Below are 69,627 nucleotides of genomic sequence, written 5' to 3'. Positions count from 1 at the left end.
CCTGAAGATCTACACGTAACATATTAGAAAGCTTCTTTCCCTCGGGCAACAGATCACCGAGCAACTCATAACCCCACAAACACTTCCTCGTTATACCTCTTTTGCATCGTTCATTGTTTTTTGTAACTTATAACAGTTCTTTATGTCTTGCATTGAACCATGACGTAAAACAACACATTTCATGACTTACGTTAGTGATAGTAAACCTTATTCTGTTTCAGGAAGTAGCCTGAACATTTCTGTATACTTTCCCAGTAGTGACACAAGTTGTGTTTTTGAAGCACCCAAGCTGAGCACTTCCCTTCACTTTCTGTCCCAATCTTTTTCGGTCATCTGTGACCAGTTGTCATTACTTTGGTGACTGTAGTAGGGGACGGTAAGTTAATAGCAGGGAATAATTCTTAGAACAATATCTTGTAGAGCACAAACGATGTCATTCAAAGTGCTCAGCAAAAGGGTGAAGTCCTTTCTTCACTCAGAGGTTCGTGTGACAGTGGAACGAGCTGCCAGCACGATGTCAACATTTCAGAGAAGTTTGGATAGGTACATGGATGGGAAGGGTATGGAGGGCTGTGGTCCCAGTGCTGGTCGATGGGAGTAGGGTGTTTAAATGGTTTCAGCATGGACTGGATGGGCAGAAGGGCCTGTTTCTGTGCTTCACTTCTCCATAAATCTGTAAAGTGTGAAGGTGAAAATAATAAAAAGATATTAGTTAAAATCAAGGTTAAAAAAAATGGGGTTCGAGCTGACATTTAGAAGTGTCAATTGAGTCTTCATCCCTTACAGTTTTAGGTATTGAGCTCCAGAGTTTAGGGGAACAGTTCAAAAGAACTAGTCCTGTGACATAAATATTTCACAATTCTACAAGGAGGCTTACCGGAATCTTCTGATTACTGGTTCCAAATGTTTAGCTGTTTATGTTTTCCAAGGTTTTTGAAACAGAAACACAGAATAGCCGTGGGAGCAGGTCACTCCGCCAGTGCCGTTGTTATGATCGTGGCTGCTCCGCAGTCTCAATATTCTTTTCCATCGTCTCCCCACTATATTGAGAAATCTATCCTCCCCTTCAATATATTCAGCATCTTTTCCTCCATGGCTTTCTGACCTAAAGATCTCTATAGGTTCACCTGCTACTGAGTGAAGAAATCTCTGTCAATCTCAGTCTTAAACGTTATCGCCTAATATAATGTAATGAGACTATGATCACAGTTATAAATCTGCCAGCCAAAGAAACAGAATTCCTGTCAGAGTTTTGTGTACTTCAACATGATCTCTTATCCCCCCGAGATTTTGTGAATACTTATCCTGCCTCATAAAATGGTCCTGCAGAAAGCATTCTGTCTGCAAACATCATGGCTTGTTACGGCAACTGCTCGGCATGTGACTGCAAGGAACGGCAGAGAGATGTGGACCCAGCTCAGCACATCACAGCAACCAGTCTTCTCTGTGGATTCTGTCTGTATTTCTCACTGCCTCAGTAAAATAGCCAGTATAATCATAGACCAACTCACTCCAGACATTCTCTCTTCTCCCCTCTCTGACCCAGCAGAGGATACAAAAGTCTGAAAGCACATTCCTCTCGACTCAAGGTCAGCTTCTATCCCGCTGTTAGAAACACCTGAATGGACCTCTTGTATGATAGGATGGACTTTACGTTCTCACAATCTATACCTCGTTATGCTCTTGCACTTTATATTTAGCTGCACTGCACTTTTTCAGCAACATTTACATGTTATTCTGCATTGTTATGGTGTTACCTTATTCTACCTCAATGATTTGATCTGGATGAACGGTGTGCAAAAAGATAGCGGCCCACAATTGAGCACATCGACATGAAACGTTGTTGCAGGAAGGCAGCATCGACCATCAGGGACTCCACCACCCAGGTCATGCTCTCTTCTCACTGCTTCCTCCAGTAAGGAGGTACAGGAGCCACAGGACTCACATCACCAGGTTCAGGAACAGTTATTACCCCTCAAGAATTAGGCTCTTGAACTTAAGGGGATAACTTCCCTTAACTTCATTTACTCCATCATTGAACTGTTCTCACAACCTATGGACTCACTTTCAAGGACTCTTCATCTCATGGTCTCAATTTTTATTGGTTTTTTTTATTATTTCTTTCTTTTTGTACTTGCACAGTTTGTTGTCTGGTTGAACGTCCAAGTTAGTCTGGTCTTTTATTGATTCTATAATGGTTATTATTCTATTATGTATTTTTTGAGTATGGCTGCAAGAAAGTTGAGTATGTATATGGGACATATATGTACTTTGATAATAAATTTACCTTGAACTTTGCAAGGCAAGCTTTTCACTGTACCTTGGTACACGTGACCATTAGAAACCAATGCCAATACCCTTTTTCACCAAGGCTGCCATTTTGCCCTCCTCTTGGTGAAGCTCCTGTCCCATCCATGGAAGGATCTGTGTTTACCATATTGGCTTCATAAGGTCCCACAAAACCAGAGTGCAAGCAAATTATCCTCTGTTCCAAGCAACCACCTCAGAAAAAGATAGAGATACAGGAGAGGTGCTGCACAACATCTTTTCATGATCAGGGATGGACACAACCACAAGAATGGTCTATTTTAACCATGCCAGCCCCTTTAAAGATCTATCTAAATTGACACACACACTCGCTGCTCCCTCCTGGAACGCTTTTCAGCCTCCTTCATTTTCAAAAGTTGTTATTGAACTTGCTTTCGTCATCTTTTCAATTAGTGCTTTCCACATTATCACCGTTCATTGTGTAAATAAAACCTGCTCATTTACCCCCTGGGGTTTTGGTCAATTAAATCTGTATTCTCTGCCCAGCAACCCTGCAGTGAACTGAGACGATTCACTCTTTATTCTTCATCAAAGCCTCAATTTTGAGGTTTCCCCTGAACCATCTGATCATCAGAACACAATACCGTGTTATATACATAAACACGTAAATACGATGCTGGGAATCTTTAGCAAACACGCACAAAACGGTGGAGGAACTCATCAAGTCAGGCAGCATTGAAGGAGGGGAATAAGCAGTCAACATTTCTGGCCAAGACTGAAATCTGGGTCTCACTTACCCTGAGGAAAAGACTGACCGCCCACCTATGCCTTCCTAATTTTGTACATTGCCATAAATTTGTCTCTCGTTCTCCTTTATTCGGAGGAATAAAGAGCCAGCCTGTCCAAACTCTCCCTATAACTCATGAGTGCTGGCAACACCCGCTAAATCTTTTCTGCACTCTTTCCTACAACAGGGTGACGGAAAATGTGGCCTCACCAACAACTTACAGAACCAGAACCACAACCCCAACTGTTATATTAAGTGCCCTTGGGTTTTCCTTAACCTTACCAGCCGAATCCACCTCATACCCTCGCTTTGCTCTCCCGATTTTCCTCTTCATATTTTATCATCACCAAGGAATTTGTGTGATCCTGACCCCCTAAAACCTCCGTTGACTGCCTTTTCTGTAGGATATTAATTAGAAAATAGTTAGCAGTCCCACCAGATTTCAGGTCTTTTGTAAACACAGAACCACTCAGCATGGATAATATATGACCCCTAGTGAATCGCTGCAAATGAACTGTAATGTGTGGAAAAATACGAATACCAGCGGTGATCGGTTTACTGCTCCCTCTGTTGGCCTGTAGCATCCTGATTTTCTAAAACAGGGAACTCCTATAAAATAACATTACTAAACCAAGCAGATGGTATTTAAGGCAGGGGGAGCTTGTGTAGAAACAGTCATATGTCAGATATGAATCCTACAGGGTTAGAAATATCTCATTTCTTGCATTTCACTTTAATAAAAGGAAACTGAACATAACTAGCTTGGATGATGAAGGCAAAATTTTAAAGTTCAAAGCACATTTATTATCAACGTGTGTATACTGTGTACAACCTTGAGATTTATCTCCTTACAGGCAGGTGCAAAACACAGACGACCAAGAGAACCCATTAAGAAAGAAGACTGCCAGGGGGTACCCAATGTCCAGAAAAAAAAAGAACAAGTTGTGCAGACAAAAAGTAAACAAATTACACTCCAAACCTGAGTTCACTAAAATTTCACAGCACAAAACCAGTCCATCGCTGCAGTCGGTCCGTTAATTGCAGGCCGCAGCCTCTGTTCGGAGCAGAGACGAGTTGAACGCTGGCCAGTCCCTTGCCTTCAGCCCCGACATCCCCAGCCTTTTTGATCTGTCCCTGCGCTTAAATCGGCCCAACATCAGCTTGTTCCTCACTCTCGGGCCTAGGCCCTGCTTCTTCGATTTGACCCCAAGCCTGTTCCATTTATAATTGATGTTCCTCTTTGTTCTGTACAGTTTTCACAAAGTAAAGAAATCTGTTCTGTTTGAAATATTTCAAACAGAAAATTTCCAATTTAATAGATCAATAGCTACATTTAGTGCCAGAATAATGTATACAATATACATCCAGAAATTTGTTTCCTTAATGAGAAAGTAGTTAAAGTTAACAGTTTAAAAACGTCTCACATTTGAACCATGTCCATCGTGTAGGCATTCTGCATGTTTGGGAATACTTTAAGATTTCTTTGCTAATGGACATGCCTGGTGTGGGAAATGCATGTCCATCAAGGCTTTCCTATGTGGGAGATGAGAGGATGCCATACTGTTGCAGTAAGACATTTTGTTAAGAAGATAGGAGTATCAAGTGGAGTTAAGAAACAACAAGGGAATAGGTTGACTAAATCATTACATGGTCAAAGTAGCTCTGAGTTTGAAGAAAACTTTGGAGAGGTTCAAAGGGTGAGAGCACAGTGACTGAAAGACGGAAAGCGTAACCAACAGAAAGAAGAATCTAAATAATAATAATAATTGATTTATTATTGTCACATACAGAGAAAACCTTATGATTTCATGGCCACCAGTTATGATTTTATTCAACGCTCTATCACATTCAAGAATTCTCCTATTTTGCCGAGTGCTAAATAAAAATTAGAATATTTACATAACCATAGATATTGAGATATCATAAAGCAGCCATTCTAAAATTCATGTCTTAGTTATCATTAACTTTTCAGGCCAAAATAGGATTACTAAACGGTAATTACATTCTTATTGGGCCATTAGAAATATGCAACCCTCATGCAAAAAAATAAGTATTTTAGAGTATCTCAAATCAAATGAAGTTTAATTGTCATTCGAGTCGTACATAGATACAGCTGAATGAGACAGTGTCCCTCTGGGGCTAAGGTGCAAAACATTCAAAATAGCAAGCAAACATCCAAAATCGGCAGTCTAACCTCGGTCCTAGTTGGTAAATGCAATAAAAACACATCACTGCAAATGGCTTACCTTGACTGTGCAGCAGAAGTCCAGCAAAGCATGAGGAAGCGCCCTAAATCACTAGCAACAACTTCATTTGACACAAAAGCAGGGATCTAAAAGTTGCTGTTAATGTCAAAGAGTGATTGTGGTGAATTCTAGTGATTCCACCACCAACCAAGTAAGCTGAAATAAAGGGAAGTGTGGGTGACGGGTGGAGATATGTCCCTGCCAAAGGAGGTCCTTAGGCTACCTGCAGGTCCGCTTTGGGTAAGGTTGAGCACCTGCTTAGCCCCCTGATCCGGGTCATATGAAGCCATGGGAGCAGGTGGCGGGTGGTCATACAAGCAACTGGTGCATATCACAAGCCCTGGTTATGTCACCACTGACACCAGGCGGACAATCTCTGAATAATGGCTGGATAATCTCTGAATAATGGCTGGGGTACCCATCTTGTAAAGACACTGACCAGATAAAGGCAATGGGCTTTTGTAGAAAATCTTGCCAAGAACAATCATAGTCATGGAAAGACCATGATCACCTACGTCATATGACACAGCACATAATGAATGAACAAAAGGGAAGTGGAATAACCCCTTGAATCAATAAATAAAACCTGTGGAGTCAGGCATGAAATAGCTTCTGGGGTATGCAATGAATCACAAATTAACACATCTATCACACATTCCAGGACGAAGGAGATATCTTCCTTTTTTAAACAAAGAGGCTTCCCTTCTTCCACCATCAACTCCGCTCTCAAAACGCATCTCTCCCATTTCCCACACATCTGCCCTCACCCCATCCGCCCGCCACCCCATTTGGTATAGGGTTCCCCTTGTCCTCACCTACCACCCCACCATCCTCCGGGTCAAACATATAATTCTCCATAACTTCCACCACCTCCAACGAGATCCCACTAGAAAACACATCTTTCCCTCCCCTCCTCTTTCTGCTTTCCGCAGGGATCGCTCCCTACGCAACTCCCTTGTCCACTTGTTCTCCCCCAATCCCTTCCCACCAATCTCCCTCCTGGCACTTATCCTTGTAAATGGAACAAGTGCTACATCTGCCCTTACACTTCCTCCCTCACCACCATTCAGGGCTCCAGACAGTCCTTCCAGGTGAGGCATCACTTCACCTGTGAGTCGGCTGGTGTGGTATACTGCATCCAGTGCTCCCGGTGTGGCCTTTTATATATTGGTGAGACCCGACACAGACTGGGAGACCATTTTGCTGAACACTTACGCTCTGTCCGCCAGAGAAAGCAGGATCTCCCAGTGGCCACACATTTTAATTCCACGACCCATTCCCATTCTGATGTGTCTATCCATGGCCTCCTCTATTGTCAAAATGAATCCAAACTCAGGTTGGAGGAACAACACCTTCTATACCGGATGGGTAGCCTCCAAACTGAAGGCATGAACATTGACTTCGCTAACTTCCGTTAATGCCCCTCCTCCCCTTCTTACTCCATCACTGATATATTTAGTTTTTTCCCCCCTTTTTTGTTTCTTTTTTTTCCTCTCTCTGTCCCTCTCACAATCACTCCTTGCCTATTCTCCATCTCCCTCTGGTGCTCCCCTCCCCCTTTCTTTCTCCCTAGGCCTCCCGTCCCATGATCCTTTCCCTTCTCCAGCTCTGTATCCCTTTTGCCAATCACCTTTCCAGCTCTTAGCTTCACTCCACCCCCTCCTGCCTTCTCCTAACATTTCGCATTTCCCCCTCCCCTCCTACTTTCAAATTTCTTACTATCTTTCCTTTCAGGAATGTACTCCTTACAGGAGTACATTCAGCCAGAGACTCATTCCACCGAGATGCAACACTGAGTGTCATAGGAAGTCATTCCTGCCTGTGGCCATCAAACGTTACAACTCCTCTCTCGGAGTGTCAGACACCCTGAGCCAATAGGCTGGTCGTGGACTTATTTCCACTTGGTATGATTAACATTATTATTTAATTATTTATGGTTTTATATTGCTATATTTCTTCACTATTCTTGGTTGGTGCGGCTGTAACGAAACCCAATTTCGCTCAGGATCAATAACGTATGTCTGTCTGTCTGTCTGTTCAGTTATTCCTGACAAAGGGTCTCGGCCCGAAACGTCGACAGTGCTTCTCCCTATAGATGCTGCCTGGCCTGCTGTGTTCCACCAGCATTTTGTGTGTGTTGCTTGAATTTCCAGCATCTGCAGATTTCCTCATGTTTACTTCTATCACATACGTGACTTTCTTCAAAACGGTTGGAAATCACGTGTCCCAGTGCCGCAGCGGGTAGTGATGCTGCCAGGCAGCTTCCCGGATCGGTGTGCGGCACAGGTCCAATTTCATTGCAGTTTGTGCCTTTTCCTTGTGCCTGTGCTTTCCTCATTGTGCCCCCGATCTAGGTTCCTCTCACACCCCAAAGCCATTTGGTTAAGTTGCCCACTTGCATCGTTAAGTGGCACAGGAATCAAAAGGGTATCTGAGAAAAAAGGAGTTGCAAGGCTAATGAAGGAAATGAGGTAAAGGGAATGGGATTGAAGAGATTGCTCATACTGGGATCTATCATGGACACAAGGGGCTCAATAGTCTCGCATAATAAGCAAGCAAGCTATTACAAACCTCTCGACTAGTTATTTTCCGTGGTGCATCAGATGAAGCTTTCTGGAGGAATTCAGCAAGTCAGGCAGCATCTATGGAGAGGGAAAACCATCGATGCTGAGTTCCTCCAGCACGTTGTGTGCCACTCTGTCTGGATTTCCAGTATCTGACTGATACTGTTTGTGTTGTGTTTTGAGAGATGTTGTTAAGCCAAAGTTAATCACAGGAGGGCGCTCTTGTCAAGCATTCTTAAAATTCGGCTGGCAACACACACACACACACACACACACACACACACACACACACACACACACACACACACACACACACACACACACACACACACACACACACACACACACACACACACACACACACACACACACAAAATGCTGGAGGAACTCAAGAGGCCGGGCAGCATCTGCGGGGAAAAAAGTGCAGTCAATGTTTCAATCCGAGACCTTTCATCAGGACTGGAGAAAAAAAGGCTGAGGAGCAGACTTAAAAGGTGGGGGGGGGGGGGGGGTGGGAGGGGAGAGAGAACCATCAGGTGATTGGTGAAATCTGAAGGACGATGGATGAAGTAAAGAGCTGGGAATTTGATCGGTGAAAGAAGTACAGGGCTGGAGAAGGGCAGGTCTGACAGAAGGCCATGGAGGAAAGAAAAGGGAGGAGGAGCACCAGAGGGAGGTGATTGGCGTGCAAGGGGATACAGTGAGAGAGGGAAAAGGGGATGGGGAATGGCGGAGGTGAGCAGGGGCAGGAGCATTACTGGAAGATCGAGAAATCAGTGTTCATGCCATCAGGTTGGAGGCTGCCCAAGTGGAACATAAGGTGTTGTTCCTCCAACCGAAGTGTGGCCTCATCATGACGGTGGAGGAGGCCGTGGATTTACACATCGGAATGGGAATAGGAAGTGGAATTAAAATGGGGTGGCCATTGGGAGATTCCGCTTTTACTGGGGGATGGAGCATAGGTGCTCAGCAAGGCGGTCTCCCAATCTACGTCGAGTCTCACCGATATACAGAAGGCAGCACTGGGAGCACCAGACGCAGTACATGACCCCAACAGACTCACGGGTGAGGTTGCACATTGGCTGTTCGAAGGCCTTGTTTTGTTTCAATGGGTCCTGTTGAGTTTCTTTGTTTTGTTTTGTGGCTGCCTGTAAGGAGACAGATCTCAAGGTTTTATAAAATATACATACTTTGATCATCGTTGTTTGAATTTTGAATTTAAATGGGATCGAAATCACGTCAGGTAGTTTTGACATAAGCTCTGTTCACCTCATACCAGTGAATCTGAGCACAACTCCAGCGTGTATTTAAGTTTGCTGACAACATCACTGCTGTTGACGAATCAGAAGTGATGATGAATTGCCGTACGTGAGTGAGGTTGAAAATCTAATTGAGCGGTGCCACAACAGCCTTTCACTCAACATCAGCAGGACCAAAGAGCTGATTATTAACTACAGGAGGAAGAAACTGGAGGTCCAAGAGCCAGTCTTAATTGAGGTGGAGAGGGTCAGTAGATTAACCACGTTGGTGTTAATATATCATTGAGTATATATCACGGGTGTCATCAAAAAGATGGCACGCCAGCACCTCTGCTTCCTTTGAAGTTTGTGTAGATTCGGTGCGACACCAAAATCTTCTATAGGTTCACACTGGAGGCTACTCCAACTGGTGGCATCGCAGCCTGGCATGGAAGAGGCAATGATGGACACAGCCCAGTCCATCATAAGCAAAACCCTCCCCACTATTGAATACAAGACAGCAGCACCCATCATCAAATACCCCACATTCCAGGCCATGACACTTAGGCAAGGAGGGAGAGAAATTTTAGGTCCCATACCACCAGGTTCAGCAACAATTATTACCCTACAACCATGAAGCTCCTTAACCGGTGCGGATAACATCATCACCACCACTCGGAATTGATTCTACGACCTGCAGATTCACTTTCATAGACTCTTTACACTTCATGCTCTCAGGTTTATTTTGCAGTTAGTCTTCTTTTGCCATTGGTGTTTGTCAGTCTTGGACTGTCTATGTAGAGTCTTTGTTGTATTTTCCTGCAAATGCAGACAAGAAAATGAATGAAACATACATATACTTTGATAAATAAATTTTACTTTGAACATTGAGGTAGTAAAAGTGGGGAAAGAAAGAGAGAGAGAAAGAGTTAGAAAGAGAGGGGAGGGGGAGAGGGGGGAGTGAAAGGGGAAGAGAGAGAGCAGGGAGAGAGGGGGAGAGAGAGAAAGAAAAGAAATGGGGAGGGGAGGAGGGGGAGAGAGGAGAGAGGGAAGAACTAGAGAGACAGGGAGCGAAGAGAGGAGAGAGAAGGAGGAGAGAGAGGAGATTAGTTCTACTTTTCATAGGTATGAATGTAAGTACATACATCGAACTCTTGAATTTAATAACATTAAGGGATTTTGTTTGTATCTCCAGGTGTCCATAAGTCAGGCATTTGTAACCTGGGGACTGTGTCTGCCTGCCCACCTGAGAGCTGGCCCTGTGCACAGACTCCCACAAGCTCTCATCCTGGTTCACCGGTCTCTTTATGATTAGCCATCACATCAACTGAGTCACTTACCATCTCCAGCTGCTACCATCCCTCAGGATAACCCCTGTCTTCCATGTGTCCTGCCTCAAGCCCATTGTCCATGGACCACTCAACATTCCTGATCCTGCACCCCCCTCCCCCACCCCCGGGACCAAGAATAGTGGAAGGTGATCCAGTGTACACAGTTGGCCAGTTGATGGATTCAGGCCATTGTGGATGGGTGGGGGTGGGTTCAGTACCTGGTCAACTGGGAAGGGTATGGCCTGGAGGAAAACTTGAAGGTGCCATCTAGGATCCATCGCTCATTGAAGAGTTCCGTCAGCCCCACCTGGATTTTCCCAGACCATAGGAGGAGATTCCTGTCAGGCCTTGCGGAGGCAGGCACCTTCCAGTCTCCACCCAACTAACAGGAGTCACCCGCCACTCATTTCCAAGTCATCACCTGCAGCCTATTTAAACCCAGCTCTAATCCACAATCCTCGTTCACTCATACAAACCAGCTGCTCCTAGTTTTCAGTTCCCTTGTTGCTTGAGGTGTTCAGTATCTATTCTCTCTTGTTTTGTGGCCCCTCATGGCTTGTTATATTGCAGCTTGTTAGTAAAATAACATTTCTTACTAAATCGTCCTAACTGTGGCTCTTGCGCCAAGCCTCCTCTGCATTTCCTGACACAAGTATAAGGTGGACTCCTACACGCTCCATGTGGCTCTAGCACATTATTCTGCACTCTGTTTATGGTTTTCCTTTAAACTACTCCAATGTATTGATGTGATTAAACAATTTGCTTGGATGGCATGCAACACAAAGTTTTTCACTGTCCATTGGCACATGTGACAATAATAAACCAATTTCTAATTTCAGTGATCTGTTCTGGTCAGTGGGAGTGGTCCTGAGGGGTTCTTGTGTCATCATTCAGATGTCTGCTGGCGAGGGAAGGGCTGAAGGGTGGAATGATCAGTTGGTCTTGGATGGAAACAATAATTTAGCAGGCTCTTTATGGGTGGCGGGGTGGAGCTACATCCCTACCAAAGGAGGGGTAAAGACACTGCCCAGAAGAATACAATGGCAAACTACTTCCATAGAAATATTTGCCAAGAACGATCATGGTCCTGGAAAGACCACGATCACACATGTCATTTGACACAGCACATAACAATGATGCCATACAACATGACACGGCGCATAATTATGATGATGATTGGCCATAAGGAGAGCTTGGACAAACTCAGATTGTTCACTCTGGTGCAGGAGAAAACGAGGGAGAGAAGTTTATAAAATTCTAAGAGGCATAGATAAGTCAGAATCTCATTCCCATGGCAAAAATTTCAAATACTAGAGGATACGCATTTAAGAGGGAAGAAGGTTTAGGGAAGATATGCAGGGCAAGTTCTTTACGTAAAGATCTGTGGGTGCCTGGAACGGACTGAATCAGGTTTTTTTATCACTGGCTTATATGTCGTGAAATTTGTTGTTCTTTGACACCAGTGCAATGCAGACATAAAATCACTATAAATTACTCAATAAACACAGCAAAATTAAAAAAATAAATAAATAATGAAGTTCACGGAAAACTTAGAAACTGATGAGAAGGGAAGAAGCTGTTCTTAAATTGTTGATAGTGTGTCTTCAGTTTCCTGCAAGCCATCTATCGGCGAGTTCTTATTTCCAGTGCTGTTAGTTCTTTCCTCCTGAGCCCTGCTGTGGGCTGAGGCTAGGCATCCTCTGCTGGGCCTTTATGCCCCTCTTTCTCCTCTTGTTCTTTCTGTTCCTGCTGCTCTTCATCCAGGGGCTCCCTCAGGCTTCGGGTCCAGGTCCTGCTCATCACCCAGAGCAGGCCGCTGCCTGCTGTTGGCGGGCTGTGCGTTGGTGCAGCTCACAGTGAATGGCAGTTTCTGTTCCGTCTGGGGACACACCACAAGGTCCTTGTGCTCACTTCCTCGCACAGAACCCGAGTTTCAGAGGAACAAGGATGTTTACCACAGTGTTTCCGGTTCTCACGCACTTCACAGATCCTACGACAAGGCAGTGAATTAGCCGGGAGCCAGGGAGGAGGAGCGTTACTTGTGCCCCTGGAACCAACTCTCAGTGGATTGCTGGCTGCGGAAAGTGCCTGAGGGTTTGGCCTCACTGAGGAAGATAGCTCGCCAGAAGCACAGTCATCACTGTCAAGCTGATCTTCAACAGCCTGAATTTTAAGGGAGCAGAAGACTTCCTTGTTGAATAACTGACCCATAGGAAGCTATGTTGGCACAGTACTTCAGTTAATATGTGGATGCTGCTTATCTGAAGCTAGGTGTCTGTGGAGCTGCTGTAAGTTAGTTCTTCATGGCACTGTGCTTAAGACTATAAATGTTCAAACATCAAAGTGCATTTATTATCAAAGTATGTATAAATTATGCAACCCTGGCATTGGCCTGCTTACTGGCAGCAACAAAACAAGGAACCCAAAAGAGCCCAATTTTTTAAAAAAGACAAGAACCCACTGAGCTGAGAGAGAAACAACTCAAATCATAGAAACGATAAAAGCAAGCAACACCATTCTGAATGAAAGTGAGTCCGTAGACACGAAGCCCAGAGCCTCAGCCTCAGTTCATCACACAGCGGGGCAAATTGTCAGACTCAGAGGCGTGGAGAGTGGAGCTAATGCCGTGGAGCAGCAAGCGGAACTTGAGTTTATTTACATCTTACATTCATCCCACGATGTGAGGGAGGAAAAGTCTTTGCGTTTTGACTCCGTTGCAATGTACAGACATGTGACTCCCAGCGAATGCCAGTGACAGAAAAGGAGAGCCTCAGCCCAAAACCATTGGTCGCTCTTTCCCTCCACAGATGCTGCCTGACCTTCTGGGCCCTCCAGCAGTTTGTCTGTCTTACTCAGCATATCCAGCATCCACGGTCTCTCTTGTGTCAGAAGGGATGATTTCTGAGTGAATTGTGGGACCTGGGTGGCTTCTCTGAGACTATGGTGAACAACAGACCGTAGAACAGTGATCTGCTGTGGCTGTGGAGAGGAAGTGAAGATTCAAGATGACCTTTTACTTAGAGAGAACAGCGTAGTCTCGAGAATCTGGCTGCATCTCTCACCACTGAGGTTGCACATCTCTTTAACGGCACGCTTGGGATGGCTGGGTCAGCAGCCACATTGGAGAGATCCATTTAGGAAGGCGTTGCTAAAATAGGTTTGCACAGGGGGGCACGTCTTTGCCTCCTGTCCCGTTATTTCACACCGTCCTAGGGTATGGTGTTAATAGAATCACTGATGAGTCACCCACTGAAAAGTTTATCTCAACAGATAAGTGTCACAGAAAGCTCTCCCTCTTAGTTTGAGCATACTCTGTGTTAATTGGTTGGCATTTAAACAGTCTTAAGCTCTAGCCTGATGAAGGGTCTCAGCCTAAAATCTCCATTTCATTCCTTTCCATTGATGCTAACTGCCCGGCTGAGTTCATCCAGCATTTTGTAGGTGTTACTCAGTACCTAAACAATCTTCAGTCAGATCTGAAAGTGCCCAGTTTGGTCTGCCAAAGTCAGAAGTCTCCCTTTAACCAGACCCAAATGCAACAGAGGAATACAAGCTCTTGCTTGTACTTAAAGAGCTTGACAGAGGTCGCAGGTTGTACCCAACAGCCCCAAGGGGGAAGCAAGCAGTGGCACCAAGAAGGCTTCTAGCCACTGCTGGAGAAACCTAGGCCAGCTGAAGTGTGTATCACATCAAAGTAACTAGGTATTTTTTTTAGATTATGTGGACACTGAGTCCTCGTTTATTGTCATTTAGTAACACATGCATTAAGAAATGATGCAATGTTCCTCCAGTATGATATCACAAAAACACAAGACAGACCAAGACTCACTTACAAAAACCACATAATTATAACATATAGTTACAGCAGTGCAAAGCAACGCCGTAATTTGATAAGGGCAGACCATGGACACGGTAGAAGAAAGTCTCAAAGTCCCCGACAGCCCATCATCTCACGTATTCAGTAGAAGGAAGAAGAACTCTTCCTGCCATTGAACCTCCGGCGCTGCAAAGCTTCCCGATGCAGCCTCTGGAAGCATCCGACCAGAGCCAACTCTGAGTCCGTCCGAAAAACGTCGAGCCTCCGACCAGCCCTCCGACACCAAGCACCATCTCTGCCGAACGCTTCGACCCCGGCCCCGGCCGCCAAGCAACAGGCAAAGCCGAGGATTCGGGGCCTTCCTCTCCTCGCCATCAAATCAGGATTGTGCACGGCCCCTACTTACAGATAACAGATATTCATTCCCGGAGTGGCCGCGCGCGCGCTGCCATTTTCTCTGAATTTCATACCAAAGTAGAGTTTATTGTCACCTGTACAAGTTCAGGTGTACACAGGTGTAATGAAAATGCAGCATCCCAGGCACATTGCTTCGGAGAAGCAGCATTTCTCAAGGACAATATAAATACCTGTCTTGTATAGAAAGTTAGAGCAACTAGGGCTTTTCTTTTCTATAGCAAAGGATGATGAGAGCTGATGTGAGGTGTATAAGAGTGTAAGAGGCATAGGCTTTGAGGAAATAACAGGCAGAATAGACAAAGGAGAGTTCACTTGGATTTTCAGAAGGCCTTTGACACATGAGGCTGCCTAACAAGGTAAGAGCCCCTGACATTACAGGAAGGAAACTAACATGGATAGAAGATCGGCTGACTGGCAGGAAGCAAAGAGCGGGAATAAAGAGGGCCTTTTCAGGTTGGCTGCCTGTGACTAGTGGTGCTCCACAGGGGGTTGGTGTTAGGACAGGTTCTTTTCAAGTTACATACCAACAATTTGGATGACGGAATTGATGGCTTTCTGGCAAAATTTGCAGAGGATACAAAGATAGGTGGAGGGACAGGTAGTGTTGAGGAAGCAGGGAGTCTGCAGATGGACTGAGGCAGAATGAGAGAGTGGGCAGAGAAGTGGCAGATGGAATATGGTGTAGGGAAGGGTATGGGCATGCACTTTGGTAGGAAGAACAAAGGTGTGGACTATTTTCTAAATGGGGAGAAAATTCAAAAATTAGACATGCAAAGTGACTTGGGAGGGCTTTTGCAGGATTTCCTAAAGGTTATTTTGCAGGTTGAGTCTGTGGTAAGACAAATGCAATGTTAGCATTCTTTTCAAGAGGACTAGAATAGTCAAGAGGCAAGATTTACAAAGCATTGGTGAGGCCTCACTTGGAGTATTGTGAGTAGTTTCAGGCCATTTATCTTGGTAAGTATGTGCTGAAGCTGGAGAGGGTTCAAAAGAGGTTCAGGAAAATGATTCTGGGATCGAATAGCTTGTCATATGGAGAGCATTTGATGGCTCTGAGCCTGTATTCACTGGAATTTAGAAGAATGAGGGGTGACCTCACTGAAACCTATTGAATAGTGAAAGGCCTTGATAGAGTAAATGTAGAGAGGATGTTTCCTAAGGTGGGAGAGTCTAAGGCCAAAGGACACAGCCTCAGAATGGAGGGGTGTCCTTTGAATGGAGATGAGGAGGAATTTCTTTAGCCAGAGAGTGGTAAATCTGTGAAAATTGTTGCCACAGGCATCTGTGGAGGCCAAGTATTTCTGTATATTTAAGGCAGAGGCTGATAGATTCTTGATTTGTCAGGGTATGAAGGAATATGGGGAGAAGGCAGGAGATTGTTTGAATCTGCCGTAGCTGGAATGCTAAATTTTCCCAGATAAACTGGTGGGGGGGGGGGCATTTTCCATTCTTGTTCCCACCATCATTGCCAGCACTTTCTAGCCACGGTTGCACTTCAGCCAGTGGCTTGCATGCACCTGCGGCATTTCTCTCTGCGGTGTCAGTGAGGCCATTGCGTATCCCAGCAATTTCAGGCCTAGTAACGTCAAGTCCCATTTCACTTTCCTGCTGGCTGTTCAGATCCAAATGAGCAGCAGCAGCACCAGACTTGAAGACAGGCAGACTTCGAACTGTCCAGCCTGTCTCAGGGATGACTCCTCTAACAGGTAGTCAGGTCACTTGCTTCAAGGAATTGTACTTTCCAATCATTTCTACCAGTAGTAGGAGACAGGAACAGTTCAACTCATCACATGCAAAGTCATCCACATTGGACACACAAGGGAAAGGACAGAACATTTCTAAATGGCCAAAAGCTAGAGGTCACTAAAATTTATAGATTCGTGAACCTCGTTGATTAAAATTGCATGGACAAGCACAAAGTATAATATAAAGGATAATGAAATACTATTCTCCATTCTTTGACGTCTCAAAATTCTCGAGATCCCCTGGATTAGTCTTCTCTCCCCCGATGAGGGAAATGAGGTCACAAATCCATCCCAGAGTTATCTTCCTGCCCTGTTTGGTACTTCAACAAGGATGCCACCTGCTCCAGAAGGCCTGTTGTTTCACAGTGTTGGAACCTCAGTAGAGAGTGTGGATGCTCATGTCAAAGACAGAGATCTTCAAAGCGATCCTCCAAGTGGGCACTGACTAGTTCCCCATACAACGTCTCTTAGCAAAGTTGCTCATTTGGTGCCTGATCTTGTCAATGATCTTGACAGTACTGAAGGATCCATGCAAATGGTACCTGCTCTTTAGTCCTAGGATTTTCATTAGACTTTGGTCTTTAGATGCCTTCATATCTTTTTTTTTCATTCTGGAGTTGAGATGATGACACCAGTCCAAGGACACCATGCATTTATGATTTATCAGCTGTTGGATTTTCCGACCATTCTCAACATAACCATCCACATATTTTCTGACTGAAAAAATAATTAGAGTGGATTCAATGTAGATCAGAATCAGGTTTATTATCACTGGCATGTCATGGAATTTATGACTTTGTGGCAGGAGTACAGTGCAAGACATTAAAAAAATCCTATAGGTCACAGAAAAGAATAAGATAAATAAATACAGCAAAAGAGGAATAGTGTTTATGGGTTATGGACCATTCAGAAATCTAATGTCAAAGGGGAAGAAGCTATTCCTAAAATATTGACAATGTGTCTTCAGACTCCTGTACCACCTTCCTTATAGTAATAATGAGAAGAGGACATGTCCTGGATGTTGAGAGTCCTTAATAAGACAATTGGGCATGAGAACAGAATTCAGCCATTGAGTCTGTTAATTCAATCATGGCTAATCTAATTTCACTCTTAACCCCATTCTCCTGCCTTCTCCCCTAACCTTTGATGCCCTAATTATAAACCTATCAACCTCTGCTTTACATATACCCAATGACTTAGCCTCCCACAGTTGTCTGGGGCAATGAATTCCACAGATCCCCCACCCTTTGGCTCAATAAATTCCTCCTCAGCTTTACTCTATCTTGGATGCCGCCTTCTTGAAACGCCTCCTTTTGACGATGTCCTCAATGGTGGGGAGGCTTGTGGCCACGATGGTGCTGGGTGAGTTTGCAACTCTCTGCAGCTTCTTCCAAACCTGCCCAGCAGCCCCTCCACACCAGATGGTGATTCAACCTGTCAGAACGCTCTCCACGGTATATCTGCAGAAATTTGCTCAAGTCTTTGGTGATATACCAGTTCTCCTCAAATTCTTAAAGAAATATAGCTGCTGTCGTGCCTCCTTTGTAATTGCATCAATATGTTGGGCCCAGGATAGACCCTCAGGGATGGTGACCCCCAGCAACCTGCTCACGTTTTCCACTGCTGATGATTGTGATGATGTTACCTCCAAGGGCATGTGAGCTGATAACCATAGTTGGATCGAGCTGGAGGATCATAATTAGTTCCTCAATCCCACAGGGCGGTGTCACCAACATGCTAGTCTAGTTCATACTTAATTGCAAAACCACCTAAAATTGCAAAAAGACTCTGTTCTTTTTGTTTGCTTCCTTCCAGGAAAAGATACATCCACTACTTTAATCAGCTGCCCCTTGTCCATTGTCACTTATTCAGGACACTGATGTCAATGTTCAATCTTGTTCAAAGTAAATTTATTATCAAAATACATATATGTCACCAAATACTACCCTGAGATTCATTTTCTTGTGGGCATTCACAGTAAATCAGAAAAATATATTAGAATCAATTAAAAACAGCACACAAACAATCAATGTGCAAAAGAAGAGAAACTGTACGAATACCAAAATAATAATCACGAGCAGGAGAAAATCTTCAGATGCTGGAAATCCAAGCAACACACACAAAATGCTGGAGCAACTCAGCAGGCCTGCTGAAGGGTCTCAGCCCTAAATGTCGACTGTACTTTTTCCATAGATGCTGCCTGGCCTGCTGAGTTCCTCGAGAATTTTGTGTGTGTTACAAAAATAATAATAATAATAATAATAAATACAGTAAATAATACTGAGAATGAGAGCTGTATAATCATTGAAGATGGGTCCATTGTAATCACCATACACAAGATTCATTTTCCTGGGGGCATAATGGCACATCTTCAAGAGGACCACAACTTTGTTGTGGTTTGGAGGCTTGCGTGCCTCGATGACCCGGAGAGCTTGGCTGGAGTCAGAGCTTTATGCTTTGGCTCTTGGTAGGTTCACCCATGCCAAACAGGTCAAAGGGTGGAGGCCAGACTGAGAGTGGTCCACCAGTCCTCTGCTCAGAGGGTTCAGCTCAGGGCTAACAACCTTGATGAGTAAAACAAAATTGTTATGGAAACAGCAATGAAGAATCCTTCTACATCTGAGTGTGACGGTATTCCTGAGTCTCCACCCGGGACTTGCAGGACTGACAGCAGTGAAAACCGAGAGGAAGCTACTGACACGATGAAGGAAGCCCTGAACACCGCCAGGGATGGAGGACTCCCATGATGCCCTAAACACCAGTGGCATAGCGGTCAGTAACACACACCAACAGTTGCACACCTTAACATTAAAGGTGCCCCTCAAGAAGACAACAAAGTTGAACCTCAATGCAGTTCCCAGACTATTGACTCCAGCTCTGAAATGGAAATTTTGAAGCTGGCAACTTACTAACCATGCATATAAATATCACGGCAGAGATTGCAACTGAGACTAACTTCCTCATTCGGTTTCTGTGCGAGTTAATGTGATATCTGGAAAGGCAGCCCTTTCCCTCCAGTGTCGATGTTCAAACACAGTGAAGTGAAACAGTGAAAAAGGCTAATAAAAAAAACAAACCTCAAAATACAAAAAAAAATGTCCTGGACTTTCTCATTCAGCTGTTCTTGATAGCAAAGGTGTTCGATAAAAGAATAATCATTGTCACTCCTCTCTCCATGGCGCTGAGGCTACGAAGACTGCCCCGGCTGCTGTGCTCCGAGCCCACTAATATGATGAACTGGTGAGTGAGGCTTTGTGCCTACTCCTGGGTTCACATCTGACGATGCAGTTTCGGTCCGGAACGCTGTTGTTTGCTGCAGTCGTTTGCATGATTTGTATTTAGAGCCATAGAACACCACAGCACAGAAAACAGGCCATTCCTCCTTCTCCTAGTCTGTACCGAAACTTTATTCTGCTAGTCCCATTGACCTGCACCCAGTCCATAACCCTCCAGACCGCTCCCATCCATGTATCTATCCAATTTATTCTTAAAACTTAAGAGTGAGCCCGCATTTACCAGGTCAGATGGCAGCTCGTTCCACACTCCCACTACTCTCTGAGTGAAGAAGTTCCCCCTAATGTTCCCCCTGAACCTTTCCCCTTTCACTCTAAAGCCATGTCCTCTTGTATATATCTCTCCTAATCTAAGTGGAAAGAGCCTACTCGCATTCACTCTGTCTATACCCCTCGTAATTTTGTAAACCTCTATCAAATCCCCCCTCATTCTTCTATGCTCCAAAAAACAAAGTCCTAATCTGTTCAATCTTTCCCTGTAACTCAACTCCTGAAGACCTGGCAACATCCTAGAAAATCTATTTCTTGTGCATTGGGCGTTGGCCTTTTGTTTTTATTCTTTAATCGGGTTCTTTTGGGTTTCTTGCTTTGTGACTACCTGTGAGCAAGCAAATCTCAAGGGCGTATGATTTATTCATTCTTTGATAATAAGTTAATCTTGAATCTTGACAACCAAACATTTTTAGATGTCTGGAATAGAATACGGAATAGAACTTCACTGTCATTGCTCAGGAGAACGAGATTGTGGTGCTACTCCAGTCTGTGTAAAACAGATATTTACAATGTCTGTGGTACGGCTTAATTTTAAAAAAATCCCATATTTACATGCAACAAGAGACTTTGATAGTCTGTTATTCTCAAAAGCCATTGGCAAGCTGGGGTGCTGTATTATTCAGCTGCACAACAGCTCTTGGGAAAAAGCTGTTTTTCAGTTTCACTGTCTTGGCTAAGCTGTGTCTGTGTCTTGGACCCGTTGGCAGGAGACTGAACGGACAGCATCCAGGATGGGATGGGTCTTAATGCTGTTGCGAGTGTTTGGAGTTGTAGATAGTCTCCAGGTTCAGTAGTTGAGTCCCAATGATGTGCTGAGCCAACCTAATCAGCCGTTGGAGTATGCGGATTTGTTTTAGGGATATAGCTTTCTAATGTTAGAGACACACATTTAAAGTTATTCTTAATTATAGAAGAGGAAGAGAAACAAATAGAGCATATAAATAAAATCTTGAAGTCTCACCATGTGTGTTTCTCATAATATGTTTAGTTCCCTCTCGGAGTATCAATCCCATGCTAAGCTTTACTGACAACCAATTCTGACTGTTAGCTAAAAGCGTCTTTTATCACGTCTGTAGATTTAAACAGATCAGTATCTATTGAAAATGCATTTGGAACCTGAGTCTGCAGAATAATGCATCGACATAATTTGCATTTATTTAGCTCAGTGAAGTGCCTTGTAGTTTGCAGGGCAATCGGGAGATGAGTTATGACTGCATCTCAGTGTGGAAAATAATGGGCTACTTCTGAAGTGCTGATGCTGGATCTGAAAGTGCCGTCTACACCGTGCTGAGCCTTGGTGTTGGCTGTGAAGTTGGCAATGGCCCTTAAGTTCTACACTTCACCTCCAATGGAGGTAATTTACCGTTAGCGTGTACAAAACTATTCTCTGTAAGTGCTGAGCACTGCTTTGCACATATTTACATGGCTTCTGCTGTACTTCTATAACTTACACAGCAAGAGATTTCCATGGCAAATCTTAAAACATTTATAACATCTTCTGCAAGACATCAATGCCACGTCTCGGTCAGAGACACCATCTGTTGTCAGTTGATATCATTCTAATCTGGAAAATACAAAAGACAGATTCAGATCAGTTTATACTCGTATACTCCAGGGTGCCAAAAAATCCCTTGCTTGCGTGAATCTCACAGTCAACCGGCTCTACGTTTTCCAGTGCTACACGGCAGCCTTCGGCGGAGAGGAACAATGCTCTGACTGGTCCAGAGGCTAGAGGTCTCCCCGACAATCTCCCCAAAGGCTGTGCAAGCTGATGCCACAATTAAACTGAGAGGTTGCTAATAGGGTGTTGCAAACAGTTCAATGTTCTGGGCAGGCTCGGCGAGTCCAGCTTCAAATCCCATGCCCAGCACGTGAACCATCATCTTCAGACTTGGCCACACCCAGTAATTCCCCACCGGTACTCTTAGTCACTTAGGACACCGAATTAAACCATTCCCATACTCCGTGTCCAGAGCACTGCCTCAGATCTCCCTCTCGCACAGACTATCAACCATTCAACTACAAAAAGCATACCACCAAAGCAAATTGTACGATACCAGCAATAGCTTCTAACTGGGGGGGGGGGGAGGGTGAAGCAAATGTGTAACCTTAGCCCTTCTCCCTCTCTCTCTGCACTCATTCTGATTGGATCCCATGTAGGTAAATTGGTGATGTTCTTATACCTATATAAGAGCCTCCAACATACAGGCTTTCAAGAGTATGCAGAGCATTGTAGAGACAGGCATCTCTATCGTGGGCACAATCCTCCTTGGGACATCTTCAAAAGACGGTGTCTCAAAGTTCAAGGTAAATTTTATTATCCAAGTGCATATACGTCACCACATACAACCCCGAGATTCATTTCTCTGTGGACATACTCAGCAAATCTATAGAATAGTAACTATAACAGGATCGATGAAAGATCAACTGGAGTGCAGAATGCAACTGTGCAAATGCAAATATGAACAAATAGCAATAAATAATGAGAATATGAGCTAGCAAGATAAAGAGTCCTTAAAGTGGATTTGAGTAAAACTCCATGAGGGGAGATTGATAAGTTTGTGGCCTAAGGTAGAAGGAGTCAATTTTAGAAAACCTAACACATTTATTTTTCAACATAGTCCCCTCCCAGGTGTACACGCCTAGTCCAGTGGTTGTGGAGCATGCAGATCCCTTCTTTGTAGAAGTGGTCCCCAGCAGGAGTGATTGACAAGTTGACTGTCTATTTAATTTATTATAAATTACTATTATTGCACATTGCATATTTAGATTGAGATGTAATGTAAAGATTTTTACTCCTCGTGTATGTGAAAGACGTAAGAAATAAAGTCAGTTCAATTCAGTCGTTGGTTGGGGGAGCATCTCAGTGGATGGGCAAGGGAGAGCAGTTATCCACTTCCATTCAAGTGCCCGATGATTCCTGAGTTGCAACTGCTTCTGAGCCTGGAGGCAGAGTCCATCAAAGTGGATCCCCATCGTCCACGACATGCAATTCCCTCTCACTACCATCCGCAGGGAGGTTTCGGAGCATGAAGTCACACACTGAACGATTCAGAAACAACTCCTTCTCCTCTGCTTTCAGATTTCTGAATGGACGTGACCGCCACCTCATTATTTGTCGCTATTTTCTTTATGTTCATAACTTACAATAATTTCATGTCTCTGCGCTGCACTGCTTTTGCAAAACAATAAATTTCACATCGTATGTCAGCGATGACACTCAAACAATCCAGTGCTATTTCTACGGACCGAGCACGGGGAGTTATCCCGTATGACGCACCCTCTGATCCAATCCAGTAATAATGTCCAATGCCCTTGAATGGAAAGTCCTACGAAAAGTGATGGATGTGGCCTAATCCATCACGAGTAAAGCCCTGATCACCACAATGAATCATTGTCGTAGGAAAGCAGCATCTATTGTTCGGGACCCCATCCTAACACCCAGGACGTGCTCTCTCCTTGCTGCTGCCATCAGGAAGAAGGTACAGGAGCATCAGAACTCACATCACAGGTTCAGGAACAGCTATTACCCCTCAACCATCAGGCTTTTTAACCTCAAATAAGAGAAAATCTGCGGATGCTGGAAATCCAAGCAACACACGCAAATTGCTGGAGGAACTCAGCAGTCCAGGCAGCATCTATGGGAAAAAAAGTACAGTCAGTGTTTCGGTGCCGAGACCCTTCGGCAGGACTGGAGGGGAAAAAAAATGATTTAAAAGGTCGGAGAGGGGGTAAGAGAAACACAAGGTGATAGGTGAAACTGGGAGGGTGAGGGATGAAGTAACGAGCTGAGAATTTGATTGGTGAAAGAGATGCAGGACTGGAGAAGTAGGTGTCCAATAGGAGAAGACACAAGGCCATGGAAGAAAGAAAAGTGGGAGGGACACCAGAAGGAGGTGATGAGCAGGCAAGGAGATAAGCTGAGAGAAAGAAAAGGGGATGAGGACTGGTGAAGGGTGGGGGGGCATTACCGGAAGTTAGAGAAATCAATGTTCATGCCATCAGGCTGGATGCTACCCAGACGGAATACAAGATGTTGTTCCTCCAACCTGAGTGTGGCCTCACTGCAACAGTAGAGGAGGCCGTGGATTGACATATTGGAATGGGAATAGGAAGTGGAATTAAGGTGGGTGGCCACTGAGAGATTCCACTTCTTCTGGCTGACAGGGCATAGGTGCTTGGTGAGACAGTCTCCCAATCTACGTTGGGTATCACTGATATACAGGAGACCACACCAGGAGCCCTGGGCACAGTAGATGATCCCAACAGACTCACAGGTGAAGTGTCTCCTCACCTGGAAGGACTGTTTGGAGTCCTGAATGGTAGTGAGAGAGGAGGTGTAGGGGCAGGTGTAGGACTTGTTCCACTTACAAGGGTAAGTACCGGGGGGAGATCACTGGTTTTAATTCCACTTACAATTCCCATTCCGACATGTCAGTCCATGGCCTCCTCTACTGTCAAGCTGAGGCCACACTCACATTGGAAGAACAACACTTTATATGCTGTCTGGGTAGCCTCCAACCTGATGGCATGAACGTTGATTTCTCAATCTTTCAGTAATAGCTGCTCCTCTTTAACCTTCACTATTATTCCCCATCCCCTTTCCCTTCTCTCACCTAATCTCCTTGCCCACCCATCACCACCCCCCCCCCCCCCCCGGTGCTCCTCCCCCCTTTTCTTTCTTCCATGCTTTTCTGTCCTCTCCTATCAGACTCTCCCTTCTCAAGCCCTGTATCTCTTTCACCGATCAACTTCCCAATCTCTTTACTTCATCCCTACTCCTCCCAGTTCCACCTATCACTTTGTGTTTCTCCTTCCCCTTCCCATCTTTTAAATCAACTCCTCATCTTTTTTTCCCTCAGCCCAAACCATTGACTGTACTTTTTCTATAGATGATGCCTGGCCTGCTGAGCTCCTCCAGCATTTTGTGTGTGTTGCTAGTCTCCTGAGTCTAACTTCACTCAACTTCACTTGCCTCATTATTGAAATGTTTCCACTATCTACATACTTACTTTCAAGGACTCTTCATCTCATTCTCAATGTTTATTGATTATTATTATTTCTTTGTTTTTGTATTTGCAGTTGGTTGCCTTTTGCACACTGGTTGAACGCCCAAGTTGGGCAGTCTTTCATTGATTCTATTATAGTCATTATTCTATTATGGATTTATTGAGTATGCCCATATGATAATCAATCTCGGTGTTGTATATGGTGACATATATGTACATTAATACTAAGTTTACTTTGAACTTTGAAATAATGAAGGCTAAAAAAGCCAGCATACCCACCTCTACTGAAGAGTTCTGTTAGTTCAGCGAAGGGTATTTTTTCTCCCACCAAAGAGGTGTTGAGAGGCTTAGCCATGATTTTGTGGATGTGGTTTTAGCCTCTGTGGTGTGAGCAACTTGACCACGTGCAAACTGCGGATGAAATGCTAAACAAATTGCTTCAGTAGGAGAATGACATGACGAAGACTTGCCTGTGCTCAGGGAGCAGATCTAATTGTTCTAGACTTAGAAGACTGATGGAGTATAGTGTATAATATTGAACCATACTCTTTGTGGGCTTCAGGACAGGATGAACTTTGAGATGTTTGAACTAGCACAAGAATTTGAGAGGACTTTATCTGACCAGTGTTTCCGATGTAACCAAGAAATCGGTACTTTTTTACATTCTACTTGGTCTTGTTCTAAAATTCAACCTTTTTGGACAAATTTAAGAGTTTTATTGGAACAAATTATTGGAACACAACTTCCACGTAACCCAATATTATTTTTATTAGGCGATATTGAAGGGATAAAATCGAAACCCAAATTGAATAAATATCAGAAAGAATTCATAAAAATTGCACTGGCAGTAGCCAAAAAGGCTCTTGCAGTTACCTGGAAATTGGAACATACTTAAGTATAGATCGTTGGAAGAATGAAATTTCCAGCTGTATCCCACTTGAAAAAATTACTTATAATTTAAGAGATAAATATGAAACATTTTTGAAAATTTGGCACCCTTATTTACAAAAGACAGGATTAAATATATAGGTGCTCCGAAGATAAAATAATTGGTTATTTGGGGAAAGAAATGAATATATATACTAAAGTTATTACGAACTCCATGGAGCATGTGGGGATCTCCGGATATCCAGGCACTCTTTCTTTCTTTTTTTTTTCTTTTTCTTTTTCTTTTTTTTCTATAGGGATGTTAGGGGGAGGGGCTAAGGGGAGGGGGGAAGGGTATATATTTTTTTTCTTTCTGTAATCATTTGAAAACTCAATTAAAAAAAAGTTTTAAAAAAAAGAATTTGAGGGGACATAATTGAATGGAAGAGCCTATTAAAAAGTGGTGGACACAGCCCAGTCCATCACAGGGAAATCCCTCCCCACCAGTGAGCACGTCTACAAAGAGCGCTGCCACAAGCAAACAGCAAGGACCCGCACCGTCTGGGCCACGCTCTCTTTTTGCTGCTGTCGTCGAGAAGGAGGGGCAGGTACCTGAGATCCCACACCACCAGGTTCAGGAACAGTTATCACCCTTCGACCATCAGGCTCCTGAACCAGAGTGGATAACCTCACTCCCCTCAACTCTGAACTGACTCCACAACCTACGGACCCACTTTCACAGCTCCTGGACTACAGGCACTAACTTCCCTCAACTTCACTTGCCTCAACTCTGAACTGTTCCCACTTTCAAGCACATATCATCACATGCTCTCAATATTTATTGCTTATTTATTTATTTATCTATCTATTTATTATTATTTCTTCTTGTTTTTTTCTTTTTTGTATTTGAACAGTTTACTCCCTTTTCACACTGGTTGTCTGCCTATGGTGCAGTCTTTCATCGCTTCTATTACAGTTATTGGATTTTTGAGTATGCCTGCAAGAACAGGAACCTACAGAGTTGTACCTACATTGATAATAAATTTACTTTGAACTTTGAGTTTTGAACTCATGTTCTCAGTATTATTTATTGACTTATTTATATTTCATTTGCACATGTCGTCTTCTTTTGCCCATTGTATCCTTGTCTGTCTTTGTGTGTAGTTTTTCATTGATTTTATTGTACTTCTCAGTTCTAACATGAATGCCTGCAGGAAAATAAATTTCAAGGTACCATGTGGTGGCATGTACCTACTCTGATAATAAATTTATTTTGAGCTTTGAACTATGAGATTTTAATTTTTGTGATCTGCCACATGATAACTTGTTAAAAGGCCTTTTGCGAGTTTTGTTAGAGTTCTGGAAACTTTTGGTCTCCTCAGTACTGCATCAATTATAACTTTATTAACTATCTCCCCACCATTTTAATCCAGATGTTGGCGTTATATCTTTAAGTTGAAGAACCTTCTACCATCTTTTCCCAATTCAACTTCAGTGGATTTCTCAGATTTGATTTTTACCTTAAACCCTTGTCAGAAGGGATTAGTAGCTTTTATTTATAATATGATTATGAAGATACAACCAGAAATATCAGATAGAATTAAACAAGAATGGGAAAAAGAACTTCGATATAATATTTCAACTGATAAATGGGAAAAAATTTTACAAATGGTTAATTCCTCTTCTATATGTGCTAAACATGCTTTAATACAATTTAAAATTGTACATAGAGCTTATATGTCTAAAGATAAGCTTGCTCGATTTTACTCTTATATTAACCCTCAATGTGACAGGTGTCATCTAGAAGTGGCTTCATTGACCCACATGTTTTGGTCATGTCCCACTTTACATAACTATTGGAAGGATATATTTGTTACCATTTCTTCTATTTGGAATATCGATTTACAACCTCATTTCATTACTGCAATTTTTGGTATACCAAATGAGGATGGTATTCAGTTTTCCCCTTCAATCAGACGAATGATTGCTTTTGTAACATTAATGGCCAGAAGGTCTATATTACAAAACTGGAAAGAAGTAAATCCTCCTACCACGTCTCAGTGGCTTTCCCAAACTATTTCATATCTAAGTTTAGAAAAAATCAGAAGCACTATTTTTGACTCATCAGTCAAATTTGAAGAAACTTGGGGACTGTTTATTCGACATTTTCATATGAATTAATCTGACCTTTTCCAGACCTTCTTTCTGCTTATTCTTGTTCAGGTATGGAGTTCCGGAGTTTTTTTTGACACTATCACATACTTATAAACTGTTACTATTGCCCATGTTAGTTTAGTTTAGTGCTTTTTTTTATCAATATACATTTCCTTTTATTTATTTTTAATTCTTTTTTCTTTTTTGATGATTATTCTTGTTTTTATTTCATATGTAGTTATACAGACTTGATTGATTAATGTACTTTTTTCTGTTGATGTTTTAATAGGATATTATTATCTTATTATAAATGTAATTTCAAGTCTATTGTATTCATAACCTATTCATTATTATGTTATGTTTTTCTTTATATATATATATATATATATATATATATATATATGAAACTTAATAAAAAGATTGAAAAAGAAAAAGAAAGAAAGTTGAAGAACCTTCAGCTGAGGGAGCAAAAGCTGTTTTATGACAGTCATCACCATCATTAAACACCAGAGGACACTGCTCTAGTTTTCCAACATGATTCTATCACAGTTTCCTGATCAAACTCGTTTTCATAGTAGCAGAGTGCATGAGCTACACTAACTTTCTCATTCTCTTCTGCAGGCACAGGAGAAACACATCTCAACTGAGCTCTCTAAAAGACTAGAAAGAAAAAATCTGTAGAAATGATGCGCTGGCAGACTACGTATTTGTTGATTGTTTGCATGGTGGTTCAGTCTTCTGGTAAGTTTGGAAGTATATTACTTTCTTAATTTTTTAAAACATATTGGAGTATTTATAGGCAACGTTGTGAAATGTTAATTTTGTGCAAATTGTACAGACTAATTTTATGAGTTACAACAAGCCACTTGGTAATTGTTCTGCAGTGAGTTAAATATAATTTTTTTCAGAATTAATCTATTGTCCTCAGATTTTCTAAAATAAGGCTAAACAAAGTAAAATTGTACTGTTCTGGGTAGGGCTGTACTAGTCTAGGTAACAAATTCAAATCTTAGCCCTGTGTTGACAAAGGTTTTGCCTAACCTGCAGACTTCCTCCAGAGTTTTGTGTGTGTCGCAAAGGATAGAATTTTACTCTATAAATTAATTCAGAAAAAGTCTCACTTTTTCTGAATTAATTTATAGAGTAAAATTCTATCCTTTGCGACACACACAAAAGACTTTTTCTGAATTAATTTATAGAGTAAAATTCTATCCTTTGCGACACACACAAAACTCTGGAGGAAGTCTGCAGGTTAGGCAGTGTCTATGGAAAGGAATAAACAGTCAATGTTTCAGGCTGCGACCCTTGGTTGACTGTTTATTCCTTTCCATAGGTGCTGCTGACTTGTGGAGTTCATCCAGCATTTTGTGTTGTGTTGCTTTGAATCTGCAACATGTGCAGACCCTCTGATGTTTAAATTTTATCTCTTCATTTGATTCACTTTCTATGAGGCACTTGATGGATCAGATTCCTTTAGATGTGAATATTTATTCATTTAACTTGCCCTCCAGTTGATTTTAAAGTGTGGTGATTAACCTCCCAAATTGCTTTTCTCTCTTTACACATAACCTTTTGCATAAGGTATAGTCAATGTGATTTGCATTTTCCTTCCCCCGCAGCTATCGATGTTTCAGAAATCATTACGCTCTCCTCTGACTGTCCAAACCACCAATGTATTCAACACTTCGGTATCCTGTTAGATACAAACCCATATTTCAAATTTGTTGCTAAAATATTAGATCCACAGAAACTTTATAGAATGCGACTTAATGAGATTCAACATGGCACATTCATCCATTCCCACAAAAGTCACAATTCAGTTCATTAAGATCAACAAAGTTGGTAAAGTTGAGACTGGTCATCTAATCGTACTCCGGGATTAGTGAAAACATAAGTTGTGAGTTTCTGGGTACTAAAAGGCTTTGGGGGCCCTGAAGTGGCAGTAAGAAAGCACCTGTAAGACTCTGGTTACAAAAATGTGACACCCTCCACCCAGGGAAGAAACAAACTTGGTATTGTAGTGGTGTGCTACACGCAGCGCTAAAATAACGACACGGAGTCGGTAAACTGCAATTAAAGGTGATTTTATTCGAACTTCACAGTCTTGCTTTAAAGCCTCCCTCATCCTGCCCTCCCCGGGCGCAGATGCTGTAAGGGACACGTACTCACAAACCCCCGCAGGCTTTTTCCCTTTGTTGCGGACCTGATCTTTGTGCCGGCGTGCTGGCTATTTGTGAGCTGGTTCGAGTGTGCTAGGAAGTGGGTCGCCACATAACCCCCCCCCCCCCACACAGAACCGGCGATACACCCCACAATGTCCACAGTCTGGGCCGGACCCGGTTTGGGAGGTCGGCCTCTGCGCCGCGGTGCCGGAAACTCGACCAGTTGCGCCAGGTCCACATGGGCCGGTTTGAGTCGGTCCACCGTGAAAACCTCCTCTCTCCCCCCAACGTCCAGCACGAACACGGACCCGTTGTTCCAGAGCACCATAAACGGCCCCTCATAGGGCCGTTGCAGCGGTGGCCGATGCCCGCCCCATCGTACAAACACAAACTTACAGTTCTGCAGGTCTTTGGGTACGCAGGTCGGGTTCTGCCCATGCTGCAAAATGGGTATAGGGGCCAGGTCACCAAGCCTCTCGCGTAGTCTGCCCAGGACTGCTGCGGTTTCTTCCTCTTGCCCCCTTGGGGCTGGTATGAACTCCCCGGGGACGACCAGGGGTGTGCCGTACACCAACTCGGCTGACGAGGCGTGCAGATCGTCTTTGGGCGCCGTGCGGATGCCGAGTAGGACCCAGGGAAGCTCGTCCGCCCAGCTGGCTCCTCGCAGGTGGGCCACGAGAGCCGACTTTAGGTGACGGTGGAAACGCTCCACTAGCCCGTTCGACTGTGGGTGGTAGGCAGTTGTGTGGGCCGGTACACCAAAGCGGGACACCCAGGTGGCAATCAGTGCCTGGACGCAAGATTTGGAGGTGGTGACGGTGAGCGGGACCTCCTCTGGCCATCTTGTGAACCGGTCCACGATAGTCAGGAGGTGATCCGACATGTATTCAGAGATGTAGGACAGATGGCGCTGCTGGCGGGACGACCAGGGATCGGACACCTTCGTGAACGTAAAGGTAAGCAGTTTGTGGTCCGTGAACACGGTGAAGGGCCGACCTTCTAAGAAGTACCTGAAATGCCGGATTGCCAGGTAGAGCGCCAACAGTTCCCGGTTGAAAGCACTGTATTTGAGCTCGGGTGGCCGCAGGTGTTTGCTGAAAAACGCCAGGGGTTGCCAGCGACCCGCGATGAGCTGCTCCAGTACCCCACCGACTGCCGTGTTAGATGCGTCCACTGTGAGGGCGGTAGGGACGTCCATTCTGGGGTGCACTAGCATCGTGGCTTTCGCCAAAGCTTCCTTCGTTTGAACGAAAGCGGTGGCGGACTCCTCGTCCCAGGTAATGTCCTTGCTCGGACTCGACATCAGGGCGAACAGGGGGCGCATGATCCGGGCAGCTGAAGGGAGGAAGCGGTGATAGAAATTGACCATACCTATGAATTCCTGAAGGCCTTTGATCGTGGTGGGTCGGGGAAAGTGGCGGACTGCATCTACCTTAGCGGGCAGAGGGGTTGCCCTGTCTGTAGTTATCCTGTGGCCCAGGAAGTCAATGGTGTCGAGCCCGAACTGGCATTTGGCCAGGTTGATTGTAAGACCGTACTCACTCAGTCGGGCGTAGAGTTGATGGAGGTGGGACAGATGCTCCTGACGACTGCTGCTGGCTATGAGGATGTCGTCCAAATAGACGAATGCGAAGTCCAGGTCGTGTCCCACCGCGTCCATTAACCGCTGGAATGTCTGTGCGGCACTCTTCAGGCCGAACGGCATGCGGAGGAACTCGAAAAGGCCAAACGGGGTGATGAGAGCCGTTTTGGGGACGTCGTCCGGATGCATCGGGATTTGATGGTACCCTCGGACGAGGAGAAGATCCGTGCGCTGTGCAGGTTTGCTGCAAAGTCCTGAATGTGCGGCACAGGGTAGCGGTCCGGTGTGGTAGCCTCGTTCAGCCTGCGGTAGTCGCCGCACGGTCTCCAGCCCCCTGTCGCTTTGGGCACCATGTGCAGGGGGGAGGCCCATGGGCTGTCAGACCGCCAGATGATCCCCAATTCCTCCATCCTCTGGAACTCCTCCTTCGCCAGTCAGAGCTTGTCCAGGGGAAGCCGCCGAGCGCGGGCGTGCAGGGGTGGTCCCTGGGTCAGGATGTGGTGCTGTACGCCGTGTCGGGGCATGGCTGCCGTGAACTGCGGTGCCAGAGCCGATGGGAAATCCGCCAGGACTCTGGTGAAGTCGTTGTTGGACAGCGTGATGGAGCCGAGGTGAGGGGCTGGCAACTGGGCTGCACCCAGGGAGAACGTCTGAAAGGTCTCGGCGTGAACCAGTCTCTTCCTGGGCTGGTCGACCAGTCGGCTGTGAGCTCGCAAAAAATCCGCACCCAGAAGCGGTTGGGCTATGGCGGCCAGTGTGAAGTCCCACGTGAACTGGCTGGAGCCGAACTGTAGCTGCTCCATACGGGTGCCATAGGTCCTTACCGTGCTGCCGTTCACGGCCCTCGGGGGGGACCTGGTGCCTTGTTGCAGGTGTCGTAACTCGTCGGAGGTAAGACGCTGATCTTGGCACTGGTGTCAACCAAAAAACGGCGTCCCAACCACTGGTCCCAGACATACAGGAGGCTATCCCGATGGCCAGCCACCGTAGCCATCAGCAGCGGCTGGCCCTGCCGTTTCCCAGGAACTTGCAGGGCGTGTGACAACGGCGGGCTTCTGCGCCCCACCGTTGGTGGTAGAAACACCATTGTTCATTGGGCTCCTCACCCCGCCCCTGGGGTTAGCGGGCCCTGTGGCTGGGCCTGGTCTGGTTTGCTGCTGGGAGCGTGGCCTGGTGATCTGTGCGATGGACGCCCCACTCACCTTCTTGGCGTTCCACTGCAAGCCCGCCCGGGCTGCCACCTTCTGGGGGTCGCTGAAATCTGTGTCAGACAGCAGCAGGCGTATGTCCTCGGGCAGCTGCTCCAGGAATGCCTGCTCAAACCATGAGGGTGTGTGTCTGTCGGCCAGAGACAACATCTCATTCCTTAAAGCCGAAGGAGGTCTGTCTCCCAAGCCATCCAGGTGCAGTAAACGGGCAGCTCGCTCGCGCTGTGAGAGTCTGAAAGTCCTTATGAGCAGGGCTTTGAATTCCACGTACTTGCCATCCGCTGGGGGAGACTGTATGAACTCCGCAATCTGGGCCGCTGTGTCCTGGTCGAGGGAGCTCACCACGTAGTAGTAACATGTGTCTTCTGAGGTTATCTGCCGAACGTGGAATTGGGCTTCTGCTTGCTGGAACCATAAGTGAGGTCGCAGCGCCCAGAAGCTTGGCAGTTTCAACGAAACCGCATGAACAGATGCGGCGTCGGTCATCTTCAGCCCGAATATCGTTTGGACCGTCGAGGTCACCAATTGTAGTGGTGTGCTACACGCAGCGCTAAAATACCGACACAGAGTCGGTAAGCAGCAATTAAAGATGATTTTATTCGAACTTCACAGCCTTGCTTTAAAGCCTCCCTCATCCCGCCCTCCCCGGGCGCGGATGCTCCAAGAGACATGTACTCACAAACCCCCGTAGGCTATTTGTGAGCTGGTTCGAGTGCGCTAGGAAGTGGGTTGCCACAGTCTGATAGTTTTTTTCCCCATGACTTAAGCAGATGTTAATTGCTCCTTTACATAGGCTAATCTTAGACAAATTATGATGTAGAAGAGGAGCACTTCAAAGTTCAAAGTAAATTTATTATCAAAGTACATGTTCAACCTGATGTTTGTTTTCTTGTGGGCATACACGGTAAATCCAAGAAGCATAAAAGTCAATGAAAGAGGTGGACAAACAGCCAATGTGCAAAGGACAATAAAATATGCAAATACCAAAGAAAACAGAAGTAATACTAAAAAATAAATAAGAAAGAAAACTATTAAGAACATGAGGTGAAGAATCCTAGAGTGCGAGTTCACAGGTTGTGGGAACATCTCCTCACGGGGCAGGTGAGGAGATGATAGACAGGAGCTATAGGGAGGTAGTCACCCCAAGGATGTAAGAGACTGATAAATGGGTGACTGCCAGGATAGAGAAGAGTAAACGTCAGATAGCAGCAAGCACGCCTATGGCCATCTCCCTCAACAATAAGTACTCCATTTTGAGTACTGTTGGGGGGAACAGCCTATCTATTTTTTTCTTTTTTTTTAAATGACAATATCAAAAAGTTACTAAGAGTTTCTTCAGTTCTACAAACTGTAAAAGAGAGGTGAGAGTTGACATTGGACCACTGGAAAATAATGCTGGAGAATTAGTAATAGGGGACAATGAAATGGCAGAAGAACTTAATAAGTATATTGCATTAGTCTTTTCTGTGGAAGACACTAGCAGTGTGCCAGAGGTCTGTGAGTGTCAGGGAGCAGGAGTGAGCGCCATGCATTTACAAAGGAAAAAGTGCAAGGCAAACTGAAAGGTCTTAAGGTTTTAAGTCACCTGGAACAAATGGACTACATCCCAGAGTTCTGAAAGAAGTTGCTGAAGAGATAGCAGTGGCAAGAAGAGAGCATGTCCTGGGTGGTGGGGGTCCCTGACGATGGATCTTGCTTTGCTGCGACTGCACTCCATGCAGATGTGCTCAATGGTAGGGAAGGCTTTACCCGTGACCAGCTGTGACATATCCACTTCTTTTTGTAGGATTTTCTGTTCAAGAGCATTGCTGTTTCCATACCAGGCTGTGACGCGACCAGTCACTACACTCCCAGCCACATATCAATGGAAGTTTGACATAGTTTTAGATGTCATGCTGAATCTTTGGAAGCTTCTAAGGAAGTAGAGGTGCTGCCGTGCCTTCTTTGTCATTTCACTTACGTGCTGGTCCAAGGACGGATGATCTGAAGTAATCACACCGAGGAATTTAAAGTTGGTGGCCTTCTCCAGCTCCAATCCCCTAATGACTGGCTTATAGTCTTACGCTTTCCTCCTCTTGAACTCAATAATAACTTCCTTGGTCTTGTTATTGAGTATGAGGTTGTTGTTGTAGCACTATTCAGCCAAATTTTCAATCTCCCTTGGTGAGACCGCACCTAGAGAATTGTTTGCAGTTTTGGTCCCCTAATCTGAGGAAAGACATTCTTGCCATAGAGGGAGTACCAGATTGAGTCCTGGGATGGCAGGACTTTCATATGAAGAAAGACTGGATTGACTAGGCTTATAATCACTGGAATCTAAAAGACTGAGGGGGGATCTTATTGAAACGTATAAAATTCTAAAGGGATTGGACAGGCTAGATGCAGGAAGATTGTTTTTGATGTTGGGTAAGTCCAGAATGAGGGGTCACAGTTTAAGGATAAAGAGGAAGCCTTTTAGGACCGAGATGAGGAAAATCTTCTTCACACAGAGAGTGGTGAATCTGCGGAATTCTCCGCCACAGGAAACAGCTGAGGCCGGTTCATTGGCTATATTTAAGAGGAAGTTAGATATGGCCCTTGTGGCTAAAGGGATCAGGGGGTATGGAGAGAAAGCAGGTACAGGGTTCTGAGTTGGATGATCAGCCATGATCATACTGAATGGCGGTGCAGGCTCAAAGGGCCGAATGGCCTACTCCTGCACCTATTTTCTATGTTTCTATGTGTTGATTCATCACCACCTTTGATTTGCCTACAATAATGATGGTTGTCAGCAAACCTAAATATGGCATTGGAGCTGTGCTTAGCTTCGCAGTTATAAGTGCAAAGTATAGAGTAGGGGGCTAATCACCCCGCCTGGTGGTGCACCTGTGATAATGGAGATCGTGGAGGAGATACTATTGCCAACCTGAACTGACTGGGGTCTGCAAGTGAGGAAATCGAGGATCCAGTTGCACAAGGAGATATGAAGGTTAGGGTCTTGGATCTTATTGATTAGCTTTGAAGAGATGATGTTATTGAATGCCGAGCTGTAGTCAATGGAGAGATTCCCTGACCTATGCATCTTTGCTGTCCAGATATTCCAGGGTTGAGTGAAGAGCCAATAAAAGAGTACTTGCTGGGGTCCTGTAGGCAAACTAGAGTGGATCCAAATTGCTTCTCAAGCAGAAGCTGCTCTGTTTCATCACCAACCTCTCAAAACACTTCATCACCATGCACGTAAGTGCTACAGGACGATATTCATTGAGGTAGATTACCACGTTCTTCATAGGCACTGGTATAATTGAAGCGTGCCAGAAGCAGACGGGTACCTCAGACTGTTGACATGAGAGGTTACAGATCTTAGTTAATACTCCAGCCAGACGATCTGCACAGGTCTATAGTACTCGGCTGGGTATCCCTTCTGGGCCAGATGCTTTCCGTGGGTTCACCCTTCTGAAAGACGCTCTCACGTCGAAATCAGAGCATCATCGGTGGGCCGTGCGAATTTGTGAAGTTTCCTCCTTGTTTTGATGTCAAAACGAGCACATAAGATGTCCAGCTCATCTGGGAGCCAAGCCTTGTCATCATCCATGTCGCCTGGTTTCACTTTGTAAGAGGTAATAGTATTGAAGCCCTTACACACCTCCTGAGCATCCTGCATTGATTCAAGTTTGGCCTGGGATTGCCACTTCGCATGTGAGGTGGCTTTTCAGAGATTGTACCTGGACCTCTTGTACCTTACTTGGTCTCTCAGAATGCCATTGATCCGGCTCTCAGCAGTTTATGGATCTCATGGCTCATCTAGGGCTTCTGGTAGGGGAAGTGTATGATTCTGTGAGGACATATTCATCTATGACCATTTTTATAATGTTCATAACACCGTGGAGTATTCATTCATATCCTCCAGTGAGTCCTTGAACATGGCCCAATCCACTGACTCAAAGCAATTTGTAGCTGCTCCTCTACCTCCTGGCACCACCTCATTGTTGTCCTTATCACTGGAGCCTTACTCTTTAGCCTTTGACTGTATGCAGGTAGGAGGGCAGCCAAGTGATCAGATTTCCAAAATGTGATCTAGGCACGGGACTGTAGGCATTCCTTATCGTTGCACAGCAGTGGCTGAGTGTGTTGGAACCCCTGGTGCTGTAGGTTATATGCTGATGATAACTGGTCAGGGATTGCTTCTAACAAGCCTGCTTGAAATCCCCGATATGACTGGAAATGTGTTGGAATGGCAGCATTTTCTCAAGTGCCTGATTAATGTTGGCTTTTGGCAGTGTTTAAACTGTGCCCAGGATCATGGAGGTAAACTCTTAGTAAGAAGAATGGTCAGCACTTAATCAATAAATGTTCCAAGTCAGGTAAACTAGAGTATGACGAAACTGCCACATCCAAGCTACACAACGTGTTTATAATGAAACAGAGAACCCCATCTTTTGCCTTTTCCAAATCAGCAATTCAGTCCATCCTGCGTATTGAGAAGCCTTCAGGTCTCACCGATGCATCCAGCCCGTCCGGAGTGAGCCATGTCTCCATGAAACACAGAGCACAACAATTCCTCATTTCCTTCCGATACAACAATCTTACCTTTAGGTTCTCAATCTTGTCCTCCAGCGACCGTACATTTACTAACAAGATGCTGGGTAGAGGGAATTTCAGTCATCTGTATCTCAGCCTGGCTTGGAGTCCTCATCTCCTCCCTCTCTTCCGGCCGTGGTGATGCGCTTCCAGCCGCTTAAAGGAGCCATACCCCTATGCTTAAGACTACCAAATCTTTCAGAAGACTGTGAAATAGCCAGTTCAAAAGTACGTTGCTGAAAAGGAAATTACAGGTTGCAGTGAGAATAATTCAGGGGAGGTATACTTAGAACTTTTACAAGCAGCCTGAAAAACGTCACTGTGGTTCACAGGTGCCCATCTTGCAAAAAAAAAGCACTTAGTCCATTATTTTCATGACAGTTCAAAAAAAGCGATCCAGTCTAATGGTGTGAACTAGTTCTGTGGGTACCTACTTTTCAACGACTCAACTAAGGAGTCTGTAAATTTTAATGAGGGCTTCTGTGTTCATACCCTTTTCAAGCAGAGGTTTCCAGCTTGTTACAACCTTCTGCAAGAAAGCCAATCAAAGTCAAAGTAAATCTATTATCAAAGTACATACTGTAAGACCATAAGACTTAGAAGCAGAGTTAAACCAAATGACCCATCGATTCTGCTCCGCCATTCCATCAGGGCTGATTTATTGTCCTTCTCAACCCTATTCTCCAGGGTTCTCCCTTTGCTTTTGATGCCCTATCAACTTCTGCTTTAAACCTCAAGAACCTATCAACCTCTTCTTTAAATACTCAACGGCTTGGGCTCCCCTGCCATCTCTGGCAATGAATTCCACAGATTCACCACCCTCTGGCTAGAGAAGTTCCTTCTCATATGTCACCATATGAGATTCATTGAGATTCATTTTCTTACAGGCATTTACAGCAAAATGAAGAAATACAACAGAAGTTATGAAAATCTATACATAAAGACTGGGCAATGACCAACGTGCAAATGACACAAACAGAGCAAATACAAATAAATAAATAATGGTACATGAGCAGTTGAGTCCTAGAAAGTGAGTCCATAGCTTAGGGAATCAGTTCAGTGTTGAGGTGAATGAAGTTGTCCACATTGGTTCAGGAGCCAGATGGTTGTAGGGTAATAACTGTTCCTGGTAGTGTGGGACCTTAGGTCCTGTACCTCCTGCCTGGTTGTATTAGTGAGAAAGGATCATGGTGTGGATGGTGGGAGTCCTTGAAAATTAATGGATGCTGCCTTATTGTTGCAGTGTGCCTTGTAAATGTGTTCAATGCCCAGCCTACCTAGACATAAACTGGAGGACAACTTCACTGAGCATCTCTGCTCCAATCGCAAAAAGCACAATTACCCGGTGGCCGACCATTTCAATTGGTATCCCCATTCCTGTTGCAACATGCTGGCCCATGGCCTCCTCTTTAGCCATGATGAGGTCACTCTCAGGCTGGAGGAGCAACACCCCATATTCTATCTCGGTCACCTCCAAACTGATGACATGAACATCAATTTTTACAAACTCCTGTAATTTTTATCCCCTCTTTTTCATTTCCTTTCTCTGGCCTCTCACCTCTTCTTCTTGTCTGCCTATCATCTCCTTCTTCCTTTTCTCCCATGGTCCACTCCCCTCTAATCTGTCCTGCCTGAGCATGCTGTAACATTTTCCCTGACTAGCAATGCCACCACCACCCCCCCACCCTTCATCCCTCTGCCTCTATCACGTCTGAAACATCAGAACCCTGGAACATTAAGCTGCCAGTCCCGCCCCTCCTGTAGCAAAGTTTCACTAATGGCTACAATATCATAATTCCACGTGCCAATCCACAGCTCGTCAGCCTTCCCCACAATACTCCTCACATTGAAATAGACACACCTCAGAAGATTATTACCATCACACACAACCCTTCTATTTGTGACTTTGCATGAAACTTTAACATCATTTATTTTCACCCCCACTCCACTATCTACCCTGGCATTCTGGTTCCCATACCCCTGCAAATCTAGTTTAAACCCCCCCCCCCCCCAATAGCACTGACAAACCTCCCTGCAAGGATATTGGACCCCCTGTAGTTCAGGTGCAACCCGTCTCTCTTGTACAGGTCCCACCTGCCCCAGAAGAGGTCCCAATGATCCTGAAATCTGAAACTCTGCCCCGTACACCCATTCCTCAGCCAGTGTTCATCCTCTAGAGCATCCTGTTCTTACCCTCACTGGCACATGGCACAGGTAGCAGTCCTGAGATCACCACCCTCGAGGTCCTGCTTTTTAACTTCCTACCAAGCTCTCTGTACTCACTCTTCAGGACCTCCTCACTCTTTCTTCCTACATCATTGGTACCGATGTGTACCATGACATCTGGCTGCTCACCCCCCCCCCCCCCATTTCAGAATGCTGTGATCAGAGACATCCCTGACCCTGGCACCCAGGAGGCAACAAACCATCCGGGAGTCTCTGTCATGACCACAGAATCTCCTGTCTGTACCCCTGACTATGGAGTCCCCTATCACTACCGCTCTCCTCTTCTACCCCCCACCCCCCTGCACTGCAGAACCAGACTCAGTGCCAGAGATCCAGCTTCCGCAGTTTGTCCCAGGTAAGTCATCTCTCCCCAACAGTATCCAAATCGGTATACATGTTGTTGAGGGGAATGGCCACAGGGGAGCCCTGCTCTGCTGCCCTTTCCCCTTCCCTCGCCTGACGGTAACCCAGTTACCTGTGTGCTGCTCCTTTGGCGTAACTACCTCCCTGAAACTACTATCTATTAGCTCCTTATTCTCCTGAATGATCCGGAGCTCATCCAGCTCCTGCTCCAGTTCCTAACGCGGTTTGTTCGGAGCTGCAGCTGGATGCACTTCTTGCAGGTGCCATTGTCAGGGACACCAGAGGTCTCCCTGACTTCCCACATCCTGCAAGAGGAGCATTCCAACATCCTGCCTGGCATTCTCTCTACTCTAAGCGAGCTAAACAAAACTTACCGGAACCTACCCTTGCCTCTGCCTGTTCACGCAGAAGCCTGTTGAGCCAAAGCCATCCCACTCTGACTCAGTCCACTCTGATGATGGCCACTGTATATGGCGGTTCTTTTCTTAAACCTTCGGCGAGCTACGTCATGCACCTCTTTTCCAGTCCAGCCTCTTTTCCCCGATCAGTTAAAAAAAAAGTCTTCTCTCCGAGATGCCTGGTACTGGTGATGTCAAGCCTGATTCTGATTCTGAATTTCCAACTTCTGCAGAATCTCTTGTGTTTATGCTAAAGAGGTTGCTGAGTTAACTGTTTCTGATACAAGTATTTCTGAGGGGCAGAAGGAACCATGTGGACGGGGTGGGGGAGATGGGGTGGTGGAAATGGAGGCTGGAACCAGATAAGGCAGGGATGATGGGCAGACGGAACCCAGCGGAAAGAGCAATGTATTTATAAAATGTGTGGAGAGGGCAGGTGGAAATTCTTACCATATTGTTTTGACTGCTATCAAATCTTACGCCACTCTACTTTCTGTGGCTTAGCTCAAGAAAAAACACAATTTCCACATTCTGTTCAGCATCTGGCTTGGTTTTCAATCACACATTTCCTGTATTATAATGGTGCCTGCTTCAATTCTCCTTCCGCTGCCTGTCCACATCTCTCTCGGCCTACCTGGTGCTCACACGCAACCTAGATCATTTTTTTTAGAATTGATTGGTACTGAGACCATTATATCACTGATCACCACACCCACCCTCCCTCCAGTCACCACGGACATCCACTTACTCAAATTATCCTGAGTTATCCCGAGTCCCTGGTCTGAAACGTTGAGTCTGTTTCTCACCCCGCAGATGCCGTCTGGCACCTTCTGATTTTGTTCCCAAGGTGAGGGTGACTGGGTTTAGGGCATGCCACGTTGGTGCCAAACGTGCAGAGACACTTGCACAGTTCTTGCTGATTTGATTTAACACAAACAATGTATCTCACGATGTGTGACAAGTGCAGTAAAGATAATCTTAGATCTTTATTTTTAAGATAAGGTTTCAACTATGTAACCAAGCATTCAAGGTAATTTACAGTGGCCAAATGGTTTGGGTTGTGGGAGTAATCAAGAGCATCCAAAGGAAACTATCACAGTCTTTAAATTTTTTACATTTATGAGATATTGGCATCGCCAGCATTTATTGCCTATGCAACACACACAAAATGCTGGTGGAACGCAGCAGGCCAGGCAGCATCTATAGGAAGAAGTACAGTTGGCGTTTCAGGATGAGACACCTCGTCAGGGAGTCCTGACAAAGGGTCTCGGCCCGAAACATCGACTGTGCTTCTCCCTATGGATGCTGCCTGGCCTGCTGCGTTCCACCACCATTTTGTGTGTGTTGCTTGAATTTCCAGCATCTGCAGATTTCCTCGTGTGAGCATTTATTGCCCATCCCTAGTTGCCCTTGAGAAGGTGGTGATGAGCTGCCTTAAACCGCTGCTGTCCTTGAAGAGTAGATACACCCACAGTGCTGTTAGGGAGGGAATTCCATGATTTTGACCCAGTGACAATGAAAGAACGGCAATATGTTTCTAAATGAGGATGGTGAGTGACTTAGAGGGGGATTTCCAAGTGGTGGTGTTCCCAGGTATCTGCTGTTCTCGTCCTTCTAGATGGTGGTGGCCGTGGTTCTGGAAGGTGCTGCCTTAGGAACTTTGGTGTGTTGTTGCGGTGCATCTTGTAGATAGTACACACTGCTGCAACTGTTTATCGATGGTGGAGGGATTGGATGCTTGTGGAAGGGGTACCAATCAAGTGGGCTGCCTAGTACTGGATGGTGTCAAGCTTCTTGAGTGTTGATGGAGCTTCACTCATCCAGGCGAGGGGTGAGTATTCCATCACACTCCTGAGCTGAGCCTTGTCGATGGTGGGCAGGCTATGGGGAGTCAGGAGGTGAGTTACATGCCACAGGATTCCGAGCCTTTGACCTGCTCTGGTAGCCATGGCGCTTATATGGCTAGGGAAAGCAAGTAAGCTCCACACAGACAACGTTGGAGGTCAGAATTGGACCTTGGCCACTACCAACTGCAGCACCTTCGACATCCTAGAAGCTCGAGATGGGAATAGTCTGTGGTTCGATGAAGATGGGATATCCCAAGATAGGTTGTGGACTGGAAGCGGTGTTTAATAAGGATTTCCAGGGGAAAATCAGGGTTGTGTATTCAGTGAAGGAAAGAGTGTTGGGAGTGTGAAGGGAGATGAATCACTTATCTGCTCCTCCTGCTCTGTGGACTGACACAGAAAACTCAGACAATGTTTTTCAATCATGTTTTTTTTTCTGGAGACCATCCCAGACAAAATGAAATGACTCTACTTAGAAACTTGCTGAGCATTATCACTACTGCTGGAGGCAGCCATATGTCACACCCCACAGTCCCCACCCAACTTGCCAAAGCTTGTCGAACGTCACAGAGTATGTTGCAAATTGATATCAAAGCAATGCTGTAAGCACACATATGGTCAGGCAGCATCTGGGGAAAAGCAAACAGGGTTCGCATTTCAGATCTGAGAGCCTTTGTCAGAACCTCAGTCAAGAGATTAGCAGTGGTCAGTGGTCACTCAGTGGCACCAATTACAGCCAAAGCTTGCTGCTGTAACAATATGGCTCAAACTCATCACCATCATCACTATCATCATTATGTGCCATGTTGTATGACATCATCATAATGTGCCATCTGGCATGATGTGGGTGATCATGGTCTATCCGTGACATGATTGTACTTTCTTTCTTTCTTTTTACAATATTTTTATGCATAAGAAAAAAAAGATTTACAGAGTGCAACACATAGATACATCTCAACATAACTTGTGTACATTCATATATTGTAATAAAATTGATCAAAATGTTATAGCATAACACATAAAGGTATACCACTCTGTAATCAAAAATGTAAAGATAAGTCATACATCATAAAAGAAATTTTTTATATTAAAAAAAGTCAACCCCCCCTACCAACTACCAAAGAAAAAAGCTGATGGATGACAATGGATAATTAGAAAAAAAAACATATTCACTTAAGAAGAGAAGATAAAAATATACATAAAAGTCTGTGTACTGTTAACCTTTATAAATTGGATAAGTAATTTAGGAAAGGTCCATGATTGTACTTGGCAAATGTTTCTTGTCTTCTTCTGGGCCGTGTCTTTACAAGATGGGTAGCCCCAATCATTATCAATACTCTTCAGAGTTTGTCTGCCTGGGGTCAGTGTCGCATAACCGAGACTAGTGGTAAGCACCAGCTGCTAATACGAACATCCATTACCTGGCTTTACATGACCCTGATCAGGAGAGTAAGCAGGCGCTATAACTTGCCCAAGGGTGGCCTGCAGGCTAATGGAGGAAAGAAGCGTTTCACTCCTCCTTTGGTAGAGACAGAACCCCCACCTCGCCACCCAAGGTTCAAACTCAACCCCGTAAAACCAACGACAAAACGACCAGGGATCTTTCACCAGCTTCAGACTGTGAAGCTGAACAAAAGTTGGACTGTGGCTGAACTTTCTACACGTGATCATGATGATTTACCAGCCTGCATGTCACAGGTCTATGATTCCATCTGCAACCCTATTTTGCTTGGAAATCTGTTGCAAAAATATTCCTAATGAATAAGCCAAATCTTTCATAATGAAAGGCTTGAGCTGAATTGGTAGACTTCGCGGCCTAAAGTCATCCTGAAACATTCCCCCAGTGAAACAGTAATCACAGTCACAGTGTAGAAAACACAACTGTTGGTTTACAGAGAGTTTACTTAACGTACTTACTGCCCACTGCACTACTGGTGTTTAGGGCAACAATGAAGGTCTGCCATCTTTGGTGGTGTTCAGAGCTACCTTCACTGTGTCAGTAGCTTCCTCGCGATTTTCACCACAGTCAGTCACACACGTCCCAGATGGAGACTCAGGGATGCCATTACACTCAGATGTAGAAAGCTTCTTCATTGCTGTTTCTGTATCAGTTTTGTCTGATCGGTTGTTAGCCCTGAGCTGAACCCCGTAACCTGGAGGACTGGTGGACCACTCCTAGTCTGGCCTCTACCCTTTGACCTGTTTGGCATGGGTGACCCTACCAAGAGCCAAAGCATAAAGCCCTGACTCCAGCCAACATGGCTCTCTGGGTCATTGAGGCACACAAGCCTCTGAACTCAACGTCAAAGTTGAGGCCCTGGTGGCGGATTTACATAGAGCATTAAAAAGCTCCCATAAAAAGCGATGTGATATTGGCTGAATAACCTGGGTTCTGAGGTGTCAATTGAGGGCTTAACATTGGATAGCACATTCAGGATAACTCCTCAGCTCTTTTACTTATTTGCATTTTATTTAGAAATACGGAATGGTGACAGGTCCACCCGGCTCAACGAGCCCACGCAGCCCAATACACCCATGTGACCAATATCCCATTACGTCTTTGGAATGTGGGAGGAAACCCACGTGGTCGTGAGGAGAACGTATTAACTCCTTACAGTCAGAGACAGAATTGAACCCAGGTCACTGGCACGGTATTGTACTAATGGCCGCACTACCTTCAAAGTAGTGTCATAGGATCTCTTTGTCCATCGGAATAAACAGCCAGAACTCCAAGTCATGTCCATAAAACAACAGCTATGGGAGACCAACACCTCCCAGGCTTTTCACTACATACTTGGGCACAGACTGATTTGCCTCAGCGGCACACACAAAATGCGGGAGGAGCTCAGCAGGCCAAGCAGCATCAATGGTAAAGAGTAAACAGTTGACGTTTCGGGCTGAGACCCTTCTTCAGGACTGATTTGACCCGAGAAACTTTATAACAGCTGGCTTTATAACAGCGGTCATCGCTCAACAGCAATTTGATTCAATTTGAACACTTTTGATTAGGCAGCTCAGTAGTGCAGCACAGCACTGTGCAAAGTAGGACAGGGGTTCGATTCCTCCCCTTCCTGCAAGGAGTTTGTACGTACTGCCTATGGCCGCCTGGATTTCCTCCCATATTCCCAAAGACAAGCAGCCAGCGAGTTGTGAGCATGCTGTGTTGGTGTTGGAATCGTGGTGATGCCCAGCACAATCCTCATTGACTTGAATTGATGCAAACGGCACATTTCACTGTATGTTTTGATGTCCATGTGACAAGTAAAGATAATCTTTAATCTAAGGTTTCACTTCATCTCATTAACTTATAGCTTTAGATGTGGAATGCAGCTTCGGTTTCACAGGAGTGAGTTGCAGAGAGAGCAACACCACGTAAGTACTAAACATATACTCGTTTGTTTTTAGATATTTTCCTTGAGTTTTATGAGTTAAAATGATTGTTCCCATGGTTCGGATGTATGAAAATATTGAAACTAGAGCAGACAGATTCACACACTGCTGTTGTGTTTCTGAGTATGGAGAGGAAATCAGACAGGGTTCATGGAATGACACAACTTTGTTTCATGGCTGTCTGTGGGAGGATGTATCCCACAGTTGTACTCCTTATATATCCTTCAATAACAAATGTACTTTCAAATCTTTGAACTCCCTTAGTCTCTTCCCCTACCTGGCTCCTCCTGCAGATTACCTCAAACCCTCTCTCAGACCACCAGTTGCCTCGGAATCCTTCTTTTCTGTCACGCCTCCTTCTCCTCTTTATAACCGGCCTTCCCACCTCCCCGCTCTCAGTTCCGATGGAGGGTTCCGACACGAAGCATCGATGATTTCATTCTCTCCTCATGACAATGCTGAGCTCCCCCAGCACACTGTCGCCCACATGCAGTATCTGCAGTCCCTTGTGTCCTCAGAGCTGTTTTAAACTGTTAAAACCCAACTGAGCATCACACCACAAAGAAAATACAGGCATCCGTTAGACTCGTGAGACCATGGTTTTGTAGGCCTGGGCAGGGTTGTATGGGAGTCCGGCAGTTGCCCAAGCTGCAGGCCTTCCCCTCTCCACGCCACCAATGTTGTCCAAGGGAAGGGCAATAGGACCCAAGCAGCTTGGCACCAGTGTCATCGGAGCAATGTGTGGTTAAGTGCCTTGCTCAAGGACACAACACGCTGCCTCAGCTGAGGCTCGAACCAGTGACCTTCAGATCACTAGACTGATGCCTTATCCACTAGGCCACGTGCCAACACTACAAACAAAATGACGTGAATAAAATCAGTGTAAATCAATGTTCAAAGTATATTTATTGGCTAAGTATGCCTGCAGTATATAGTTCTGAGATTTGTCTTCTCCAGACAGTCATGAAACAAAGAAAACCATGGAAGCTGTTTAAAGAAAAACATCCAAACCACCCCCATGCACAAAAAGGAACAAATTGTGTAAGCAGCAGCAAGAACCTCAACCACAAGTCCCCACGCACAAAAATAGTAAATAAACAAATTGTTTAAAGGAAATGATACTACATGAGATTACATAGCATTTCCAAAGGTATGATATGAAATATTGCAAACCATGTGGGCTTGATTTCAACATTTAAGAGAAATTCATTGAGAACATAAATGGGAGGGGGGCAATAGTCCAGATGCAGGTCGAAGGGATGGAGCAAAATAACGGTTTGACACAGAGTAGATGGTCTGAAGGGCCTGTTTCTGTGCTGCAATGAATCTACAGTCCTCAAACATGACCTCTGTTGAAGGTGGCAGAACTTGTGGAGGATGGTAGGTTGGATGTGGAGGCTGAGGACATGTCAGTGGGGAGATGTTGGGTGAGGGCAGACATGTGAGAAATGGAGGAAATGCAGATGGGGGCTGCATTGATAGCAAAGGAGGTGGAATCCCTCTTCTTTAAGACATGAGGTAATCTTGGATGTCCTGGAATAGAAAGTCTCAGGAGAACAGATGCGCTGGAGAAAGAGGAACAGAGAAAAGGGAACGGCATCTTTGCAAGCAACAGAGTGGAGAAGTGTAGTCAAGGTAACAGTGGGAGTCTGTGGATTTGTAAAAGATGTCAGGAGGTAATCTGTCTCTGGAGACAGAGAGGCCGAAGAAGGGGAGAGAGGTGACGGGAACTGGATGCCCGTAGTCAAAAGGAAGTGGTCAAAGGATCGATTTAATATACAATCCGAAATTCTTACTCTTTGCAGACATCCACAAAATGGAAGAAAAACTCCAAAAAATGAATGACAGAAATGTCAGAACCCCACAGGCCCCCATCACACACAGGCCGCAGCAAAAACATCAATGCCCCCTCCTCCCACCCCACTTGCTCCAGCAAAAACACCGATCCTCTCCCCCCACCATGCAAGCAGTAGCGAAACCCCCGAAGAGACCATGACATAGAACCCACCAAAAAACCACTGTCCATCCCAACACTTCGACACCTCAGGCAGGCTCTCTCTCACTAGCGAGGGAAAGAGAGGTATTGCTCCTGTGACAGGTGAGAACACAAACAGATATTGAGAGTTGTGGAAATGATGGAGAGCAGGTGATGTAAGTGGGAAGGGGCTGAACCAGGGGGGGTTAAAATGGGGTTCAGATATGAGCTCAGCAGGCAGGAGCTGGTGGAAACAATGGACCTACCTGGGCAGTTAGGTTTGTGCATCTAGGCAGCAGGTTGAAACAGGCAGTATGGGTCAAGGTAACTATGAAGTTGGAGGCTGTCGAGGGGAGATCTCCGAGGGTGATGAGGTCAGAGGTGGTGCAGGAGATGGTGGCCAGGTGCCTCTTAGTGGGGTCCCAGTTTGGGAGTAAGCAAATGGGGGTGTCTGAGAATTGCGATCTGGACTCAGCAAGGGGTAGGTCAGTTCCCTAAACTACAACAGCATCGCCCACGACTGTGCATTTGGTGGAGAGTTGTGCATTCAGATGGGGTGAAGTTGGAACAGAAGAGGGAAATAGAGGTGGTTAATGAAGGTAAGGCCCCAGCTGAGAGCAGAACATTGCACCTCGGAGGGGATGTTTAGAGGGGATGGTAAAGATGGGTCTGAGCTGGGGTCAGGGCTTGGAGGGGTCAGGTGAGGGTAGAATGTCAGGGAAGGGGGTGGCAGGAAGAGAGTGGCTCAGAGGAGTGAAATGGGAGATAAGGGGTAGGGAAAGGTGTGAGAGTCCAGGGGTGGGTGGGGAGTGCTAGTAGAAGTGCAAGGGCAGTAGGACATCAGGCCACCATCTCCTGCCTCTTCCACTTATCACCTCCCAACATCTCAAATCATTCCCTCTTCTCCCCACCTACCTACATTCCCTATCCACTCCCCTCCCCCCACACCAGCACTTTACTTTCACTTCTCCACTCTTCCTTTCCAGTCCTGATAAATGATCTTAGCCAATGCTTTTTTCCCCCTCTCATACTAATTTCCTTCCTTTTGTCTTTATCTGGGCCAATTGTAAACAACTCCAAGCAGAAGCTTCTGAACTCCACTGCCTTGATCCAATACTTTTAGCAGAACCTTTTCAGAAAAGTTCTTAAGTACTGAATAATGCTGAAATACAAAGCTGAAACCTATCAAAAGTGTACATACAAAGGTCAACCTCAGTAATTAGAGTGTGAATAAGTGAGTAGGTGGACAAGGCCATTTTATACCAACAACAACACATCAAGCATTTCTACAGCAAGTTAAAAGTTACAGGACACACCCCGCAGAAAACTGTATTCATTGTTTTTCATTCCGAAACACCCTACAGAATAGGTCAGAAAGGTTTCCTGTAACTTAAAAGATCAAATAAATTTATGTTCCACCCTACTAATTCACAGAAAATCTGCAGGTTTGTTACCTAACTATTTTATTAAAGCAAGAATTTTGAGATCTTGTGTACATTTCTCCCTACGTGACTTTGTCTGAGGATGTGCTTCCTGTTGAAATGTTGTGTGATACTATTATAGGCCAGTGTATTCGCATCTGGTGAATGAGGAAATTCTGAGAATACTCTCATCCCGATTTACAAATGCATGTACAGACACACACACACGCACTCACACGCACACTCATACACTCACACACACACACTCACATGCACACTCATACACACACGCATGCACAATCACACACTCACACACACACTCATACACACACACGCACAATCATACACTCACACGCACACTCATACACTCACACACATACATATACACACACACTCATACACAAACTCACATGCACAATCACACTCACTCATACTCTCACATACACATACATATACACACACACACACACACACACACGCACACTCATACACACACGCGCACACTCATACACACACACACACGCACAATCACACACTCACACGCACACTCACACACACACACATAGAGAAAAGGCAAACAACAGTGCTCTGATCAACATCTCTTCAGTTTTCTCCCCACATCTCACCTGTTTGTGAGAGGGGGAGAGCGGGGAAAGAAAAACATAAATGAGCCCCAGAAGAGCTTTAGCTACTTTCTCATGCTTCCCTCCCTTTTTCTTGTGGAGCAGGGTTGGTCAACCTACCACACAGCAAGGTTTACCTGAAGGCCATGCCCCATGCTGTGGAAGCTAATCCATTTGTTCAATAATGTCAGTTCCCTGCTGTGGAAGATGGAAAATCGATCCTTTTCCATTGGTCTGGAAATATTAAGGTTCAGATGAAATGAGGGATTATGATGTCACTGTTGAAAACTGAGTTACTCCCTTTCCCAGGCAGCAGCCTTTCTTTGAAAATGTTGTAAGATTCTTCAAGCTCTATACTAGCTACACACACACACGCACACACACACACACACACACCCACCCCCTAGATAGGCGTCCAGTGCCCCTCCGGTCCTCCAGTAAACTCAACGGCTCACAGACACCAGGCCTCAGTGGTCTTGCAGACCCAGGACTTTGGGTCTTTGCTCATATATTAATAGATTTTTCCTTCTTTTTCCCTCAGTCAAAAGATATTAATTGGAGTTGGTGCGGTCCTTGCTGCTGGAGTGGTGATTGCGATCCTGACCTGTTGCTGCTGTGGTTGCTGTGCCTGTTGCCGATCTGAACCGCGCCATTCCAGTAAGTAACTGCATGAACAGCTGTCATCAACAGCACTCGTAGTGTGCTGGAATTGGGTTTGCTGACCGTGAAGTTCTAAAGTCAAATGAAGATCTTAAGTCTTATCTGATGTAGATAGACATGGGTACCCTCACTAAATGGAAGTTATACTGTTGTCACATTTAGTACCCTGTTTATCCTCTGCAGTGCATTTAGCTGCCAATACCCACTATTTGAGTGGTAGGTCCCCTTTCTCTACCAAGGAGGAGATACTTCCAGCTAACAAAGTAGCTTAAACCAAGTTCATTTGTTTTCAGTGATATACATTTAAAATCACACAAAAATTTTGAAAAATATTTCAGACTTACATTTTTTCAATCTAATAAAACATTTCAAAATTACAAATGATTTCTAAAACACAGCTACAAATCCAAAAGCTAAAAAGACATTCCAACGACTTGCTGATGAACAAATTATCTGTTGCAGAAATCATAGATGGAGGAGTGGATTCTAGTCAACCTGTCTTTCCATCATTCTTCTTTGCTTCATGATTATTCCTAACTTAAATTTATATTGTTTTTCTGCCACTTTCATGAATTCCCGCACATGTGATATTTTTCAAATACCTTTTTACACAAGTGGTCAGAAAGCTTCTGGGGACAGAGTTCCCAGATAGCCACAATTATTGCTGTGAAGCTGACTCTTTAAGTACACAAATCTTCCAACTATTAATAGATGAGGTATTTGATGTGCTAAGTGATAGTATCAATCTGGTCCACAAGCTTCCCTGGACTAAATAACAGGCCAATTAACGTAACTCCATTGTCTTACACTGCATGTCTTGAGCAGCCAACCCAGATACTGTGGACTAGAATTCTGTGCTCTATAGAGAATGCTCTTTGGTTGCAAAGCTGTCTTTTAAACTTCAGAGTGATTATTACTTGCCATTTGTTTTAAGGACTGAAAACTGTTTGTGGCAAGAAGCTGAACAAAGAACATTGGTTTGAAGTTTAACTCACTCAAAACTCTTTGATCCCTACAAGTGTCAGCTGCTACGTTAGCTGGCTGAGGCTGGCAAAACGGAAAAGGCCTTGTGGCTCTGGACAGTGAATATCTATCACAGGAATTTAATGGAAGTCTTCCCAATGTCCATTGAAAATGGCTGTTGCAGATAAGAATTTAAGGACATAACCTTGTCTCGAGCCGTTGCTGAAACAATGGGTGTCTTTCCTTCAAGGTTTAAGTTTGGGGACAGCAATGTAGCATAACGGTTAGTGCGATCACCAGTAATAACCAATCAGGGTTCAATTCCCATCCCTGTCCTAAGGCATTAGTACATTTTTCTGTTGACTGGGTTGGTTTATCCCCACATTCTAAAGACATACGGGCTAGAGTTGTTGAGTTGTGGGCACACGAGGTGTGGACTGACCCCAGCACAATCCTCCCTGATCCAATTTGACACAAATGACATATTTCACTGTATGCTTTGATGTACATGTGACGACATAAGCTCGTCTTTTAATCTTAGCTATATTGACGTTGTTGGACAAAATGCCACTTCCATGTGCTGGTAGACAGGCTGTATCAAGATACCTCCTTCCACTGTTACTAAACGCCGAGTGGCCGAGTGCAAAAGGGACTTGGCCAGTTCTTACAAAACTTCTGAATGCTTCTCGTAAAGAAAAGGTGCTCTGGTTGATAAGCAAAGCACTTAACAGCTAACGAAATATTTTGCATGTCACTGATGTGACGTAGGTAACAAAGTAGCCAATTTGCAGACTGCAAGCACCACATGCAACAATATTATTATGGCTTTGCATTTGCCAACAACACTGAGTTACATAAAAAAACACATTTGCGTCAATGACTCCAAATCTGGTAGCTTGCTGAGGAGTCAGATAGATAGATTACTCAAGTACCCCTCGCACTGTCATAACTTTCCATGACACAGGCCATTTTGTGTGAGTTGAGTAGAGGATGTGAGATAGAATCAATCCTAACCACAAAACAGCTAGAAAAACTTTGCAAGCAGAACAAGTGCTACACTTGTCCCGACATCTCCTCCCTCACTACCATTCAGGGCGCCAAGCAGTTCTTCCAGGTGAGGCGACACTTCACCTGTGAGTCTGTCGGGGTCATCAACCACTTCCAGTTCTCCCGTTGCGGCTTCCTGTATATCGATGAGATTGGGACACCGCTTCGCTGAGCACCCACGCTCTGTCCGCCAGAAAAAGTGTGATCTTCCGGTGGCCACCCATTTTAATTTTACCTCAAGTTCCCATTCTGACATGGCCTCCTCTGCTGCTGTGATGAGGCCACACTCAGGTTGGAAGAGCAACACCTTACATTACGTCACGGTAGCCTCCAACCTGATGGCATGAACATCGATTTCTCAAACTTCCGGTAATGGTGCTCCCGTCTCCTTCACCATTTCCCATTCCCATTTCCCTCTACCTTATCGTCTTACCTGTCTGTTACCCCCCCACCTTTGATGCTCCTCCCCGTTTTCATTCTTCCATGGCCTTCTGTCCTCTCCTATCAGATTCCCCCTTCTCCAGCCCTGTATCTCTTTCACCAATCAACTTCCCAGCTCTTTACTTCACCCTCCCACCTCCCCCGTTTCACCTATCATCTAGAACTTTGTATTTCTTCCTCCCCTCCCCCCACCATCGTACTCTGACCTCATCTTTTTCCTCCAATCCTGATGAAGGGTCTCAACCTGAAATGTCGACTGTTTACTCTTTTCCATAGATGCAGCCTGGCCTGCTGAGTTCCTCCACCATCTTGTGTGTGTTGCTGAAAAAACATAGACAGCTTTGCCAGCTATCAAAATCTGTGTATACGTATCCCATTTGGAGAAATGTAAAAACCGTTAACAAATATCAGAATGATTCAAATTAGTAAAGGCTTTAGAATTAATAATAAAAATTTTAATGCATTTCAGAAGGAAGCAAATGCTAGAAATGCCTATTGTATGGCATTGGCAACCATGGTCTTTCATTCTCCATGACTGTTCTTGGAATACTTTTCTACTGAAGTGGTTTGCCATTGCCACCTTCTGGGCAGTGTCCTTACAAGATGGGTGACCCCCAGCCATTATCAATATTATTCGGAGATTGTTTGCCTGGTGTTAGTGGTCACATTGCCAGGATATGCACCAGCTGCTCATACGACCATCCCCTACCTGCTCCCATGACTCCACATGACCTCGATCGGGGTTAAGGGAGGGGCTACACCTAGCCCAAGGGTGACCTGGAGGCTACCAGAAGGAAGGAATGCCTTACACCTCCTTTGGAGGAGACATACCTCCTACCCACAGATTCACCACACTGGCTAAAGAAATACCTCCTCATCTCCCTTCTCAAAGGTTGCCCGTCTATTCTGATGCTCTGTCCTCTGGTCTTAGACCGTCCCCCCATCGTCCCCATCCCCCCGCCATATTAGGAAACAACCTCTCCACATCCATTCTAGTGAGGCCTTTCAACATTCAACAGATTTCAATGAGGTCACCATTCATTCTTCAGAATTCCAGTGAGTACAGACCCAGAGCCATTAAACACTCTTTCAATTCCAGAATCATTTTTCCTGAACTTCCTTTGAGCTCTCCCCAATGTCAGCACATCCTTTCTTAGATAAGGAGCCCCAAACTGCTCACAATACTCCAAATGAGGCCTCACCAGTGCTTTATAAAGTCTCAACATTAAACCCTTGCTTTTATATAGAATATAGAAAACCTACAGCACAATACAGGCCCCTGGGCCCACAATGCTGTGCTGAACATGTACTTACTTTAGAAATTACCTAGCCCTCTATTTTTCTAAGCTCCATGTACCTGTCCAGGAGTCTCTTAAATTCTAGTCCTCTTGAAATGAATGCTAACATCACATTTGCCTTCCTCTCCACTGACTCAACCTACAAGGTAACCTGTAGGAATTCCCACACAGGGACTCCCAAATCCTTTTGCACCACAGATTTTTGGAATTTCTCTCCAGTTAAAAAACAGTCTACCCTATTATTTCTTCTGTTGGTGCAGACCATACACTTTTTGACACTGTCTTCCATCTGCCACTTCTTTGCCTACTCTCCTAATCTGTCCAAGTCCTACTATAGCCTCTCTATTTCATCAAAACTACCTGTCATTCCACCTGTCTTCATATCGTCCACAAACTTGGCCACAAAGCCATCAATTCCATCATTGAAGTCATTGACATATAACTTAAAAAGAAGTGGTCCCAACACAAACCCCTATGGAGCACCATCAACTAGGAAAGGCTCCTTTTATTACCATTCTTTGCATCCGGCCAATCAGCCAATGCTCATTCCATGGTTATTATCTTTCTTGTAACACCATGAGCTCATAACTTGTTAAGTAGCCTCTCGAGTGGCACCTCATCATAGGCCGTCTGAAAATCCAAGTACACAACATCAAGTGATTCTGTTTTGTCTATCCTGCTTGCTGTTTTTTTCCAGGAATTCCAACAGATTTGTTAGGCACAATTTTCCTTTGAGGAAACCATTCTGATTAGAGCTTATTTTATCATGCACCTCCAAGTACCCCGAAACACACCCTGAACAATCGATTCCAACATCTTCCCAACCACTGAGGTCAGACTAACCAACCTATAATTCCCTTTCTTTTGCCTCTCTCCCTTCTTGAAGAGTTGAGTGAGATTTTGCAACTTTCCATTCCTACAAAAACATGCCAGAATCAATTGATTCTTGAAAGATCATTACTAATGCCTCCACAATCTCTTCAGCCACCTCTCTCAGAACCCTTGGATACATAGCATCTGATCTAGGAGACTTATCTACCTTCAGATCTTTCACTTTCCCCGGTGTATAAAATGATGAGAGGCATTGATTATGTGGATGGTCACTGGCTTTGGCCCAGGACTGAAATGGCTAGCATGAAAGGGCACAGTTTTAAGGTGCTTGGAAGTAGGTACAGAAGAGATATCACGGGTAAGTTTTTTACGCAGAGAATGGTGAGTGTGTGGAATGGGGTGCCGGTGATGGTGGTGGAGGCAGATACGATAGGGTCTTTTAAAAGACTGCTGGTCAGGTACATGGAGCTTACAAAAATAGACGGCTATAGGTAACCCTAGGTAATTTCTCACGTGTTCAGCACAGCTTTGTGAACTGAAGGGCCTGTATTGTGCTGTAGGTCTTCTATGTTCTCTTTTCTACCTTCTCCGCAACTTCAAACACTTCATGACCCCTGCCACTCTCAGTTTAGTGTCTATAATCTCTGTAATCTGGAGGAATCAGTCTTAAATTCCTCATTCTGACACACAGTCACCCTGAAAGCCTCCAGTGTTGTCCATGACTTCAGAACAAATGGGAAACTGCCATTTCTTTTTTTTTTGTCTTCCTTCCTTTTCGAAAGGTGATTTATTAATTGATTACAGAACAACATGAACACGATATTACAGTCTTCATTAATACCATTAACAGATTCAAATTATGATACAATTATCACTATCCAGCACACGCTTAAGCCCCTGACATGTCCAGAGGTCCCAGAAATCCCCCTTGATATCCCTGGACAATACATACTCCTTCTCCAGGCAGCCATGGGCACAGACATTGTCTCAGAAGAGGGGTAGGCATTCGGTTTGGACAGAACCTTTGCCTGCCAGCTGCTTGAGTGGGTATCTTGGCTGGGCCCTACGGCAAACCAAGCAGAAGATCCCCGAGAGACCCATCACCCTCTGGAGCGGGTGACCAAAGATGCGGAGTACGGGACTGATGTGCAGCCAGAACTTGAGCTGCAGCCCCATTCAGATACTCAGACTGAGGCTGCAACCTCTCACACTCTGTATGTGAAAACACAAAATGCTGGCAGAACTCAGCATAGGCCAGACAGCATCTATGGGAGGAGGTAATGACGATGTTTCGGGCCAAAACCCGTCTGTATGTACCTGGTACACCATCTGCTCCAGGCAAACTGTCGCTCTGTGCTAGCCCCTGGCTTATTATGACCTCTGTCCATGACCCCTGGAAAGGGAACATACTGCGGCAACAGCTTCTGTACGTCATTGACTACTTCCAGCTGATCCTGAACTGAGTCATCGTGAGGGGCTGCAGTCTTGGGAGAACTTTGAAAAACTCAGGCATGAGTACAGAAGCAGACTGCAGCATCAGTGACCAGCTTTATTCACCATATACATGTACGTGTATTAGGAATTTGCTCTGCTTTGTTGGTCAGGGTGTGACATGCAACAAAATACACCAACATTCAACAAATATAAAGAATAAAGAATTATATTGAAATAAAGTAAGAGGTTAAAGTACAGATATGGAATAAAATGTGCATACATACACAAACATGGCACAGGCAGAAGCAGAGCGGAGATCTCTGTTGACAGCCAGGACAAAGGGCAAGAAGGTTTAATTTTAACAATGATCTAGAAACTCAAGAGATTCTGCAGGCGCTGGAAATTCAAAGCAACACACACACACAGAATGCTTGAGGAACTTAGTAGGTCAGGCAGCATTGAAGGAAATGAATAAACAGTCGATGGTCTGGGCGAGAAACTTACTCAGTACCGGAAAGGAAGGAGAAGAATGCCAGAATAAAAATGCAGGGGGAGGGGAAGAACTTCAAAAATCAGAAGTGCAAAGGGACTTGGAGGTCCTCGTGCCGGATAACCTAAAGGTTAACCAACAGGTTGGATAGGCAGTAAGGAAAGCGAATGCTATGTTGGCATTCATTTCAAGAGGAATAGCGTATAAGAGTAAGGAGGTGTTGATGAGGCTGTATGGGGCACTGGTGAGACCTCATTTGGAATACTGTGTGCAGTTTTGGGCCCCCTATCTTAGAAGGTATGTACTAACATTGGAGAGAGTTCAGAGATTTACGAGGATGATTTCTGGAATGCAGGGACTAACATGTGAGGAGTGTTTGTCGGCTCTTGGATTGTATTCATTAGAGTATAGAAGAATGAGAGGGGATCTCATAGAAACATTTCAAATGTTGAAAGGGTTGGACAGAGTAGATGTGGAAAGGCTGTTTCCCTTGGTGGGTGAGTCCAGGACAAGAGGCCACAGTGTTAGAATTAGAGGGTACCCATTTTAAACAGAGATGAGTAGAATTTTTTTTAGCCAGAGGGTCATGGATTTATGGAATTCATTGCCACATACAGCTGAGGAGGCCCGAGGTGTTTAAGGAGGAGATTGATAGGTATCTAATTAGTCAGGGTATCAAGGGATATGGGGAAAAAGCCGGAAATTGGAACTAGATGGGAGAATAGTTTAGCTCATGGTGGAGTGGCGGAGCAGACTCGATAGGCCGAATGGCCTACTTCTGCTCCTTTGTCTTGTCTTGTGAAGCAAAATAGCTAGAAGGTGATAGGCGAAGACAGGTGAGTGGGAAAGATAAAGGGCTAGAGAGGAAGGAATCTAATAGGAGAGGAGAGTGGACTAAAGGAAAAAAAGGAAGGAGGAGGGGCACCAGAGGGAGGTGATAGGCAGGTGAGGTAATAGGCCAGAGTTGAAGAATAGAACAAGAGGGAAGGGGTTTGCCTTTACCTTCTTCTGGGCAGTGTTTTTACAAGATGGGTGACCCCAGCCATTATCAATACTCTTCAGAGATTGTCTGCCTGGCATCAGTGGTCACATAACCAGGACTTGTGTTATGCACTACGACCATCCACCACCTGCTCCCATGGCTTCACATGACCCTGATTGGGGGGGGGGGGGGTGCTAAGCAGGTACTACACCTTGCCCAAGGCCAACCTGTAGGCTAGTGGAGGGAAAAAGTGCCTTACACCTTTGGTAGAGATGTATCTCCACCCCACCACCTCTGTAAAAAGTATACCTCCTAAAATCATCCATAATGCCTAAGAGAGAAATCATGATTATACTTGCATTTTGTAAACAATGTTAGAAATATTTGAATTAGGTATGGTTCCTTTTGCTTAATTAACATTGGTATTCTCTTGTTCTATAGCCGTTATGAGCACATCAGCTACCACAGTGGTGCCAATAAACTATGCGCAACCTATCCAGACGTATCCAGTCTGCCAGGGCTACCAACCTGTGCCAGTTCATCCATTTCCTGCACAGCCGCCCATGGGTCCAGCTCCTTGCAGCCAGTCTTATGCAATGGAACCGCAATGTCACGGACAACCACCTTCATACCAAGAGGCTGCATCTGGTAAATGAAATTTGCTCACCGTGATCTCTTTAACGTTATCTTGAATCTATTCATAAAGCAGAAAAACCACAAAAGAAAGGAAGTGATATTCATCCGATGGTGCATAAAGTCTTGAAACCTCAGGGCTGTTTATTTGCTTCCTGCTGATTAGGCCGCTGCCGTTTAGGGCAGCAATGAGGGTCCTCCGTCTCCTCCAGATACAAAAGGAATTTTTTATTGCTGTTTCCGTAACAATTGTTTTGAGCCAGACTGGGTTGAAATCCCTGAGCTGAATCCCCAAACCTGGAGGACTGGGGGACCACTCTGACTCTGTCCTCTACCCTTTTAGCTGTTTGACAAGGGTGACCCTACCAAGAACTAAAGCACAAGGTCCTGACTCTAACCAACATAGCTCTCCAGGAGGTCACTGAGGCAGGCAAGCCTCCAAACTCTGTGACAAGGTTGTGGTCCTCTTGGAGGTCTTAGTTGTTTGCTTATATAGAATTTATTCCTGTATTTGATTCGAAGTCACATTTTTTTTTAATTTTCTGAATCCCAGATCTTTCCCCCTATATAGTGAGTGCTGGTAAGGAGATATTAGTAATGTATCACACCTCACAACTTTGGTTACAAGAGAGAATACAATTAATTTCAATGAGTATTTACTTGAAATATGAAGTCAAAACCAAGTTTACTGTTAGATGCACAGATAAATGTTTTCATGGTTGCTACGTAAAACTTCCCTGCTTCATCGCATGTTCCATTAGGTAGGCGTTATTCACAAGAAAAGCATCAATTAAGGATACAGTTGTACACACTTTTCTGCAAGAAAGAACATAAAATGAAGGAAAATAAAAGTCCATTAGAATGTAAGGTGGTCTTAGCTTGCTAAGCTCTTGTGATCAGGGGATTGCTGATTGGTTCAAGGACCGAACGGTTGAAGGGGAGTATCACAGATATGAGAGAATCTGCAGATGTCAGAAATGCAAAGCAACAGACACGAAAAGCTGGAGGAGCTCAGCAGGCCAGGCACTGTCTATGGAAAAGAGTAAACAGTCGATGTTCTGGGCCAAGATCCTGATGAAGGCTCTCGACTGTTAACTCTTTTCCATCGATACTGCCTGGCCTGCTGAGTTCCTCCAGCATTCTGGTTGAAGGGGAGTAGCTGTTCTTGAACTTGGTGTCATGGGACTTCAGGCTTCTGTATCTCCTCCATGATAGTAGCAATGAGAAGATAGCATGGGCCTGATGGTGGGGAACTTTTTATTATAGATCAAGGGTTCCCAGTCTTTTTTATGCCATGGACCCCTATCATCGACTGAGGCAGTCTGTGGACACCAGGTTGGGAACCTTTGTACAGACATTGCCTTTTTGGTGCTATGCCTTGTGTAGATACTAGCATAGGTGGGGAGAGCTATGTCCATGCTATATGAGGTTGAGTCCATTACTATCTGCAGCTTCTTAATTTCCTGGACTTATTCATCAGAAAACAAGGGTGAATTTAACTTTTGATCATATTTCTGAGCATGTAATCTCAGCTGCAAGGAACTGCGACTGGATGCATTATTCTGGGGCTCCTTGGAGGCATTGGGGCAACAGGCAGTGGTCAAAATTCTGGTGCCCCGAGATACAGATGGTGGAAATATTTGCCTGTACTTCCCACTGAGTGACAGTAAGTCCGTTAAGAGTGATGAGACAGCACAGCCCATCATGGCAAAGGAACAGAGCCTGGGCGTCAGTAAACCATTCTGGAGCTGCCCCATTTAGAATCCACTGAAGAATCCTCTAGGATCAATTTAAGCCCAAGTTCGAGCTTATTCTCCTGGTCAGACACACCCAGCATGTAAATGCCAGGATAATCAGCACACTGCAGTAGCAGCACAATACGTACTAAGGTCCTCCATCTCTGTCTATCCTAGGCCACCCATTCACATGTAGAAGGACTCTTCATTGCTGTTTCTGTAACAATACTTTCTTTGACCAACCAGGGTTGTTAGCTCTGAGCTGAATCCCCAAACTTGGAGGACCGGTGAACCACTCGTAGTCTGGCCTCTACCCTTTGACCTGTTTGGCATGGGTGACCCTACCAAGAGCCAAAGAATAAAGCCCTGACTCCAGCCAAAATTGCTATCTGGGTCATGGAGACATGGAGGTCTCCAAACCCAGCAACAAGTTTGTGGTCCTCTTGGAGGAGCACCATACATGACAATCCTGAACTACATAGACCTAATAAATTAACATAAATTATGCAGAATAAAAATAAATCTGCGCTGTAGTGACACCTCTCCCACTTAGCTAATGAATGCTCAACCAAGAGAGCTGAAAACTACGTGTGGTGTGAATTCCACGTCCTTGGTTTACGCTTTGTTTTCCAGTTCTCTGAAGTGTCATGAGAACACATGGTCTAAAAGTATGATTTGAAATTATGCATTGATTCCTTCAATGGTTCCATTTAATATCAGATATTGCATACAGTATACAAGCTGGAATTCTTACTTTTCACAGACATCCACAAAACAGACGAAAAGCCCCAAAGAAGGCATAATAGAAAAAATGTTAGAATCCCAATGCTCCCCTTCCTCCCTCCCATGCAGAAGCAGCAGCAAAGCATCAACTTTGCCCAACTTGCTCCAGCAGGAAGTATATAGAATATAGAATGAAGACTTTGGTGAAATTTGAATCATTTCACTTACTTTTGCATGTAAACTTATCTGGAACAGCAGCTGTGTAGCCTATGTTGACCATTGTTCAATACTAAGAACTATATTTTCTCTATTGTTATAGCTGAACAACCTTTATATCCTGCTGCGGGACATTCTTCATACCATCCTGCTGTAAAGTGCCTTCGTTGATGTAGTGCAACCTGGAATGTGAAAACATTGCTAGCTTCACACTAAAAAGCTTCTATCTGCTTTCATTCTTCCTAGTAGTCTTCAACTAAGCAGCCAAGGATGGATTTTGAGAAGTTACGGTGAAAATCTAAACAGACAAACATGCCAGGAAGAGTCAGGGGAAATTATAGTTGGAAAAAATTATTATATGTTTCCCAATGAACAAATTACAAGACTCAAGATTACTTGTCATCTGCTCATTGAAGCATACAGTGAAATGTGTTTATTGTGTTAACAATCTATTTGTGCAATGTATTTCAAATACCATTTCTAGTAAGTAGAAACTTCTTCCTTCTACTTTCAAGACTAAAGCCAAGATTTTTGGTAGTTAGTTACTTCCCAGTAGGCTGTTGGCATTTATGGCAGCAGTGAAGATCCTCCATTGATCTGTCCATGGCATTCCACACCAATGTAGGATTCTTCATTGCTGTTTATATAACAATATTTTTTGACCAGTCAGGGTTGTTTGCCCTGAGCTGAACCATCAAACCTGGGGAAGCCTGCAGGCCACTCTTAGTTTGGCCTCTGCTCTTTGCCCTGTTTGGCATGGGTGACCCAATCAAGTGCTAAAGCACAAGGTTTGGGCTCGAGTCAATGTAGCTCACTGAGTCATTGAGACACACAAGCCACCAAACCCTACGACAAGGTTGTGGTCCTCTTGGAGGAAAGTTTTTGGTCCTTAGCACAAGCTGTATTCCTTCTGGGACCTTCACTCCGATTCAGATTCACTTATCAATCACATACACATCAAAACATGCAGTAAAATGTGTTAATTGCTTTAACAATCAACCCACCTAGGGATGCGCTGGGTGCAGCCCGCAAGTATTGCCACACATTCCAGTGCCAATATAGCATTCCCACAATGCTCTACAGATCAACACAGAACACAGCAAGTAACAAAACCACAACAGCAAAACAAGCCCCTTTCCTCCAAACACTCCCAGCCACCCACTCACAATGACAGTCCTCCAACTCCAGTTGTCTTTAATTATTTGTTATCCTCAGACTTGGCTGTTTCAAAACTCTCCAGGCCAACTTCCTATGAAGCCTCTACAAAGTCGAGCATCCATAACTCTGCCACCTTAAACCCAAACTTCTCTTCCTTGCATTCAAATCCCCTGTTCCTCAATGTGTGAGTTCACCTATAGTGTCCTCCAGCCTCCTACTCCCCTTCAATGTTAGCCTTTTGAATTTACCTGCTATGCCATTTCAGGCCTACCATCAGATGCCTGCCTCTAACCACTTGGACTTGCCTGTCCTTTTCTTGTCCCCGTTTTTTGAAAGGTTGTATTAATTCCACCTCCTTAACCAAACTTTTGTCCAGCTATACTATTAACACCCTACGTATAGTGAAAGTGCAATAGCAGATCAAACCAAAGAATTACTATGCCGTGGACCATTTCCCTGACATAAACAAATCTAGGCAGTGGGCCTACTTGATTTCACCACACAAGGGAACTCAGGTAAAGGAGTGATTTAACATGACAAATTATTGGTAACAATTTCCACCTTATTTTTATGGTATCATGCTAAATATCACAAAAAATACTACTTTCCAATAATAGCATTCTTTACATTTCTTGTATCTTTATTTTAATATCAATATTGTTTGCCAATTTCTTGCTTTATGATGTGCAAAGCAAAGACCATATGTAAAAGTCTGTAGTGGATTTCAGTAATGTAATTGAGTAATTTAGATTTAGACTGTGAGCTACACCGCGAATGATGGTGACACTATATTTTGCTTTAGTTTACATGATGTTACTTTAGCTTTTGCAAATTTAAAGTCTGTTTTGGAACCTGCTGATATTTTCAGATATATGCTTCTTTCAATAAACTTTTTATTTTGTCTTTGTTACGTATTTTGAGTTTTACGAACATTTCCAGAGCTGCTTTGCTTGGGAGTAATATTGAAATACACAGAGATAACTTTAATGTGGCAAATAATAACCAAAAGAAAAACTTGTGAGTATCTCTGTGGACAGAGCAGATTTTTTTCTACAATGGCGGTAGGGAAATCAAGTCAGATATCCACGAGAGGGTAGAAAACATCTGTCCACAAGAGGGTAGAAATCAGCTGTCCGCAAAAGGGTAGAAAATAGCTGTTCATGAGAGGGTAGAAAACTGCTGTCATAAGAAAGAAAAAGGAACAAAAACTTTAATTGATATAGTGATACTCACAATAAAAGGATCCTGTGCAGTTAATAAAATAATCAGAATCAGAATCTCAGTCTAGTTTGATATAACTGGCATATGTCGTGAAATTTGTGGTACAGTACATTGTAATACATAATAGTGGCAACTATAAGTTACATTAAGAAGTACTATATCTATTAAAATAAATTACTAGTGCAAAAAGAGAGGGAAAAATACTGTTCTTGGTTTCATTGTCAATTCAGATATCTGGTGGCAAAGGGGAAGAAGCTGTTCCTGAAATGTTGAGTGTGTGTCTTCCGGCTCCTGTATCTCCTCCCTGATGGTAGCAATGAGAAGAGAGCATGTCCTGAGTGATGGGTGTCCTTAATGACAGAGAAGAGGGGAGGGGTAGTGATTGGGGCCTCAACAGTCAGAGAGACAGACAGACAGACAGGAGATTCTGTGGAAGTAAACAGGACACCTGAATGGTACGTAGTCTCCCAGGTGCTAGGTTCAGGGATGCCTCGGAATGCATCCACAGCATTTTAGAGAGGAGGCAGAGCAGTTGGATGTCATTGTGCATAGGAAGGAAAAGCAAAGAGGTCCTGAAGAGAATTTGGTGAGCTAAGTAGAAAGCTGAGAAGCAGGACCTCCGGGTTAGTAATTTCCAGATTGTCTCCTGGGCTACACGTCAGTGTGGCTAAAAACAGGATGATCTGCATGGCTGAGAAGCTGGTGCAGGGGGCAGGGCTTCAGGCTCTTGGATCATTTGGATCTCTTCAGTGGGAGGTATGACCTGTTCAAACGTGACGGGTTGCACCTGAACCCAAGGAGGACCAATATTCTCACGGGCAAGTTTGTTAGAGTCATTAGGGAGGGGTGGGAACCAAAGTGAAGGGACTCAGGATAGGATGGATGATAAAAAAGCAAAGATAGCGTGCAGGAAGGGCAGGCAGATGATAGGACAAAATTGCAGCCAGCAGGGTGAGTATCATTGCACGAGAAAAGCAGAATCAAAAAGGGTAGCAAATACTGTACTCAAAGCGTTAAATCTCAATGCACAGAATATAAGAAATAAGGTGGATAATCTTGTTGCACTATTATAGATTGATGTTGTGGCCATCACGGAATCGTGGCTGTAGTTGGGAGCTGCATGTTCAAGGTTACATGTTGTATCAGAGGGATAGGAAGGTAGGAAGAGGGGACGGTGTGGCTCTGCTGGTGAAGAATAGCATTAAGTCAGTAGAAAAATGTGACATGGGATCGGAGGATGTTGAATCCTTGTGGGTTGAGTTAAGAAACTACAAGGGTAAACGGACTCTGATGGCAGCTATATACAAGCCTCCCAACAGTAGATGGGATGTTGGCCACAGATTACAATGGGAAATAGAAAAGGTGTGTCAAAAGGACAATGTTATGATAGTATAGGAGATTTCAACATGCAAGTCAATAGGGAAACTTAGGTTGATAATGGATCTCAAGAGGGTGAGGTTGTTGAATGCCTATAGGCTGGCTTTTTAGAGCAGTTTGTCATTGAGCCTACTAGGGGATCAGCTATACTGGATTGGGTGTTACATAATGAACCGGAGGTGATTATGGGGCCCAAGGTAAAAGAACCCTTAGGAACCATTGATCACAATATGAATCAGTTCAACTTGAAATTTGATAGGCAATAGACAATAGACAGTAGGTGCAGGAGTAGGCCAGTTGGCCCTTCTAGCCAGCACTGCCATTCACTGTGATCATGGCTGATCATACACAATCAGTACCCCATTCCTGCCCTCTCCCCATATCCCTTGACCGCGCTATTTATAAGAGCGCTATCTAACTCTCTCTTGAATGCATCCAGAGACTTGGCCTCCCTCCACTGCCTTCTGGGGCAGAGCATTCCACATATCCACCACTCTCTGGGTGAAAAAGTTTTTCCGCATCTCTGTTCTAAATGGCCTACCCCTTATTCTTAAACTGTGGCCTTTAGTTCTGGACTTACCCATCAGCCGGAACATGCTTCCTGCCTCCAGTGTGTCCAATCCCTTAATAATCTTATATGTTTCAATCAGATCCCTTCTCATCCTTCTAAATTCCAGTGTATACAAGCTCAGTCGCTCCAATCTTTCAACATATGACAGTCCTGCCATTCCGGGAATTAACCTTGTGAACCTACGCTGCACTCCCCCAATAGCAAGAATGTCCTTCCTCAGATTTGGAGACCAAAACTGCACACAATACTTCAGGTGGGGTCTCTCCAGGGCCCTGTACAGCTGCAGAAGGATCTCTTTACTCCTATACTCAATTCCTCTTGTTATAAAAGCTAGCATACCATTAGCTTTCTTCACTGCCTGCTGTATCTGCATGTTTGCTTTCATTGACTGATGTAGGAAGCAAGTAAAGTCTGATGTAGTGGTGTTCAGTGGAGTAAGGGAAATTACAGTGGTATGAGAGAGGAGTTGGTCAAAGTAAACTGCATGGAGATGCTGGCAGGATTACAGCAGAGCAGCAATGGTGTGAGTTTCGGGGAAAAATGGGAAACGTAGATGTATTCCAAAAACAAAAAAATACTCAAATGGGAAAATAGTACAACCGTGGCTGACAGGGGAAGTCAAAGCTTAATTTAAAAGCAAAAGAGAGAGCATACAACAAAGCAAAAACCAGTGGGAAGACAGAAGATTGGGAAGTTTTTAGAAATCTACAGAGAGCAACTCAAAGAATAATTAGGAGGGAAAAGACAACATATGAAAGCAAGCTAGCAAACAATATTAAAGTGGATTGTAAAAGCTATCCACTAAAAGTAGACATTGTATATTTGGACTTTCAGAAGGCGTTTGACAAGGTGCCACACATGAGGCTGCTCACCAAGTTAAGAGACCATGGTATTACAAGAAAATTACTAGCCTGGTTAGAGCATTGGCTGACTGGTAAGAAGCCAATAAAAGGATCCTTTTCTGGTTGGCTGCCAGTGACTAGTGGTGTTCCGCAGGGGTCAGTGTTGGGACCACTTCTTTTCATGCTGCATATCAATAAATTAGATGATGGAATAGATGGCTTTGTCAATGGAAGGGCAGGTAGCGTTGAGGAAACAGGTAGGCTGCAGAAGGACTTAGATTAGGAAAGTGGACAAGAAAGTGGCAAATGAAATACAATGTTGGAAAATGCATGGTTGTGCATTTTGGTAGAAGGAATAAATGTGAGGACTATTTTCTGAGCGGGGAGAAAATCTAAAATTCTAAGATGTAAAGGGCATGGGAATCCTTGTGCAGAACAACCAAAAGGTTAACTTGCAAGTAGAGTCAGTGGTGAGGGAGGCAAATGCAATGTTCGCATTCATTTCAAGAGGACTAGACTACAAGAGCAAGGATGTGATGCTGAGGCTTTATAAGGCACTGATGAGACATTACCTTGAGTATTGTGAACAGTTTTGGGCCCCTAATCTAAGAAAAGATTGCTGGTATTGGAGCGGGTTCAGAGGAGATTCACAGGGTTGATTCCGGGAATGAAAGGGTTATCATACGAGGATAGCTCTGGGTCTGTACTCACTGGAATGCAGAAAGATCTCATTGAAACCTTTTGAATGTTGAAAGGCCTAGACCAGGGGTCAGCAACCCGCGGCTCTTTCATCTCTGTGCTGCAGCTCCCCGTGGTTTGTTAGTTTTTGAAATGTAATTCGAAATTTGAAGATTATGGTGATCTTGTACAGTCTAAATGAAACATTGTGGAGACCCCATTTCCTGGAACATCCGAACCGGCTCACAATTAGCCACCGTTCCGGCTAAGGGAGATAGCCTACGGGTGTTTGTGAGTACGTGTCTTTTGGAGCATCCGCGCCCACGGGGGGGGGGGGGGGCGGGTTGAGGGAGGCTTTAAAGCAAGGCTGTAGAGTTCGAATAAAGTTATCTTTGACTGCAGTATCGTTATTTTAGCGCTGCGTGTAGCACACCGCTACAACGTGTTATTTATCGCTATTAATATACGTCACCACTGCCAATGCCTGACACCCGCCGTTGCGCGATTTCTTTTAATTCATCGATCCAAGGTAGGCTAACTATGGAGTAACCTTCAACCCAACGTCTTTTTTTTCGGAGTTCAAAATGTTTTTGTTGCATGCAGAAATGTAATTTCGTTTTCTCTGCAGGAGTTCATCGATTTCATAATTTCATAATTTCATTATAGTTTGTTTATACATAGCATAAAGGCAAAAAAAAACATTGTATGCAGTGTTATTTCATTTTAAATGTCAAACGGGTTTTGTGGCTCCCAGTGTTTTCTTTTCTGTGGGAAATGTGTCCATATGGCTCTTTCAGTGGTAAAGGTTGCCGACCCCTGGCCTAGACAGAGTAAATATGGAAAGGATGTTTCCCCGGCACAGCCTCAGGATAGAGGGGCATGCATTCAGAACAGAGATGTGGAGAAATTTCTTTAGCTGGGGGTGGTGAATATATGGAATTTATTACCATAGGCAGCTGTGGAGGCCAGGTCGTTGGGCATATTTAAGACAGAGCTTGGTATGTTCTTGATTGGACACGGCATCAAAGTTTATGGGGAGAAGGCTGGGGAGTGGGGCTGAGGAGGGGGAAAAAAAGGATCAGCCGTGAATGAATGGCTCGATGGGCCAAATGGCCTAATTCTGCTGCTATGCCTTATGGTCATGCTGCCTTTTGAGGTATTGTCTATTGAAAGTGCCTTTGATGCTGGGGAGGCTAGTGCCCATGATGGAGCTGACTGAATTTACCACTTTCTGCAGCTTATTTCAATCCTGTGCAGTTGACCATCTAACACCTCCCCCCCCCCCCCATACCAGATGGTGATGTGACCAGTTAGAATGCTCTCTATGGTGCATCTGAAGCAATTTGCACGTGTCCTTGGTTTTCTCCTCAAGCTCCTAATGAAGTGCAGCCATTGTTGTGCCTTCTTTGTAACTGCAGCAGTATATCAGGCCCAGGATAGATCCCCAGAGATGAGGACAGGCAGGAACTTGAAACTGCCTCTGATCCCTCAATGAGGACTGGTGTGTGTTCCCTAGTTTTTCCCTTCCTGAGCATATGCTTTCTTTGCTATAATGTGTGAAACTTCATAAACTGACACAGAACGTTGTTCTACAAAAGGTGGTGAGATGCATGGCCATGTAGTGCTAATTTTTTACAGAGTGTTAGCGGATTATTATTAGCCAGGACATCAGGAGACATCTGTTTCTCTTTGGAATTGTACCAGGGAGGCTCATGAGGATAGCGAGTCTCCGCTTTAAGTCTAAACCAGGGGATAGTACCTTACACAAGGTTGAACTGCCACTCGGCTTCAAATCTGATCTTTAACCCACGCTTGAAACCACAACTTTCTGACTCAGAGGCAACAGGCGTAGTGAGATGCTGGTGAATTACCGGCAGCAAAGGAGATTAATGGTGTTTGGAGATGAACGACCTCTACCCTAGAGATGTGTGTATAGAACAACAACGGAGTTTTGCACTCGCTCAGTACTCGCAATTGACAGCACTTCGAAACCCACACTTTCTCACTCTCACTTGCCGCGATGTCGCAAAAGGCTGAGGAGCTAGCAGAAGTGTTACGTTCTGTAACTTCAAAACATGAAACTAATTCAAAGAAAGACACGGGTGTCTGGGAATGTGGGCCTAACTTTGACTTTACTCTAAGTGAGATTACTCAAATATTGCTGAAACATTACATACACAACACAGTATTTGAACTGCATATGCAGATGCAAACTGAAAAACAGCCATAGAAAGCTGCTAAAATATACAGCATTTAACATTGGTTTCTTGAACTGCTAATTGCCCTCCTTCTTCCTGTCCCTCTCCATTCTGCATTCATGGTTCCCCCTCACCCTTTCCCTTCTTACCTGCCCATCACCTCTCTCTGGTGCTCCTCCCCCTTCCCTTTCTTCCACGCTCTCCTGAGCCAGATCATTGACCGGAAAGTGAACCAGTGTTAGACCTACTTTTTCCGTGCCGGAGTGAGATTGGCCCACCTGAGCCCGTCCTATCTGCCTGCGTTTGACCTGTCCCCCCCATTCTCGCTATTAGCATCGGGCGGGAGGTGCAGGAGTCCTGGGTCCCA

General features: G+C 44.6%; 1 protein-coding gene and 1 long non-coding RNA gene across 2 annotated transcripts; one reads left to right on the top strand and one right to left on the bottom strand.

The window, feature by feature from the left end:
* Positions 1 to 9,328: 9,328 nt before the first annotated feature.
* Positions 9,329 to 37,744, bottom strand: LOC132377743 (uncharacterized). The gene is made up of 3 exons (XR_009506755.1): positions 37,528 to 37,744; positions 21,431 to 21,543; positions 9,329 to 9,922 (listed from the first exon to the last, which is right to left on the bottom strand). It is a non-coding gene; the product is annotated as an uncharacterized LOC132377743 (long non-coding RNA).
* On the top strand, positions 28,591 to 63,276 carry LOC132377742 (protein shisa-5-like). Its single transcript, XM_059944054.1, has 5 exons — positions 28,591 to 28,750; positions 45,664 to 45,724; positions 50,303 to 50,418; positions 58,349 to 58,555; positions 61,319 to 63,276. The coding sequence occupies exons 1-5, from the start codon at positions 28,693 to 28,695 to the stop codon at positions 61,384 to 61,386; spliced, it is 510 nt and encodes a 169-aa protein (XP_059800037.1). The 5' UTR covers positions 28,591 to 28,692; the 3' UTR covers positions 61,387 to 63,276.
* The last annotated feature ends 6,351 nt before the right edge of the window (positions 63,277 to 69,627 follow it).

The sequence above is a fragment of the Hypanus sabinus genome, chromosome 19 (genome assembly GCF_030144855.1).
Source record: "Hypanus sabinus isolate sHypSab1 chromosome 19, sHypSab1.hap1, whole genome shotgun sequence".
NCBI classification, from domain to species: domain Eukaryota; kingdom Metazoa; phylum Chordata; class Chondrichthyes; order Myliobatiformes; family Dasyatidae; genus Hypanus; species Hypanus sabinus.
Note: the sequence above shows the minus strand (reverse complement) of the source record. Positions and strands in the feature narration are given on the sequence as shown.

Excerpts from the sequence above, each read along its gene's own strand:
- LOC132377742 (XM_059944054.1), top strand. The coding sequence starts at position 28,693 with ATGATGCGCTGGCAGACTACGTATTTGTTGATTGTTTGCATGGTGGTT. Across the intron at positions 28,751-45,663 it reads CATGGTGGTTCAGTCTTCTG|CTTTAGATGTGGAATGCAGC; the intron begins GTAAGTTTGGAA and ends ATTAACTTATAG. Across the intron at positions 50,419-58,348 it reads ATCTGAACCGCGCCATTCCA|CCGTTATGAGCACATCAGCT; the intron begins GTAAGTAACTGC and ends CTTGTTCTATAG.